Source organism: Manis javanica, chromosome 9 (assembly GCF_040802235.1).
Source record: "Manis javanica isolate MJ-LG chromosome 9, MJ_LKY, whole genome shotgun sequence".
In the NCBI taxonomy this organism is placed as follows: Eukaryota; Metazoa; Chordata; class Mammalia; order Pholidota; family Manidae; genus Manis; species Manis javanica.
Window position 1 is genome coordinate 86,285,943 of NC_133164.1, and position 72,089 is coordinate 86,358,031.

The 72,089-nt window shown below is 40.3% G+C and overlaps 1 protein-coding gene across 1 annotated transcript; it reads right to left on the reverse strand.

Moving 5' to 3' along the window:
• Positions 1-35,366: 35,366 nt before the first annotated feature.
• ADCYAP1 (adenylate cyclase activating polypeptide 1) lies at positions 35,367-42,170 on the reverse strand. Its single transcript, XM_017657183.3, has 5 exons — positions 41,178-42,170; positions 40,742-40,852; positions 38,549-38,674; positions 38,000-38,098; positions 35,367-36,965 (listed from the first exon to the last, which is right to left on the reverse strand). Exons 2-5 carry the CDS (start codon positions 40,849-40,851, stop codon positions 36,776-36,778), a joined length of 525 nt encoding a protein of 174 aa, XP_017512672.1. The 5' UTR covers position 40,852; positions 41,178-42,170; the 3' UTR covers positions 35,367-36,775.
• Between the last annotated feature and the right edge of the window lie 29,919 nt (positions 42,171-72,089).

A 72,089-nucleotide genomic window follows, 5' to 3' on the forward strand; every position in this document is an offset into this window, starting at 1 on the left:
AATGCAGACATGTAATCCACTCCACCTACTATCTCTATTCTTATAACTAGCCTGCAAGTAAGTATTTACTGTCCGTGTTTATAGACAGGGAAGCTCAGGCTCAGAGAGTGTACAACGCTTGCCTAAGATCATGTAACAAGCAAGCAATGGAGCCCAGGCCTGTCTGCCCAGGTCTTTAATGCTCTTTCCATTATGTCCTGCTGCAAATCACTGTAATTTGGGGGTTATAAAAAGTCCTTAGTTCTGAAGTCTTATACACAAAAATAGTGTGGGAAAGCTAGAAAATTACTTTCCCAAAGTTTGAAACCCTCTTCAAAGATAAATATATATTTGCAGCAGTTCCTGGAAGTTAGTCAGTTATTAGGAGGTAAATAGAGACACTGGCACATTTTGACTCATCATACAATGTGTGTTTGAAAATAAAATACTTATGAACCATTCTCTCTCAGAGACCTTCAACCATAAAAGAGTACATTAGCCACTGCTTTAACACACACAGGGACTCACAAACCCTGACCTTGTTCATTCTATGAAACCCATTTAAATGGCAAAGAAACAATCAACAAAGTGAGAAGGCAACCTACAGAATGCAAGAAATATTTGCAAGCCATCTATGTGATAATGGGCTGATATCCAAAATATATAAGGAAATCAAACAACTCAGTAGCAAAAAATAATAACAATCTGACTTAACATGGCCAAAGGACCTAAATAGACACTTTTTTCAGAGAAGACATACAGATGGCCAACAGGTACATGAAAAGATGCTCAACATCACTAATCATCAGAGAGAGCAAAACCATAATGAGATATCACTTCACACCTGTTAGAATGGCTGTCATCAAAAAGATAAGATAACACATATTGGCAAGGATGTGGCTAGAAGGGAACGCTGTGCACTGTTGGTGGTAACATAAAGTGATATAGGCACTTTGGAAAACAGTATGGAGGGTCTTCAGAAAATTAGAAATGGAACTACTATATGATGCAGCAATCCCATATGCATACAATCTATAATATATCCAAAGGAAACGAAAACAAGATGCCTAAAAGACACCTCCACTCCAATGTTCATTAGAGCACTAGTCACAATACCCAAGATACAGAAATAACCTAAGTGTCCACTGATGGAGGAATAAAGAGGATGTGGCATATACATGCAATGGAAAATTATTCAACCATGAGAAAGAAAGAAATCCTGCCATTTGACATGGATGGACCCTGAGAGTGTTATTCTCAGTGAAGTAAGACAGACTGAGAAAGACAAGTACTGTGTGATGTGATTTATATGTGGAATCTAAAAAATCCAAACTCGTGGAAACAATAGAATGGCTGCCTGGGACTGTGGGAGTGGAGGAAGTGGGGTGATGTTGGTCACAGGGTACAAAGTTCCAGCTATAAGATAATAAGTTCTGGGGCACTAATGTACAATATGGTGACTATAGTTAAAATACTGTATTATACACTTGAAAGTTGCTAATAAAGTAGATCTTAAGTGTTCTCACCACAAAAAAGGTAATTATGTAAAGTAATAGATATGTTAACTAACCCTATAGTGGAATCATTTTGCAGTACAGTAGTCCCCCCTTACCCATGGGGGATACATTCCAAGACCCCCAATGGACGCCTGAACCCACATAGTACCAAACCCTGTAAATACTTTGTTTTTTTTCCTGTAATACCTATGAAGATTTAATTTATAAATCAGGCACATAATGAGATTGGCAACAGTACCTGACAATAAAATAGAACAATTACAATATACAGTTGACCCTTGAACAACATGGATTTGAACTGCACTAGTCTACTTATCCATGGATTTTTTTCAATAAATATACCAGAAAATTTTTTGGAGATTTGAAACAATTTACAAAAGCATTTCTCATGTTTACTTCATTGTACAAATACAGTATATAATGCATTTAAAATACAAAATATGTGTTAACCGAGCCTATGTTATCAGAAGGCTTCCATCAACAATGGATCATCAGGAGTTAAGTTCTTGGGGAGTCAAGCATTATATGTGGATTTTCAACTGCATAAGGCAGGGGGAGGTGACAATCCTAATCCCCACATTGCTCAAGAGTCAACTACACTGCAATAAGTTACATGACTGTGGTCTCTCTCTCAAAATGTCTTATTGCTCTGTACTCACCCTTCTTCTTGTGCTGATGTGAGATGATAAAATGCCCATATAATGAGATGAAATGCAATGAAGAACAAAGGCACTGACATGTTAGGATGCTAGTGACCCGATGATTCTTCAGGAGGAACATCTGCTTCCAGCCCACGAGACCGAGGGTGACTGAAACTGCGAACATTGAAACCTCAGGGGAGGGGAAATTACTGTGTATACATGACTCGAATCATCTTAAACTTGGACACCTTAACTCACACAATGTTGTATGTCAGTTATATCTCAATAAAGCTGGAAAATAAATAAATAAGACCACTTCAACCTACAGTCAGAAAAATTTACATACATACTAAGTTGTCTGCTTCAGACAACATATAACATTCTTCTATTTAATGCATATATGTCTTCTACCAGGAAAAAAAAGTATTAAGTGGATTTAAACCCCTTTAGATTGTTTCATTTGAGGCAAGTGAAAAATTCTAGTACCCTACTTGCCTCCTTTTCCCTACCCAATTCCCCTGTTTTCCTGATGACGTCCTCATCCCATCTGGAAGCCCACCCACTCCTCAGGACCTTCTGTACCTGCCCTCCTCTCACCAAAAGGACCAATCTTCTTCTGTTCCTACCACCAAACTAGCAGTGCGGCTAACTGTATAGCAAGGTAATGGAAAGAAAGGCAATGGGGCTGAAAGCATTCATTCGAAGATCAGTTTTCCAAGGTTGTCGTATTTTAAAAGTAAAGCTTATTTAGCCAAGCAGAGAAAGACAAGTAACAAATGATTTCACTCATCTGTGGAGCATAAAAACAAAGCAAAAACTGAAGGAACAAAATAGGAGCAGACTCACAGAACCCAAGAATAGACTAACAGTTACCAAAAGGAAAGGGACTGGGGAGGGTGGGAGGGAAGGGAGGAACAAGGGGATTAAAGGGCATTATGATTAGTGCACATAATATGGGGAGGCACGGGGAAGGCAGTATAACACAGAGAAGACAAGTAGTGACTCTGTAGCCTCTTACTATGCTGATGGACAGTGACTGTAATGGGGTATGTTCTGGGGACTTGATAATAGGGGGGAATGTAGTAACCACAATGTTGCTCATGTGAAACCTGAGCATAAGACTGTATATCAATGATACCTTAATAAAAATTTTATAAACAAATAAATAAAAGTAAAGCTTATTTATCCACATAAATTCCTACTATATGAAATATGAATTTCAGCCTGTGTGCCCAGTAAAATTAAAGAATTCCAGCGTGATGGGGGGAAAAGAGAAATGTTATTATAACTTCTAGAAGAAGGTGGCTACTGACCACGATGCAAAGAGCTTCACTCTGACTCCTCACAGGACCCAGAAGACGCTTTAAGGGTGATGGGTGTGAGCTACACTCCTTGACCCCTGAATGGTTTGTTCTCAGCTCCACATATTCATTTTTTTAAGATCACTTCTTGCTTTCATTTCCATCGTTTCATATATACATATCCAAGTACAGTACAGTATCATATACACATACAGTAGAAACAAAGCAGGAACAAGATTTATGGTTATTAGAATGTCCATGATCTGGTGCCACTGGGTAGTGGTCTAAACCCTGATGGTGAAATCTCTGGCACAGTGTTGGATTACAATATCCAACTGACTTTTATTAAGCATCTGCTAAGTGGAAACACTGAAACCCACCATCAGAATGACTGCTATATCCCAGTTCTTTCTCCCTGGAAAGAGATGCTGGCACTCACCTAAATGCCTTTGATCAGGCCATCATTCTATTATCTTCCCTTGATCTCCCCTGCCTCACACAGTCTAGTCATGGAACAAATAGGAAAGACAACCCAGGTCTGGATATTTAGAATATGACTACAGAGAGACATAAGATAAGTGATAAGCAGAATTTGGTATTTGCAAAGAAGAGCCATTTTAAGAGGAATACTTCCAAATTCCATAATTCACATTTTTTAAGCAAGTGGAAACCAAGTAGTGATGTTGGAAAAAAAGGGCATATTATGAATCAAAAAATATGTTCAAATCAGATATCCACTGCCATCCTCTCCAGAAAACTCCTAGACTTTTCCTTCTCTGAGCCTGAATCTCTAATTTACTGCCTTGTGTCAATTGTTTACAAGATATAGATCCATTAATTTTTTAAATCTAAGTATTAATAGTATCTAGAGTACCTAGCACAGTATGTGGCAAGTATCTATTGAGTAGGCACTCGGTGAGTATTTAATGCATGAATGAATGAACTGTTGAAATCTGTGACTCACAATTTAGTCAGCAAAAATACAAATGGAGTTTTTAATTAATTCAGCAACATATGGTATTGATTCTAAATGTGTTTTATTAAACTATAAGCAAGCGCTGAGATTTGGATACTATGAAAATAATGCTACCAGAATAAAATTATAGCAATGCATTACTAGGCTGATTTGTTAAATACACACCATTAATATGCCTTAATCTGTCCCTCATTAAGTAGTGCAGAAATTTTAAATGCTTGAGCTGTCAGATTTCTCTTTGTTCAGTGGCAGTAAAGAAGTACCTCCCTCAGACCCAGGCAAGAGAGTCCTGGATACCCTCTGACACTCGGCCATCTGCACCTCCCATTCCTTACCAATGAGCAGGGTCTGCAGGGCCAAAGTGACATGTACATGCAGAGCCCCCACACTCTCCTAGATCACACTCTGAATATCTAGGACCCCGGAGTTACCATTAAAAACAATCTCAAGTCTATTACCTGTGCAACGTATCTGCCAAGGTCTCTCCTCCAGAGGCTGGACCACACCTACAGTGCTCCCCCCTCAATCTGAGGGGGTGGGTGTACACGTAGGAAGGGACGCCCACACGAGAATATGGAGGATAGAGCCAGGAATGGGGAACAAGAAAGCTGGCCTCAAGCTGAGGACCAGGGCTTGTGATCCCTGTGTAACTATATTCCAGTATAGTCAACCAAGGAAGCCAAGAATTCTGCATTCAGAGCTGCTTTCCAAAATTACTGGAAAAACATATACCAGGAAGTTGGTTAACTCTGTAGGATGGGATTGTGGGTGGCTTTGTCTATGTGTTTATATTCTGTGGTCAGTTTTCACATCTGTAAAATGGAGGCTGTAATAGGGCATCCCTCATCAAATTGTTATAAAGAGTAAATTGACAATGCATATAAATATGCATTTCATAGGATACATGCTCAATAAAATCATTGTAACTACAATTATTTATACATGTACTAATTTTGTAACTAGGCACACAGGCAATAAAAGCAATTTTAAATCCTGTTTTTAAAAAAAAAAACAGCCTTTCAGGTTGCCATGAAAGCTTATATGTCAAGACGGAAAGTAACAATAATTATGGTTCAGTACGTTCTTGATATATAACTTTTCAGAATTTAGACATATGGTTTGGGGACCTCTATACTTGTGTCCCTGGCTTTGTAAGTGTTAAGTGTTCTTCCTTCAAATTCTTTTTACTGAAAATAATTGATGCACAATATTGCATTAGTTTCAGGAGTATAACATGGTGATTTCATATTTATATACATTATAACATGATCATTACAATAAGTCTTGTTACTCAAATTCTGTTCTTGAACTTCAAATATACTGCATACTTAAAGAAGCATCACAGGGGAGAATATGCCCATTGAAACCTTTGAGATTTCTTATGTTATCAACATTACCAACAGAGGTACTTAGTCCAAATGAAGAGGTCTCTTGAGGCAGCCTATGAAATCAACAAAGTTCATCTCTTGTTGTAATAATATTCACTAATAATAAGAAAGGTTATTGAGTATTTAGCATATGCCAGGTACAGCACTATGTAATTTGCATACTTTATTCTATTCAGTCCTCAAAACTCTAAGGTAAGTAGTAATATTTTATTTAACAGATGAAGAAACGAAAGTGAGGAGAAGTTCAATAACTCATCCAAGTTTCCACTGCCAGAAAGGACAACATTCTGGATGCCAGCCAGCTCAGCAGCCTCCAGAGCACCTGCTGCCACTTACCTCACTGCCTCCAGTCACAATCTTATCTCTGCCTTCTCCCTCCCTTAGGCCCTCTCCTCCTCACCTTCACCCCATCCCACCCAGACCTCCAACCTCAGGTTCTAGTGATGATTGCTCACTGTGCTGAATACAGAACTTACCTTTGGGGGCTGAAGCTTTCAACACACAGAGGGAAGGAGAGATACTCTGGAGTCAGGGGGACCTTGGGATCAGGCCAGCTAGGCCTCGTGATGGGATGGGGAACTGGGCGGAGTCAGGGGGATTCTCAAGGCAGGGAGGCCAGGAGGAGCATAGGGCATGCACATTTCATGCTGGGGCCCACGGCAAGTTCACAGGTAGTGTATTTGGATATTTGAAATGTGTGCTGTGTCTGCTGTGCCTGTTGCATCTTTAAAAGGAAGGAGCAGAAAAGGACAGGACTAAGGTGTGCAGCCATGACCCTCAGTGTCGAGCTGAGGAAAAGGGTACCCAGACTGCAATAGTCTCAGGGGTAGGAGCACAGTTGGGACAGAAAGAATAAATAAGGAAAATTCACCCTTCTTCATTAAACTCCAAACCAATTCCACTCTTACTTGTTTGCTTAGTTAAATCTATGTTTAAAAAAATGGAACCTATGTGTTTTTTAATCTAGAGACGGGGGTTGGCACATAATGAATTTCCTCAAAACTGCAATGTTTTGGGTTATAGTCCAGGAAAGAGGCAAAATGCTCCCAGAAGCATGTCACTGGATGAAATAGTTTGGGAAGGAGCAAGGGGACAAGAGGACAGCCTCTTTCCTCTCTCTCTCTCTCTTTCCTTTCTCCAAATGCCCTCACTGAATATGCCTACTTTTGGGGAGTACGTTGAGGCACAATCATGACATCTGCCCTCAATAGAGACAGAGAGATGAAAATATTTCATATAAGTTCACATTTCTGTTCAACCTCACCCTTCTTCCTGTACAAAAACTTTTGGGGAGTACGTTGAGGCACAATCATGACATCTGCCCTCAATAGAGACAGAGAGATGAAAATATTTCATATAAGTTCACATTTCTGTTCAACCTCACCCTTCTTCCTGTACAAAAGCGTCTAGGGCACTCAAAAACTCCTACTTGCTCTTGTTTCTGTTACCATGACAACAGGCATCTGCTCTGAATGGACAGGAAGGGTAGGAAATAAATGTTTCAACCTACTTGAGAAATACTTTCTTGTTGATAGCACGATGCTTCCAGTGTTATTTGGCGCCTAAGCATATATAGAGACAGATTTTCCCCTCTTCTCTTCTAGGTTATTTGGCTGGTCCAATAATTAAATTGACATAACACAGGTTAACAGAGGAAAAAATTTAATTTTATATGTATATGATGATGTATTTATGGGAGCCCATAAAAATATGACTCAAAGAAGTGACCAAAGCAGACAGCTTTTATACCTTTTAGATAAAAAATAAATAAATTTGTAAAGAATTGACAGGAAAAAGGGTTTCAGCAAATTAGTGAACAAGTAACAAGTTTCGTTTATACAGCCTTCTTGGCCCTGAATTCCCTACCTCTGGCAATAAAGAATCTACCCTACAGGTATGAGGGAAACTTCACATGGGAGGTTTATTTCCTCCTTTCAAAGGGACAAAAGAAGGTAAGAGTGTTGTTCTTGGAACAGTTGTTTCTTAAGAAGCTTTAATTCAAAATAATCAATATGCCAAAGTGGCATGTTTTGGGGTGGCATATTCTGCTCTCCTTTACATACCCAGTGATTAATGGAGGAGCCTTCAGGAACCTCATTCTCTCCAGAATCTAAGCTAAGTGGCTGAAGACCACATTCAATCCAAGTCTTCTGCCTGATGAAAGACAGCCTGCTAGGCCCCCTGATCAACTAAGAGCAGCCAGCACACACTAGGCCTGTAGTTCTACATGGGCTCAGAAATGAACACAGCCTACCTAGGCATGACCGCAGTCAAGGCTTGCTGGAGACAAAGCCAAGAACCTTGATACAGTGGGAGTCCTTGTTATAACTCAAGGAGAAAAGAATCCCAGCCACCCTCATGACAGTTGTATTTTGCACCTGATCCCATCCATTTGATATTCTGAGTCCTATTACATGGTACATTGTCTATTAAATGGTTAGATCTACTCAGATGTCAACATCTTTTTTAACTAGATGCAATTATCCCCACTTTTCACCAGGAAAATCAACGTTCAAAGAGATTAAATAATATGTCCAGCTTCACACAGCCCTCAAGGAAGATCTAATCTTCAAACTCACTTAGATAAAAAGAGAAGCCTGTCCTTACAGCCTATTGCAGCACAGGAAGTGGGGAAAAAGCAGAGCACCCCACCCACTGATGCACAGCACACTAATCATTGAGGAACCGACAGCTTGGTCCTTACAGCTTACACACTGAGGCATTCAGACCATAGACAAGTAAAAAATATATATATAATTATAAGTTATAAGTGTTAAGGAAATGGTACCCTAAGAAAGAATTGTGTCCTTATCCTTATGAAAATTCTGCCCTCTGGAACCCTCTCCCTTGAAAAGCAAAAGTATTTTGATCCACAGGCCTGAGATGAAGTGCTTGGGAACAGCTCTGCACAGTAACCAAGAATGTGAACTTGCTTTCAATCTACCATTTAAGGTCCAACCCTGCTCCAACCTAATTGTGCAAACTCAGAAAAATAACTTAAAATTCTATGAGCCTCTCCAGATACAGAAACATGTGGAAAGCATGTAGCTGAGCCTCGTACATAACATAAATGAGTTTTCTCAATTACATATTATTATCATTACTTCCCTCCCATCTATACCTGAAAGTCCTCCCAGATGTTGCCTGTGATGGCAATGGAAAATGGTGACTTCCAGAGATTATGAAACTAAAGCCGTAAAGTGTCAGCTCAATTGGATAACATCTACCTCCTCCACTGCTCTGACCCAGCTCCTTTCTTTCATGTGTCATCTATGGGCTGATGCAGCAAAAGCTGTCAACCCACTTGCATGTCCTCAAATGCCTTCACCAGTTTCATGCTCACTGGCTCCCAGTGCACATTCACTCCCAGATGCAAGCACCTGTGTCCTTTTCTGGCCATCTGCCCTTCAGCTGTCTAAACCCAAATTTAGGCCCCCTGAGAACAGCCCTCGCCCATGCATGAATGACAGGTGCAGAGCATAAAATGCTGCCTCTCTATAATCTGTTGGAGATGACTCGAGGGAGTGCTCCCCTTCATACGCCTTTGCTTTGAATGCTCACTGCACCCTCACTTGTCCTCTTGCCCTTCCAAGTCACACTTCCCAATCCTCTACCAGGGGACACGTTCTAATAAAATAAATCACTGTCTGGAGAATCCTCTTCTCAGGGTCTGCTTCTGGAGAACCAACCTGAGACAGGCTAGTGTAAACTGGCCCAAATACTCACTTAAAGAGCCCGGCTGGGAATAAAACACTTGGGTGAGGAATGTTTCAGTTTGGGCAAGGCTTGACACACACGCTTTAGCACTCTCAGAGAATTTGAGAGAGTAGTGACTGGCATTTTGTACTTCAGTATGGAAGATGGAGGACTATGAGAGTTGAGAAGTGTAAGCACATTGATGCATTTAGAACAAGATGCACCTTCTGGGCAGCAATCACTGCTGAGTTAGAGTCGTCAAACTTTTTACTATTGCTTTGTGCCCAGATAAAATGTTTCCTAAACAAAATTCAGAAAATTTCAGAACAAACAACTTTCTTAGAAGCTCAAAATTACAAAGAAATTTAACCTTTTAAGTGATATACACTTAAGTAGGAGGGAAATATTCACCATTTGAATGTTTACTCTAATTTTATCTAAAAGAATCTCTTTATCCTTTGTCTTGCCTGAGGGTTTCAGCTCTGGGCAAGTTCACTATGGATTCAGTGAGACCGAGAAATGACAACTGGGAGTTCTTAGGGTAAAAGCGTTTATACCTGGCTTTATTCTTATGGTGGTAGTTCAGGCACTAGAATACCATATTCATCCCAGCAGTCCACAAGTCCATAATCTGCCCCCGCCCAGAGCACTGGACGGAGCTTTTTATCTAGTGATTCAGTCAGTAATTGCTTATTGCCAAAGGGTGTGGAAGCATTAGCCTGGCATTAAGCCAATTAACCATCAAGTAGTTTAGGATCAGGTGAGGATCCTGGCCATAGGAACTTCCATTTTCCCCACACCTTAGAACTTAATTTGTAGACATGCAACAATGGTGTCCAGTATTTCAGAGTGGCTTTCATTTAGATTAAAACATATCTAGGCTTTTATTTAGGATAAAAAAATGAGACAGATCTAATTAGAGATTTTTTTTTTTCAGAGGGCATCTCTCATATTTATTGATCAAATGGTTGTTAACAACAATAAAATTCTGTATAGGGGAGTCAATGCTCAATGCACAATCATTAATCCACCCCCCGCCTAATTCTCATCAGTCTCCAATCTTCTGAAGCATAACGAACAAGTTCTTACATGGTGAACAAATTCTTACATAGTGAATAAGTTCTTACATGGTGAACAGTACAAGGGCAGTCATCACAGAAACTTTCGGTTTTGATCACGCATTATGAACTATAAACAATCAGGTCAAATATGAATAGTTGTTTGATTTTTACACTTGATTTATATGTGAATCCCACATTTCTCCCTTTATTATTATAATTTTTTTAATAAAATGCTGAAGTGGTAGGTAGATGCAAGATAAAGGTAGAAAACATAGGCTACTGTTGTAAGAGAGAAAATGTAGATGATCAGGTGTGTGCCTATAGACTACGTGTTAATCCAAGCTGGACAAGGGAAGTAATACATCCACGGATGCAGAAGATTTCTCTCAAAACAGGGGGGGTGAGGTTCTAAGCCTCACCTCTGTTGATCCCCAATTTCTCACCTGATGGCCCCCCTGCAACTGTGCCTGTCTTAGGTTGTTCCTCCCTTGAGGAATCTTACCCGTCTCTGGCTAACCAGTCATCTTCCAGGGCCATACAGGGAAATGTAAAGTTGGTAAGTGAGAGAGAAGCCATATTGTTTGAAAAAGTTAGCTTTTTACTTCTTTGCAGATTTATGCCCTGTGGCTTCTATGCCCAGTATTTGTCTTGAGGTATCTTTACCACTTGGAGGAGCTATGATACTCGGTGAATTCGATATGAGGCACGAATTCTATTTAAGGGTTATAATTAGGAAGGAAGAAGAAAAGCTATAGAGGTAGCAGATAGAAGAAAACATGGGAAGATTGATTATTTCTTTGATATACCTTCTTTTAGAGTAACATAAGCATGTATAGGTTTTAAGCTACTAATGAAATTGCACACATACATTAACATAATAGGAATACAGTTACATAACCAAAGCAGATCTATAATTACCAGCCATCTCCAGTGAAACCAAGAAAACCAGTTAGGCACCCTAGGCATTTGTGAAAATTTGTCTATGATATAATGGATATTGTCCAACTGTACTTGAACAGTCTGAGAGAAGACAAATTAAAACAACCCATTCCTGGAAACTGTTCACATCCCATATGCTTTTAACAGTAGATAGTCTGTAGTTGTAAGATTTTGGAACACTACAACTTGCACTTCTCCTAATTCTTGGTTGAGTTCCAACAGTATAGATCTAGTCAAATTTGTTGTTTTACTGTATGCACAGGCCAGCTTAGATATCTCCTTCTTAATTCCAATGGCAAGTCCAGGAACTGGTGAGATGAATGCAGCTACAACTGCAGCATCGCCTGGATCTTTGTTGAGGTTTTTTGATGATCATATTCTGGTATGTCTCTTCCAGAGAGTGCTGATGTTGGAAGTTCTTCTTCATATCGTATCTTAGTTCATTTTCTGGGTAGCCAAATTAGGCTTTGATCCTCTGTATAAACACAAACAGACCCTTTGCCCACACTTTGATATACCCTTTATACCATTGTGTAGAACTCATTGGAGGTCACCACACAGGAACTGCTTTTTTTCTTTAACAGAAAGGAATATTATCACAAAAGTGTACATCCATAGCCGATCATCTGACACCCTTAAGTGATCAAAATTAAGGATATTTAAAGCATGTATTAATCGTTGATTTACAGTTAGTTTTATCCTATCAGGGAGTAATCCCCCTTTTCCTTCTTTTTTTTTATCATTAATCTACACTTACATGAATAATATTATGTTTGCTAGGCTCTCCCCTATACCAGGTCCCCCCTATAAACCCCTTTACAGTCACTGTCCATCAGCATAGCAAAATGTTGTAGAATCACTACTTGTATTATTTGTTTTGTACAGCCCTCCCCTTTCTCCCACCCTGCCATGCATGCTAATCCTAATCTTCTTCCCCCCCTTATCCCTCCCTACCCACCCATCCTCCCAAGTCCCTTTCCTTTTGGTACCTGTTAGTCCATTCTTGGGTTCTGTGATTCTGCTGCTGTTTTGTTTCTTCAGTTTTTGCTTTGTTCTTATACTCCACAGATGAGTGAAATCATTTGGTATTTCTCTTTCTCTGCTTGGCTTATTTCACTGAGCATAATACCCTCCAGCTCCATCCATGTTGCTGCAAATGGTAGGATTTGCCCTCTTCTTATGGCTGAGTAGTATTCCATCGATGGACATTTAGGTTGCTTCCAATTCTTGGCTATTGTAAATAGTGCTGCGATAAACATAGGGGTGCATCTGTCTTTCTCAAACTTGATTGCTGCGTTCTTAAGGTAAATTCCCAGGAGTGGAATTCCTGGGTCAAATGGTAAGTCTGTTTTGAGCATTTTGATGAACCTCCATACTGCTTTCCACAATGGTTGAACTAATTTACATTCCCACCAGCAGTATAGGAGGGTTCCCCTTTCTCCACAGCCTCACCAACATTTGTTGTTGTTTGTCTTTTGGATGGCAGCTATCCTTACTCATGTGAGGTGATACCTCATTGTAGTTTTAATTTGCATTTCTCTGATAATTAGTGATGTGGAGCATCTTTTCATGTGTCTGTTGGCCATCTGTATTTCTTTTTTGGAGAACTGTCTGTTTGGTTCCTCTGCCCATTTTTTAATTGGATTATTTGATTTTTGTTTGCTGAGGCATGTGAACCCTTTATATATTTTGGATGTCAAGCCTTTATCAGATTGGTCATTTACAAATATATTCTCCTATACTGTAGGGTTCCTTTTTGTTCTATTGATGGTGTCTCTTGCTGTACAGAAGCTTTTCAGCTTAATATAGTTCCACTTGTTCATTTTTGCTGTTGTTTTCCTTGCCCGGGGAGATATGTTCAAGAAGAGGTCACTCATGTTTATGTCTAAGAGGTTTTTGCCTATGTTTTTTTCCACAAGTTTAATGGTTTCATGACTTACATTCAGGTCTTTGATCCATTTTGAATTTACTTTTGTATATGGGGTTAGACAATGGTCCAGTTTCATTCTCCTATATGGAGCTGTCCAGTTTTGCCAGCACCATCTGTTGAAGAGACTGTCATTTCACCATTGTATGTCCATGGCTCCTTTATCAAATATTAATTGACCATATATATTTGGGTTAATGTCTGGAGTCTCTAGTCTGTTCCACTGGTCTGTGGCTCTGTTCTTGTGCCAGTACCAAATTGTCTTGATTACTATGGCTTTGTAGTAGAGCTTGAAGTTGGGGAGTGAGATCCCCCCTACTTTATTCTTCTTTCTCAGGATTGCTTTGGCTATTCAGGGTCTTTGGTGTTTCCATATGAATTTTTGAACTATTTGTTCCAGTTCATTGAAGAATATTGCTGCTAATTTGATAGGGATTGCATCAAATCTGTATATTGCTTTGGACAGGATGGCCATTTTGACGATATTGATTCTTCCTAGCCACGAGCATGGGAAGAGTTTCCATTTGTTAGTGTCCCCTTTAATTTCTCTTAAGAGTGACTTGTAGTTTTCAGAGTATAGCTCATTCAATTCTTTGGTTAGATTTATTCCTAGGTATTTTATTCTTTTTGATGCAATTGTGAATGGAATTGTTTTCCTGATTTCTCTTTCTATTGGTTCATAGTTAGTGTATAGGAAAGCTACAGATTTCTGTGTGTTAATTTTGTATCCTGCAACTTTGCTGTATTCTGATATCAGTTCTAGTAGTTTTGGAGTGGAGCCTTTAGGGTTTTTTATGTACAGTATCATATCATCTGCAAATAGTGACAGTTTAACTTCTTCTTTACCAATCTGGATTCCTTGTATTTCTTTGTTTTGTCTGATTGCCATGGCTAGGACCTCCAGTACTATGTTAAATAGCAGTGGGGAGAGTGAGCACCCCTGTCTAGTTCCCGATCTCAGAGGAAAAGCTTTCAGCTTCTCGCTGTTCAGTATAATGTTGGCCATGGGTTTATGATATATGGCCTTTATTATGTTGAGGTACTTGCCCTTATTCCCATTTTGCTGAGAGTTTTTATCATGAATGGATGTTGAATTTTGTCCAATGCTTTTTCAGCATCTATGGAGATGATCATGTGGTTTTTGTCTTTCTTTTTGTTGATGTGGTGGATGATGTTGATGGATTTTTGAATGTTGTACCATCCTTGCATCCCTGGGATGAATCTCACTTGGTGATGGTGTATGATCCTTTTGATATACTTTTGAATTCGGTTTGCTAATATTTTATTAAGTATTTTTGCATCTATGTTCATCAGGGATATTGATCTGTAATTTTCTTTTTTGGTGGGGTCTTTGCCTGATTTTGGTATTAGGGTGATGTTGGCTTCATAGAACGAGTTTGGGAGTATTCCCTCCTCTTCTATTTTTTGGAAAACTTCAAGGAGAATGGGTATTATGTCTTCTCTGTGTGTCTGATAAAATTCTAAGGTAAATCCGTCCGGCCCGGGTGCTTCGTTCTTGGGTGGTTTTTTGATTACTGTTCCAATATCTTTGCTTATAATTGGTCTGTTTAACTTTTGTGTTTCTTCCTTGGTCAGTCTTGGAAGGTTGTATTTTTCTAGGAAGTTGTCCATTTCTTCTAGGTTTTCCAGCTTGTTGGCATATAGGTTTTCATAGTAGTCTTTAATAATTCTTTGTATTTCTGTGGAGTCTGTCGTGATTTTTCCGTTCTCATTTCTGATTCTGTTGATTTGTGTTGATTCTTTTTCTCTTAATAAGTTTGGCTGGAGGCTTATCTATTTTGTTTATTTTCTCAAAGAACCAGCTCAGTTTCATTGATTTTTGCTATTGTTTTATTCTTCTCAATTTTGTTTATTTCTTCTCTGATCTTTATTATGTCCCTCCTTCTGCTGACTTTAGGCCTCATTTGTTCTTCTTTTTCCAGTTTTGATAATCGTGATGTTAGACTATTCATTTGGGATTGTTCTTACTTCTTCAAGTGTGCCTGGATCGTTATATACTTTCCTCTTAAGACTGCTTTCGCTGCGTCCCACAGAAGTTGGGGCTTTGTGTTGTTGTTGTCATTTGTTTCTATATATTCCTTGATCTCTATTTTAATTTGTTCGTTGATCCATTGATTATTTAGGAGCTTGTTGTAAAGCCTCCATGTGTTTGTGAGCCTTTTTGTTTTCTTTGTAGAATTTATTTCTACTTTTATACCTTTGTGGTCTGAAAAATTGTTTGGTAGAATTTCAATATTTTGGATTTTGCTGAGGCTTTTTGTGGGCTAGTATGTGGTCTATTCTGGAGAATGTTCCATGTGCACTTGAGAAGAATGTATATCCTGTTGCTTTTGGATGTAGAGTTCTATAGATGTCTATTAGGTCCATCTGTTCTACTGTATTTTCCAGTGCCTCCGTGTCCTTACTTATTTTCTGCCTGGTGGATGTATCCTTTGGGGTGAGTGGCATGTTGAAGTCTCCTATAATGAATGCATTGCAGTCTATTTCCCCCTTTAGTTCTGTTAGCATTTGTTTCACATATGCTGGTGCTCCTGTGTTTGGTGCATATATATTTAGAATGGTTATGTCCTGTTGTTGGACTGCGCCCTTTATCATTATGTAGTGTCCTTCTTTATCTCTTGTTACTTTCTTTGTTTTGAAGTCTATTTTGTCTGATATTAGTACTGCAACCCCTGCTTTCTTCTCGCTATTGTTTGCCTTACATATGTTTTTCCATCCCTTGACTTTTAGTCTGTACATGTCTTTGGGTTTGAGGTGAGTTTCTTGTAAGCAGCATATAGATGGGTCTTGCTTTTTTATCCATTCTATTACTCTGTGTCTTTTGATTGGTGCATATTAAGACCATTTACACTTAAGGTGACTATTGAAAAATATGTACTTATTGCCTTTGCAGGCTTTAAATTCATGGTTACCAAAGGTTCAAGGTTAGCCTCTTTAGTATCTTAGTGCCTAACTTAGCTCTCTTATTGAGCTGTTATATACACTGTCTGGAGATTCTTTTCTTCTCTGCCTTCTTATTTCTCCTCCTCCATTCTTCATATGTTGGGTGTTTTGTTCTGTGCTCTTTCTAGGAGTGCTCCCATGTAGAGCAGTCCCTGTAAGATGCCCTGTAGAGGTGGTTTGTGGGAAGCAAATTCCCTCAGCTTTTGCTTGTCTGGGAATTGTTTAATCCTGCCATCATTTTTAAATGATAGTCGTGCTGAATACAGTATCCTTGGTTCAAGGCCCTTCTGTTTCATTGCATTAAATATATCATGCCATTCTCTGCTGGCCTGTAGGGTTTCTGTCGAGAAGTCTGATGATAGCCTGATGGGTTTTCCTTTATAGGTGACCTTTTTCTCTCTAGCTGCCTTTAAAACTCTTTCCTTGTCCTTGACCCTTGCCATTTAATTATTATGTGTCTTGGTGTTGTCCTCCTTGGATCCTTTCTGTTGGGGTTCTGTGTATTTCTGTGGTCTGTTCGATTATTTCTTCCCCCAGTTTGGGGAAGTTTTCAACAATTATTTCTTCCAAGATACTTTCCATCCCTTTTCCCCTCTCTTCTTCTTCTGGTACCCCTATAATACAGATATTGTTCCTTTTGAATTGGTCACACAGTTCTCTTAGTATTGTTTCATTCCTGGAGATCCTTTTATATCTCTCTATGTCAGCTTCTATGCGTTCCTGTTCTCTGGTTTCAATTCCATCAATGGCCTCCTGCATCTTATCCATTCTGCTTATAAATCCTTCCAGAGTTTGTTTCATTTCTGTGATCACCTTTCTGGCATCTGGGATCTCCCTCCAGACTTCATCCCATTTCTCTTGCGTATTTCTCTGCATCTCTATCAGCATGTTTATGATTTTTATTTTGAATTCTTTTTCAGGAAGACTGATTAGGTCTGTCTCCTTCTCTGGTGTCTCTGCGATCTTGGTTTGCCTGTAATTTTGTCTTTTCATGGTGATAGGAATAGTTTGCAGAGCTGGGACTAGTGACGGCTGGAAGAACTTCCCTTCTTGTTGGTTTGTAGCCTTCCTCTCCTGGGAGAATAGCGACCTCTAGTGGCTTGTGCTTGGTAGCTGCATGCAGACAGGGTTTCTGCTTCCTGCCCAGCTACTTTGGAGTTTATCTCCGCTGTTGCTGTGAGCGTGGCCTGGCTCGGGCTGCTGCTCCAAAGTGGTGGAGTTGCATTGGAGGGGGAACGGCCGGGAGGCTATTTATCTCCATAAGGCGCCTCCGTGCTCCCTGTTAGCCCAGGGGATTAGAGTGCACAGAGATCCCCAGATTCCCTACCTCTGTACTAAGTGTCCTGCCCTGCCCCTTTAAAACTTCCAAAAAGCACCTGCCAGAACAAAACAAGACAAAAAAAAAAAAATTGGCCTCTCGTTTTTCTTTATTCTCTGGCGCCAGCCTCAGGCACCCGCTCACAGGACTTGCTGCCCTGTTTCCCTAGTATTGGTGTCCCTATCCCTTTAAGACTTCCAAAAAGTGCTCACCAAAACAGAACCACAAAAAAAAAAAAGAAAAAAAGGTGGCTGCTTGCGTTTCTTCCACTTGCCAGTCTTGCTGCCCTGTTTCCCTAGTATTGGGATCCCTGTCCGTTTAAGACTTCCAAAAAGCACTCACCATAACAAAACAACAACAAAAATAAATAAATAAATTAATTAAAAGTTGGCTGCTCGCTTTTCTTTTGTCCTCCGGCGCTGGCCTCCGGTACCCGCTCACCAATCTTGCTGCCCTGTTTCCCTAGTATCCAGGGCCCCGCGCATGCAGTGTCTGCGCTCTGGTCTGGATGGCTGGGGCTGGGTGTTCAGCAGTCCTGGGCTCCTTCTCCCTCCCGCTCAGACCTCTCTCCTCCCGCCGGGAGCTGGGGGGAGGGGCGCTGGGGACCCGCCAGGCCGGGGTTTGTATTTTACCCCCTTTGCGAGGTGCTGGGTTCTCGCAGGTGTTGATGTGGTCTGGATGTTGTCCTGTGTCCTCTGGTCTTTATTCTAGGAAGAGTTGTCTTTGTTATATTTTCATAGATATATGTGGTTTTGGGAGGAGATTTCTGCTGCTCTACTCACGCTGCCATCCTGGCTCCACCCTAATTAGAGATTTTTAAGACCAGCCTCTTGCCTTTTGCTGTATGGCCTTAGATATGAAATTTTTGATGTGATGGTAAAAGCATTCAGAGCTCTGAGATCATCCAGACCAACTTTTTTCTTGCCTAGTATCGTACATTTCCAGTTTTTCCACAGTAGCTAACTGGATATATAACACATATATTTATATATGCATATCTGTATGTATTTTGTGTATATAAATATATATGTACATATGTGTAAATAAAGAAATTACTTTTATAATCTGTAGTTTCCAAATTGGACCACGTCCAGCTGTATGGACTTTTATCAAAATTTAAATTAGGATGATGAAACAGTTTTCCTTATATATTATCAAGTCATTTTCTTAAGTAAAGGTTTAATGCTGATGATGGGCATACAAACTCATACTCCTTTGAAAGCAAATTTAGCAAGAGCCTTTTAAAAGTTTGTAATCCAGTAGTTTTATGCCTATAAAACTGAAATAAATAGCTTTGTATACAAATATGCATATTTTGGTAATAGGTTTTCTACTTTTCATTAAACCATCGCATACTTCTAATGAAGAGCACAGTCCAATAAATTTCTGTAAATAAACCTTGGCCCCACCTCTGTTGAGTTCTGTGAAGATAACACTATGAAAGCACCTCTCACAGTTTATTACACACATCTATTTGCATTAATCTGTCTTTCCCTAAAATCCTGAGCCCCTTCCCATTAAAGATATTTCTGATTTATCTTTGTCTGACATTCAATATCAATGTTTTAAATAAGTGAATGAACTTTGGTTAACTTTTTAGTTATCAGTATATTGAAAAATCACTGGTTTTATGCTTTTGAATATCATCTGTTTCCTTTTAGTCCCTCAGTAAAGGTCCTTCTGAAAATTCCAATCTGACCAGACTGGAACGGATGAAGAATTCTTAACTCTTATCCAAACTAAGGAGCCAAGAGAAGAAGAGGCTTTTTACGGCCAGGGGAGCTAATGGTAGTAGCAGTCAGTCCCGTGTAGAAAAAAAAAAAATCACTGAAGCCTGGAGATGCTGAGTGAATTAGAAAAATGAAATTCCTGAAACAAAAGGTCTCCTCAGACCAATGATTCTCAAATTTTAGCATGCTCACTTGGAGAGATGGGCCCCATCTCCAGAAGTTGATTCAGTAGGTCACAGGTAGAACAACAAAATTTGCATTTCTAACAAGTCCCAGGTGATATGGATGCTGCTGGTCCAAGGTCCACACTTTGCCCTACACTATTCACTGATGACCAGTCTCAACTAGGAATTGGAATATGCTAGAGAACTTTACAAATGCTGACGTCTGGTTCTCTCCCACCCTGGCATTCTGATTAACTGGTCTAGATCACAGATTGAGCATTAAGATTTATAAAAGTGCAGTCAAGATTGTGAACCACTGCCCTACACCACGGTATACTGCAGAGGAAGAAAACTTTTCCCTTCTTCCTATCTAATACTTAAACAGATATAAGACAGATTAATATGAGAAAGCCAAATTTAATTTCATACATACAGGGGCCCATAAAAATATAAGACTCACAGAAGTGGCCAAAGCAGGTAGCTTTTATATGGCTTAGACAAAGATACAATGAATTTGTGAAGAACTGGCAAGACAAAGGGTTTGGGCTTGGGGTAGCAGATTGAAGAAGTAACAAGATTTGTTTATACTACAGCCTTCTCACCTAAGCTCCCTGTCTCTGGTGACAAGGTTGCCTCCTACCCTCCTGGTTCAGGGAGAGTACCTTTCACATGAGATTTATTTCCTGCTTTCAGAGAGACAAAGGAGAGTCAGAAAGTCCTCCTTGCACTGGCTGTTTCTTAAACAACTTTAATTCAAAATAATCAATTCACCAAACTGGCAAATTTTGAAGTGAAGTGACATATTCTGCTCCACTTTTGCATGAGGCATGTGAAAAGGTGTGTGGGTCACATCTTGACCTTACCCCGCACCTTACCAGAAGCAAGAGTATCTGAATCCTCATCTTTGGAAAATCTTAAGAATCAGAAGAATTTTGAAAATCTTAAAAAGGTCATGGACTCCACATTCCCTCCCTCTGTAACATCCACTCAAGCCTCCTTTGGAGAAATTCCAGTTGAAGGCAACATTTTTGCATTTAAACAGTTCCAGCTACTAAAATCCAGAGAAGACTCACTTCGGCTTGTTGACTTTGCACACACTTTACCTGGATGGCCACCTGTCTTGCCTGAAGGTTTCAGCCCAGAACAGTTTCACTATGGATTTGGTGAGGCCGAGAAATGACAATACAACATTCTTGGGGTAAAAGGGTTTATACCTGGGGTATTCTCAGGGCAGTAGGTCAAGCACTAGAATTACCTCTACATCCAGCAGTCTTCAGGTCCACAATCCACCTCTCTGCCTCCACCCAGAGCACTTTATACAGTGACTCAGTCAATAATAGCTCATTGCCAACAGGTGTGGAAGCATTCGCCTAGGAGTAGGGGAATTACATCATCAAGTAGTTTAGGGTCAGGTGAGGATCCTGGCCATGGGAATTTCCATTTTCCCCCACACCACCCTAACCTGACCTCCAGGAGGCTCCAAGCTGCCTCCCCCTTAATCTTTCTAAATCTCAGCCCTCCAGCTCTTTAACCCCCTAGTGCCACTCCCTGTTCCCACAGTTATTGTTCACCCCACTTCTCCTACTATATTTCTTTCTCTGCCTCACAATTAGTTGTTTGCATTTCCATCTTCCATAATAATGTGAGCTCCTAAAGGATCTCTCATCCTTGTGGCCCTAGTACCTGACTGAGATATTAAATGAACAGTTTTTGAATGAATGTTGAATAATGTATTATTCAGATCATTGATTCCTCCCCTTAGGGCAAAAGAATTTCTTACTCTTCCCAATTGTCTCTCCATTTCCATATCTAATTGCTGGAGGCTTTTATCTTCATCATAATTTAAGGGTAAAAATCAACTTGATAATATCTTGTACTATGAAATATAAAGCAACCAAACAAAGCCCAAACTATCTGCATGGCACCCCAAAATAGAACCCCAAACACAAAGCTATATTAAGTAAGCTAATTAAATAAAGAAAACAAGAGTTTTCCTATTGCATTACAAGTTCTTAGTTTTACCTTAATGAATGACAAAAAAAAAAAAAATACTGTGTGGAAGAGCAAAATGACTCCATGGTAAAACTCTAAGCCCCAGAAGATCCTAGCATCCCTTCTTTTCTAAACTTAGCTCAGCCACTGGCCCACCATGTGAATGAGTCACTGCTCTTCCTTGACTTAAATCATCCCTCTTATAAAACTTGTTAAAGAAAGACGTCACTGCAAATTAGATGTTGTAGCTAAGTTTAGCCATCCTTAGTACATAAATATTGTATAACTTATGTGAGTTCAGTCCTTTTGTTTCATGACTTCTACTTGGGCATGTGCTTCAATAGTGTTTTTATACATACTGTAGCTAAAGACATCTTATGGATAGCCATAGGTTTATATTTTTTTATTAATATAATACATAGGCAAATATCCACAGAAAGCACCTTGCACAGAAACATCCTTGAGCTATTTAAAGAGGCAGCATAATTTTCTTGACAAATGTCCAGGATTGAGCTCTCTGACTTGCCCGCAACCTAACCTCTGTGAATTGACCATTCTCAGAGCGGATATGTGTGTCGTGTGCTTGTAGGTGGGGGAAGGCATCTCTGGCTTCTCCTCAGACAATGACATTTCCACTGAACCATGCAGGGAGATGCCACATGGCATTGGAATTAATTGGTCTTCTACCAGAAATGCTCCCCTAGAAGCTTCTCAGAGAAGCCTAAGGTTCCAGTCATCACCAGCATTACCTTCATTTTTAAGGGTATTCTTAAAATGTTCATGCATTTTATCCCGATCAGGACACCGTTACCTGGCAAAGGTTGCCCATTTAAAATCTGAGTGACTGGAGAGGTTACTTTATCTGATCAGCCCACTACTTCCCACTTACTGTCACCTAATTCAGAAATTAGGATTCTGAAAGAATGAGGAATGGAAGGCCACATACAGAAAGACTTGAGAAGCCCTAAGCCTTGCAGGGGAGAAAGTTAGGAAGCAGGACAGTCCAGCAGCCACACAACAGTCTCAGCACAAGGGAGCAAGTAGCAGAGGAGAGGAATAGGGACACCAGAGGCCCAGTAAGTATGCGCAAAAGGCTACCTGGCCAGTGACCAAGGCTGACAGCTGCATGGGAATTTATAACTTACAGAGAACATTCTCATCTCATTTGAAACTGACAAAATCCCAATGAATTAGGTATTGTTATTTCCCTCTTCATTTTTTAGAGGAAGAATGTGGAATGCAGAAACTGAGTGGCTCACCCAAGGTTCTCAACTAGTAAATGGCAGGACTGAGCTGCAAACCATGGTCTTCAAACTCCAGCAAGTCTTCTCATTACACCTTTTTGCCTACATGTGCCAGGCCAAGCAGTGGCTGTGCCAAATGATTCTGTCCCTCCAAAACACACCAGTGTGGTTCTACTCCACCCCTAGGCTTCCGCTTACTGGGGCCAGAACTGACCTGAGCTCCCTAGCCACAGTGGACAGGCTGCTCCCGCCAGGGGAGCCAGTACACCCTGAGACATGGGTGAATGGCTAAAGGAGAAACTTAGGAGGAAGGCAAATGTCAGCACAGGCAAGGACGGTATCCCAGTCTGTCTAATCCGGGAATGTGGATTGCTAACATCTTCCTGCAGGTCAAAGGAAGATCTGAGACCACAGAACACAGGTTCTCAGAGAAACCCCGAAAGGCGCAGGCCTACATATCAGTGACCCCACCCATGTGGCCATCTAGCCTGTCCATAAATAGTGGAAAAGGAGCATTCTTCAATTTCCTTAAGACACCCTTTCCAATTAAAAAGGTGCTCTTTTCTAACTAATTTAAGTGCGTTCCATTCAATTTCTCAAGTCTACTCAAGAAGAGATATTCAGTGCCATTTAAATATTATATTTAATATTTTAAAGCCTACTTAGAACCCATTCAGTATTTCTTCCCCAGCAAAAGAGCCATAACTCCTTGGATATGTCCTTATAAAGCATATGTCCTATTTCTCATGCTTTTAATCAATTCCATTGCTCATCTGTGGTCCCTTTCCAATTTTACCACATGGACCTTAAGATGTGAATTCCAAAACAAAGTATCCTGGATGCAATACTCTAAGGAGCAGACCAATTAAAGGCTGGTTTCCTTGCTTCTGAAAGAAGATCATACAGTAAAAGCCAGGTCATATTCACGCCCAAATATCACTCCTGAGTAACAGCACCACCTTGCTGATTCACTCCTTGCTCACCGTGTACCACTTCACTGCTGTGATTGGGCCCCTGGTGCCACGACCTGCCCTCTCAGCTGTACTCCCAGGGCCCGTGACAAGCGCTGCTGCACACAGCGCTATCCTGACCCTCCCTGAGCAGCAGTGCCAGAGACAAGGGAGCTCAGCAGCCCATAAGTTTAAAATATGGTAAGAGTAGCCACTTCTCATTGTCACAGATGACTGGAGAGTCACAGAATTTAAAAGAGAAGGAATGTTCAGTGGAGCCCCACCACAGGGAAGAAGGAATTCACAGTATATATAGGTGTGCAATGAAGCCTCTAGAAGTACAAACAGCCTACAGACATTTGAGGGTGATTTATACACTTAGGTCTGTCTACATAAAGGGAAGCATTATCCTCACTCACCAACTCACAGGTTTGACCAGCCAAGAGGTTGAAGCCAGGAACGCCAGAAGTATCTGGAGTTTGTTAGAAATTTTATCCTGGTAGACACAGCAGTCACTTAGCTGGTTTTCTCTCTTGTTTTCCCTTTCCACCTGCATATTAAACCAAGCTATTTGTTCTTCACAAAGGGAAACTGCTGCAACCTGAACTTTCCCATTTTTCTCCCTGAAACAAAACAAAATTATGTAAGTAGAAGCCCAGAAATGTTCTAATCAAGAACGGGAACTAAGCCCCCAACAACTGAGATGTGGTCAAACAAGAAAACAGATTCCAGAGTTAGCAAAGAGTCTCCTGATGCTGCTAGAGGCATGCTAGCACAAGTGCCTCAGGTCTTTGCTCTTAATAGAGGCATCCTCACAGCTGAATGCCTCATGAATGCACCAGGCCTCTCTGCTAGAAGGGCGGAAACCCTGCTGGCAGGTATTTAATCAGACTCAGAGCATCTTTCCAGAGTGGTATTTTTTCTTTACTCTGCTGATGAAATGCAGCCCTATGGAGGCTGGTGAGGTAACATCATGTGCCAACAACCCTCACAGAGCATCTCACAAGGGGCCTGTGCCATCTCACCACCTCCCAGAATGAGTTGAGTTCTCTGGAATGTTAGCTTGATGCCTACACTGCCAGCTCAGTAACCTAAGGTGGTCATTTCAAGAGAGAATAGCCTGAAAAATGAGTAAAATTATTCAACGATATTCATTTAGTAGTTGAACCCTATTTCCAAAGGAATAAACAGTTATCTATTAGTGATAGTTAGGCCAACTAAAGCAATAAAGATAAGAGATATTTGTATTTCCATGCTCACTGCAGCATTATTCAAAATAGCCAGGAGGTAAAAACAACCTAAACGTCCAATGATGGGTAAATTGATAAAGAAAATGTAGTACATACATATACTGGAATATGATTCAGCCATAAAAAAGGAGATCCTGTCATATGCTACATATGTGTGCATATCAAAACAGTCACACACACATATGTATGAAACTTGAAAACATACTAAGCTAATAAGTCACAGAGAGGCAAATGCTGCATAACTCCTCATAAGAGGTATCTAACAGAGTCAGACTCACCAGAGCAGAGGGTAGAATGGTGGGTGCCCAGGGTTGGCAGGAGCAGGAGATTGGGAATTTCCTGTTCAATGGGTATAAAGTTTCATTCCTGCAAGATGAAAAGGTTCTAGAGATCTGCTGTGCACCCTTGTGCTTATAGTAAACACTGTATTACATACTTGAAAATTTGTTAAGAGGGGAGATCTCACATTATGTGTTTTTTACCACAATAAATAAAATCTCTTCCATTTCATTGTAAATGGCAAACTGAATTGACAATAAAATTGTGTGCATATCAAAACACTCAGTCACACACACACATGCATACACACTCATGCAATAAGAATAGAGCATTAAGAACAAATAAAGACAGGGTTCTGGAGACAGCTCCGGCCAGGCTAACAATACTCAGCAGTTCTAAGTCTAGAACCAGGACCAGCTTCATGGCTGTATGACCTATACAGTCCCATCGGGTCCTTGAACTCACATCAGGCCAGCACTTGGTAAAATACTCTACTGTTACTGCCTAGAAATTCTTAATTTTTTTAGAAAAGGCCACACATTTTTATTTTGCAATGAGCCCCACAAATTATGTAGCTCAGAACTGATTGTGTCTATGCAAAGACAGGTCATCCTTACATAATTCATTCCAGTGACTACAAAGTGGTGGTGCCTAATCATTACTACATCTGTGCACATGAGGCAAAGGGTTGTAAAATAATAAAATATATCAGAATGTTAGACATAGGTGGCTTGCTGGTGTGCTAAAGGCAGTTTTTGTAACCAAATGAAGGAATTAAGCTGGGAGATTGGGTCACTGTAGTTGGGAGCAGAGAGATTTGGAAACCTCTGACTTTTGGCTTTCCTCTACCTGAAAGGACCTGCCCCAGAGCAGGCAAATCACCACTGCAACACTCGCAAGCACATCCCTGAGGAACTGTGAAGAGGGGAAGGCTTGCTCATCAAACTTCCTCCAGCAAGATACCTTCTGATATCCTTTGCTAAAAATGGATTCTTCATGCTTATCAAAGCATGATAACTTCTAGAATATCTAGGTGTCCAAGTGCTCATTTTTACCAAGTCTCCTGCTCAGTCCTCTAAAGGATTTCTTCAGTCATCAAAAGAACCAGAAAGAATAGATATTTTCAGAGACCTGAGTATCCTTGTAACAATTGGGTAATCAATTTGCCTACATTTTTTTGGATAACTTGAATGAAAAGCAAAATTAAGCCTAGTGTTTAAATGACTTTTGACCACGTGGAGGTAATTAAGAATGACTAAAAATTAGCTATTTCAAGGAAGAATCAGAAAAACCTTCACTCCATAAATTTGCTTATTTTTTTGTCTCCTATGGTAGAAGACCTTTCATAGTAATGTCAGGAACATAAGCTACTCATTAAGATAGACTAATTGTCTAACTGTTTTTAAAAACTGGCTTTTTTAACTGTTTAAAATAAAACGTTATACCTTACTACACCTCAGCAAAGATCCTAGTAAGAAAAGAAAGGATCCTCTCTCCATTACTGATGACAATAGAGGGAAGCATGCATTGATTAGATTCATGGAAATCTAGAGGCCTTCCTTTGGCAGTTTCAATATCCTTTTTCACCAGCCTTTCTACCAGGATGCCTAGCAATCAGCATATTGAACCAGTTCACTTTTTTTTTTCTTCCTTCTCTCTCTCTAAATGAAGCACAGTAAATAACCTCATGATCAGAAGACAGAGTCTGCAAATGGGATCCTCAGTTCCTTCCATAACTATGAAAGTTACATGAGCAAGATGTGCCCTCCACTGCAAAATCACAGTCCCAAAATAGCTTCCATCTAATTGATGCTAAGAGCACCACCTATTTCCCCAGCTCACTGTAGGACCGAGCACCTGGTTTCCATGAGCAAGAAAGCATATGAGTGTAAAGAAGTCAGACTGCCTTTCTCCGATGATCCCTGTTTACAGTCGAAGTGGAAAAGCCAGAAGAGACCTTAGCAGGGGATTATCCAAGAACATCTGCATCTACAAGTGAGACAGAAAATTCCCAACCACTCAAAACAGTCTCCTATCTATTGTTTGAATGCCCTTTTTTTTTCATATCTGTCAAAGCTTTAGTTTTAGAAATATACAAGTCAATGCACAAGGTCAAATGTACTTAGGACCTTTGAGCAACTCCAAGGAATTTGGGCCTTAAATTGTGGGCCTATGTTTTCTTAGAAAACAAATTCCTCTAGTTAACCTACATCTTTTAGTGAGCACCTACTATGTGCAACTTCTACATTACTATTCCCATCTATCACCTAAGAGCATAAAATTTATCACTTGCTGACACATAAGAGAATAAGGAAAATAAAGAGGGAAACAATCCTGCAAGCACTAAGACAACTTCAGCACACATACACTTTGGGTAGTCAAAGAAGTAAGCTTTGACTCAATTATTGAAAAGATATTTGTTGCTGCTCAAATCCTTCATATCTAACCAAAAGCTTTCCTGTTATGACTTTTTTTTCCTATTATCTATGTGGACAATAATTCCTAAATCTACGTGGACAAAAAACTCACCAACTTCTATGGGATTAATTTCAAATGAACAAATAGTGATTGAGTGCCCATTATGTGCCAGAAACTACAGGCCCTAAGGATTAGAAGTTGAATAATTACAGTCTTTAGGTTTTCAATGTATCAGTAAAAGACATGTATGCAACTAAATGCCAAACTAGTAATATGATGAAATGCAGCAGGAAAAAAGAGAAAGGACCTGGTCTTCCCTTGAAAGATAAGGAACATTTCATCAGGAAGGGAAAAAAAAGAATAGTAGAGCATTCTAGAGAGAGGGAGCCATAGATAGAAGGTGATAGGTAAGAAGAGAAAGGTAGACTAGAGGGCAATTATTAAAGACAGGTAAAAACTTGGGACTCCATCCAACATGCCACAGGAAGTCATAAATTGTTTTCAAGCCAGCATGGAGAGGTAACGTAGCTAGAGTCTTATTTCAGATAGATCACTCAGGAAGCACAAGAGAATGACTCGGTGGGAGTAACCAGAGCCAAGCATTAGGAGGCTATTGCAAAAACAGCAAAAAAAAAAAAATTATGTGAATGTGGAGTTCTGCAGAAAACAGGATTGGGTAGCTGATTAAATGAATGGAGTAAAGGAGAGGAAAAGGAAGGATACTCTAAAGTATTTAGGTTAGATAGCGTTGATGAAAAGTGATGCCAGAAACATAGAGGAGGAATAAATGTGGACAATTACTTCACTTGAGAAAGTATTGAGCTGAGGCACCCATTGGACATCCAGGTGAATATAGACATTTGAAGTCTCACAAGGACTGTGGGATTGGGAGCCATTAGGCCATCACAGATGAGATAATTTAGCTCTAAGGGAAAGAGGGCAGAATGAACTTGAGGACATTCACATTTAAGAAGGAAGGGGAGGCAATGTAAATGATTGGGAAAAGAAGCAGAAAGGTATGGGGTGAGGGGATACCAGTAGACTTGAGTCCCTGGAACCACATGAAAAGATAGTTTTAGGAATGAAGGACATGCTATAAACAGGTAACATAAAATGAGGACCATGAAGATAATGGTTTTGGAAAATAGGGGACAATTGAATGCAAAGACATTTCAGTGAAGTTTTAGAGAACATACAAATGGCAAAGAATTGAGATAGGAATTTGAAGTGAAAAAGCATGTGGCAGTAGAGAGAAAGAAACTGAAGGAGTTTTGTTTTTCATAATTTTCTTAAAATGGAAGGCAAAGTTAACCATGAGGTTAGAGGGCAGGATAGACTGAGGATCTTGAAGAATGAAGAGAACAAGTACAGGAAATGGAAGAGAACTGATTAGAAGTAAATGCATTACAGATCCAACTATAAATTTATAGCAGAGCTGGATCACACAGAGCTAAAATTTTTCCAATAGTTCTCAGCAACTGGAGAAAACACCTGGTTGGGATGATTCAAGTTTGAGAAGTGTTGAGTGCGCCAAAAATGGTCACAGAAGGAAGCATTTAGGGGCCTAGGGAGGGTCATGAAACCAAGATAGATGAGGAAATAGTGAAGAGAAAAAGGATGTGGTAGCCTGGGAAATTGGAGAACAGGGCATCAGAAGACTGGAGTGAGAATCTCCATTGTTTTGTCTTTCTTTTCAGATTTTTTTTTATAGCAGTTTTAGGTTTATTAACAAAACTGAGAGGAAGATAGAGATTTCCCTTATATCTCTCATACCCCCACATGCACAGCCTCCCCCATTATGAACATCACCCACCAGAGTGGTACATTTCTTACCTTAGAGTAACTCTTGGAATTGTACATTCTATGAGTTCGGACAAAAGTATAATGACATATCCATTATTACAATATACAGAGTATTTTCACTGCTTCTGTGCTCTGTTTATTCAACTCTCCTCTCTCCCCACTCCTTACCGGGGGCAACTACTGATCATTTGACTGTCTCCCTAGTTTTGCCTTTTCCAGAATGTCATATAGTTGGAATCATACAGTATGTAGCCTTCTCAGATTACTTCTTTCACTTAGTAAAATACATTTAAGCTTTCTCCATATCTCTTCATGGCTTGATAGCTCACTTCTTTTTACCACTGAGTGACATTCCATTGCTTGGATATATCATCATTTATTTATCCATTCTTCTACTGAAGGACATCTTGGCAGCTTCCAAGTTTTGGCAAATACAAATAAAGTTGCTCTAAACATTTGTGTACAGGATTTTGTATAGGCCTTAATTTTCAGCTTCTTTGGGTAAATACTAAGGATCCTGATTGCATCTTACAGTAAAAGTATGTGTAGTTTTGTAAGAAACAGACAAACTGTCTCCAAAGTGGGTCTCTGCTGAATTTTATCCTAAGTTTCATGGGTGAAGGTGACAGGAGCAATACAATAGTGGTTTATACTCCAAAAGCAGAATGTCACAAATGTTTCAGAGTAGAGCAGTTCTAAGGCACCAGTGGTTCAAAGAAGTAGCATAGTTAGTGGCAAAGGATGGTGAGAACTCCTCAAGGGGTATTTACTATTGTTAGAAGGAGTAACAAGGTTCACTTGCAGGTGTTTTGTAATATTTAAATATTAAAATGGTAAACTAAAATTTTAGCAGAGAATGTGAAGTCTTTGAAACTTTGGGGCTCTAGAATTTGTAATACTTCTTGCTGGCTGGAACCAGGCTAGTTTTAATACTATTCTGTGTTCCGAAGAAAAGATACTAAGCCAGTATTAGTTGGGTTTTCCATTACTTGTAACACAGGTCCCAACTGATATTACAAACAAAAAAACTGGCTTAAGCAATGAAGGAGACTTATCGGCTTATTTAACAGGAAAGCCCAACAGCAAGAAATTCAGGCTTCAGGGCTGGTTTGATTCAAGAGCTCAGTTATGTTGTTAACGACTTATTCCTTCCTGTTCCTCCCTTTCATGGTGTCAGTTCCACTGTGAGGCTGGCTTCTTATATGGTGTGTTGCATTATAGACCACACCATTCAGAAGGAAAGAAACAACTTGTTTCCCAGATGCTTCCAGGAAAAAAATTCCTTTCTAATCCCACTATCCTAAAATAGATCACATGTCAAGCCCTGAACTGTGGTCAGGGAGAACAATTATCCTGATTTGTTACATCTAGAAGTGGAGTTGATGTCCCATAACAGCATGAGGAACATGCAGTCAACAGAGCAAAGATCAGGGTAGTTAATAAGAAAAGGGGAAATGTGCACAGGTACACTTCATATTATTTTTAGGTTTATAGGTAATATTCCTCCCTAAATTAGGATTCTGTAATATACAATAAAGATAAAGCTAAGAAGAAATCTAGACCAGATGACATCACCTATTACAACGTTCCATTGTTGTTAGAAAATATTTTTCATAATGTCCCTTTTCCTGTCTATAAATTCATGTTTCAAATCACATTTCTGTTGATGGGAGAAGTTTCTTTGGCAGCTGCAAATAACTGCTCTGTTAATTATCACTATGAGAGCAGTCCAGTTCCCAGTCTGCATCTCAAGAAATCCCTTTTCCTTTATTCTAGGAAAAAGTATTACTTTCTGAAGGCATAAGGTGAATTCACTTCAGCTTGAAAATAAAATCCTTCTTTCCTTTACCAGAATAAAAAATAAAGGCCCAGTGGCTTGAGTCTATTGCAGCTTTATGCCTATGTGGGAATTTAAGTTCATTATCTTATGGCAGAAACACACCTAATTAATTAGCATTTTATGTAGCTTTTCCTGGAGGGAGATCTAGTTTGATTTATGATGAACACCTAATTAATAAGTTAATCTCACTTCCTATATATGCTTTGTAGCTGCCCTATTAGACTAAGGGGGCTATGTCATGGTGAATTCTGCAAGTCTTCTGGTCATTTCAATCACTCGAGAGGTATTTATTTTGTTCCCAGAAGTGTGTTGGGCATTAAAGCGCAATGTACCACCCATGCCTTCCGGGAGGTCATCTAGCTGGGGAGGCGAGCCATGCACTTAAAAAGCAGTTAAGGAACACGACAGAACAGTGTGGAACTAAAGATCAGAAGGAGTGTTACAGAGAGTAAGGGTCCCGGGAAAAGAGTGCAAGGGTGGGATGGGGCATGGAGAGTAATGGAGATACATTTCTCTGAGAAAGATCCCCAGAAAAGGAGGGCTTGAGTTGGACCTTACAGAATAGATCAGATAGGTAGAGAAAGGGCATTCCAGGTGTGGAAGGGATGGTCAGCAGAGGAAAAGGGGCATTCACTTCTCAAAGACTGGTAAGAACCTGTCGTTCTGAAGAGGAAGGATGGAGTTGGGGAACACTGAGAGGTAAAACTGGCTACGAAGTGGGTGCACAGTGTGAAGAACTTGGAACCCTGTGGTGGTGGACACTTCCGGGAACATCCAATCACAAGGATATGATAAGAAGGAGCCTAAATTTCCTGGCTGAAGGGAGAATGTCCAAGAGCAGACTGACCAATTACAAACGAATGCAGGAAGCCGGTAGTGAAGCCATGGGCACCACAAGAGGAGCAGACGTTTCCCTTCTTCAAGAAAGGTTACAATGAAAGAGAAGAACTCAGACTTGACTTTGGTTCCCAGTCCTGTAATAGTGTGAACAGTAGTATTGTTCAAGGTCATAGTGGGACATCCAAATGAAATCATCTTGTGAACTCTTGGGAGGACACACTCAAGCCAAATTTGGATATAATGCAATTGGAAGTTGATTTCTGGATCTGCAGAATTACAGCCAGCTAGCTGCACAGTTTCTATTATTTCATTAACCTCTCAGTCATGTGACTGAAATGTTTGGACTCTATTTATAGGATCACTCTCCTTCCAGAAGCTCCTCAGAGAGGTCCAACCAGAACATGTAAGCAAAATACTGCTAACTATGGAGTTAATGACCTAAAGGAAAAGTTGAAATTTTCAATGTTCATCCTGAAAGAATATGGTTTAATGATGTATTTACTACCATGTACAAGTAGCATGACCTCACGTTTTTTTGACTTAATATGAAGAAAAAAAAACACCCAGTTCCAGTACACATATGTGCATACATATATCACCAAATTCTAAATAGAGGTGGTTTCAAACTTTAGTTCCATTAATCTAGGATTTTTATTTAAAAGACAGATTCACTGGTTTTGGTGAAGCTCTGCAATCTGCATTATTAACAAGTCCCTTCAGTGATCCTGTTGCAGAAAAATATTCTTTAGAAAAATATTACCCTAAGTTCCAGGTATTAGCTAAACATCCAGTGTACCTGGTCCATTTTAGGTGTTCAATAAGTATGTATCATATTGAACCAATGTATTCAGCTTTAATGTGTTCCAGCCTTAACAGCAATTAAAGGCACTTATGACTTCTTAGATACCTAAATAAATCAAGCTTTCCAAGGAAAAGCCATCATTTGTGTTATCCCACTTAAGAGAAATATAGCAAGTTGCTATACATATGAACTTCACTTGAAGTCAGCCATTTAAGGGCTTATCTCTACTTTCTCTACAAGTCATTAGCCTCCAACCAAATAAATTCTTTATTTTTCTTCATTCTTCCATTTATCACACTAGCACACTATATAACACACTCAGTGACTCCATGAGAGGGGTGCAGGGTATTAAAAATAGAGAAGAAAAAGTCCTTACCCAATAAAATCCAATGTAATGCAAACTGTACTGTATTTATTTTCTTTTTAATTTACTACAAATGGGATCACTAGATCATAAGCTCCTCCCTATATGATTTTGGGCCTTAAATACTGAGCTAAGTTCTGAAGATAGTTTTTGAATCCCTGCTGATCTTTGCTAGTCCTTTAATACTATTATGACATATTTGTTGATTCATTAATCAAATGCATTTTGAAGATGAAACTCGGGCAATTTAAATCAAGTTGTATGTGACTTATTATAAGTGATTTCCAATCCAACATTTTTTTAACTCAGAAATCTTTAAGGGCTCCAAAATAAACACCAGAGAAATTTATGAGAATTTCATATGAAGGCTTTGCTTTAAAGTCTGTTCATATGGATTAACAAAACAAATAATCCACATATTTTAAAACCTCCACAACTGATTATTAAAATCATTTTTATACAGAATTTTATCAAGACCAATTTAGTCTGCAGAGTTACCTGTAAAAGAACAATGTTAGGTTGCTATTTTAGAAGTGTAACTGATATGCAGGTACTGTGTCCCACCACTGGGGAGTAACTTTCTGAATACTGAGCAATGTATATACACATCACTGTATGCGATGGGATGGAAATTAATATAAATCGTGCATCCTATAAATGTCCCAACATCTGTGACTATTTATGAGCTTACTATCTTCTGAGGCATCTCTGTCTGAATAGCTACTTTAAATTTTTAGTTGAATCCAGTAACACATCAAACATTATTAAAGTACAGTTTATGAAAATACATGGATGCTTATATATTTCAGACATGAAAAATCTTATGGTTGCTAAAGGAAGTATAAGACTTTAAGAGATTTTAAAGTAGTTCTTTCCTGAATGCCTTTTTTTCTCCAAACATTAGACGAAGTTGCATTGTTTACAAAAATTTATTCATACAAATTTTACACACTTTATATAACAGTTATCAAAGTCCTAGTTATAGATATCATGTGTGTAATAATACTGGTTAAGATGTTGTTATAATCAGTTGCACACAAAATAAAGAGCTTCAAGACTAACATCTACCTAAATTATCACTATATCATAAATCTGCTCCAGGTTAGTAAGGCTCTTGGCATTTCTAAAAAGTATACAAAAGATTAAACTGGGTGATCACTGTAAATGCTTGCAACTAGCCACAGGAACACTAAATTGGACTTTGTAAATAAAAGGTTAAGTAGAGCCCTAATTCACTACTAACAGCTGACACAAATACAGAAAACTCTGCCCATTATCCAATAAACAAATAATTAAGACTAAAATGCAAGCCGATGTGTTGCAGCATTGTAGGGCCACTAAATAGCCATCTGTGATTCGTGGCGATTTAAAAGGCGAAGAAAGGCACTAAAGCTGCAAACTGCATCCCGAGTCACATTGCCTGAGGAGGCTGCAGAATTAAAGGAAGATTGATCCCACACACAGGACTTGGGCAGAGATCGAATGCCTCTGCGCTTTCACTTTTTGCAATGTGATCTCCTGGCAGCATCCATCCCGCCTGGGAATGCAAATCCAATTCTGTTTTCTTTGATTTATGACTTCATACTGATCAAATCCGTAAAGGAAAAGGAAGGGTTCTTTAAACTTTACAAGCTAATGTTTAATCTTTGCTTGCTTGTTCGTTTTTTCCAAAAGAATTTGTGCCTGAAATTTGGGTATTTGGCTAGTTTGCCTGTTGTTGAGTGATTTGGTTGCTGGATGAAGGTTCTTTTGTTTATACAAACTACTGGACATGTTCAAGGAATTGATAGGAAACAGACAGACATGTTTTCTGTAGCCAAGAAAAGATACAAAGGGAGGTTCTCAGGGTCCCTTGGAGCTTGCATACCTCACTCTTGACCATAAATATAAGATAGTACTCATACATTTGAAGAGGTTTAAATGATTTATCAGTTAGTGTAAAACTGAGCAACATGAACACTACACATTCTAATATGACAAAGGTTGGTTTTATGAAATAAATTTTACTAAGCAATAAGCCATAATGTATAAAAATACATTTTACCTACAAACTCAATAAACAAGAAACAAAAGGTTCATATTTAGTGCATAATTACTTAGTGGTAACTACACAGGGGTTCCTAAACTTTACAATAAATACTTGCATCAAACAAAAAAAAAAGTAAGAAGCTTTCACAAGTTTAAGAGAAGTGAATGAAAAATGATAAACAGTTCTTAAACAGTGCAAGAGGGAGGGAAAGAGAGTCTTCAGAAAACCACTAAAGAAAAGGCTGGCTCCAAAGGAGCAGGTTTCAAAGGGAAGGAGCCTAGTCATTTCACAAGATGAGAAGCATGGACAGCACTGGAGAAAAACACATTGTACTTTGCATCCATTCCCAATATCCAGCGCCCAAAAGTCAGGCAGGCAGGGGACCTATGGTGGGACTCGGCTTGCCGCCACTGTCCCAGACCTGGTGCAGCAGCCCAAACCAGTCCCTCTCCAGGTCCACCTCCTCCTGCCTTATGCCCTGCCTCCTCCCATATACCTACGTTTCCTTCACTTTGTTCCAAATGCCTTAACCTTGGGATATTGGATTTCCGGGAAGTACAGAAAAGAATCACCTTCCTACCCAAGCCTCTGTCTCTGTACAACCCCCCCAACTCTTCTCCCAAGAAATGGTGTGAATTCTGGGGAGAAGCACAGTTTAGATCAAGCTTTGTTTTATCAGAATTTTCTTCTGGGCTGAGGGTCTGAACAGAGACAAATACACATAAAAATAGAAACAAAGAAAGCAGAAGTATTGGAATTGCCATCCAGTGAGGGGGACAGTGCCTAGTTCAGTTCGGCTGGGACTGAAGCAGCCTGCCCCAGAGACTCACTGGAAAAGAATGCCCTTCAGCAATTCTTCCAAATCATTATCTCAAAATCTCCCTGGAGCAGGGCATCATTATTTATGTACAGTAGCAAATGGTCAGTATTAATATCTTCAGGCCTGTCGTGGATAAAAATACTATCCTTTTAATTCCAGTTTACAAAAATAGGATTAATATTCAAAACAATGATTGTCTATTTTTCTATTTATTTTATATAAAAACATAAACAGCTCAGGCGAATTTTCAATCCTTGTGCACACTCTGTATGAACAGCTATCTATTATACCTATATATATTCTTAATATATATATTTATAATATATCTATATCAATAATTGGTCCACAAAGTATATCTGTGCATTCTCTAGTGCTTTGTAAAAAGAAAAACAATATTATTATCAAAATATTCATTTAATGGCTTACTTCATACATAAATACATGTTTGAATAGAACACATGAGTGATGACTGTTCAGTCAGTTGGGAAAATTGACTTTTCATTGTGTCAGGGTTGTATACACTGGGTAGCTGGTAACTCATCGCTACAAATACGCTATTCGGCGTCCTTTGTTTTTAACCCTTTGTTTATACCTTTTCCCTAGGACAGCAGCCAAGTATTTCTTGACGGCCATTTGTTTCCGGTAGCGGCTGTAGCTGTCGGTGAAGATTCCGTCCGAGTGGCGCTTGGAGAGCGGCTCCGAGTCCTCCTCCGCGCCGCCGCCTAGGTTCCCGCTGCAAGGAAAGGGGTTGGAAACGGGTGGCAGGCGGAAGAAACAGGCTCAACAGCTGCGGGAAGCAGGGGGCCGCACCCCACCCCGATTTCAGAGAAGCCACAGGCGCTCACAGCCTCGCGCGCCGCCGCCCTCCGTCCGCAGGCAGCCCCCGGGAGGGCTCCGATGGAAACCCCTCCGCTTTCCTCCCCGCCAAGCATCTCCTGGCACTGAGTCCTAAAGGAAGGCGCCTGGAATAAGGTTCCGGCCAAGGGCACGCGACGAAAGCCTGACCTCTCCCCTCCAAACGCTGTCCTTTGAAATCTGACCATCCGAGCTTTTGCGCTTAACTACCCTAACTGCTCCTCTCACCGCGCCCCCCTCCCCCACATAGAGAAAATAGCCAAAGAACCCCGGATGCCACGCGGATCCTGCAATTCCTACTCAGTCATGAGCATTCCTCCCGTTCCGCAGGCCAAGTTGAAAAACGTGATAATAATATAAGTCGACAGGCTGTAGGTAATATTTTTCATCGCATGAATTATTCATTGAGAAAAATGTAATCTGTTTTCCCACGGGCTTTATTAAAATGTTGCCTTCTGCTGAGAGATGCTCCATGGAAGCCCTGTGCTTGTCTGGCTCAAGCAAAATCTGCTTCCCTAAGTGTCCAAATTTGAGGTTTGTTGGTTTCCATTTGAATTTACCGTAAAAGAAATGTTTTTTATTTAAGTCATGATTAGAGGGAATTATAGCAAATCGTCCTGTGAAGTTTGAAGATTTTTAATGACTAGCGGAGGGGGCCTCCTTTTTTTCTTTTTTTTGTATATATAGTCAAAACGGATCAAACTCCCCGATTCTCCCGCCCGCGCCCTTTGAGAGCCCTGCAGTCAAGGGGCAGCCTCCAAACCTCCGCCAGCAGCCGGTGTCCGGCGCCGCACACGCGCGGCGCCGACGCACCCTGGGCCCCACGTGCACGCACAGACGTAGACAAGGCACCGCCCAGGCCGCGCGCGCTCACGCCCACGTGCGCCGATTAACTCTTTCGCGAGCTCTTACCCCGCTCCGTTGGCCACAAGCGTCTGCAGGTACTTCCTGGCGGACAGCTGACCCAGCACCTTGCGGTACGCCTTGTTAAGGATCCCGTGGGCGACATCCCTAACGGGGAGGAAGAGTCGGCGCCCGGGATCACCGACTCTGTCCCCAGGTAGCCACCCCAGACCCCCATGTAGGCAGGCTGCACCTCGGCGCTCCGGGAGGCCGACAAGGAAAGCCCCAGAAACACAGACCTCGCGCCTAACTCTCGGGATGTTCAGGACTGACTGCCAGGCACGGGAGTTCGTCCTGCCCTACGGGGATAGCCGACGTGGAGGCCGGCGGGGAGCGCACCTACTGCCACTCTTGGGGCCACAGACCTTTAGGGCGTCCCCGCGCGGCCCGCAAGCCCACACAGGCCCCCTACCAACTTTCTGTCCCTTTCATGAGAACCAGCCAGAAGGGGGAGGGGGGGCTGGAGGGAGTTTAGGAAAAAGAACCTGCTCAGGGGGGCACCTCCTGCCCCTCCGTCCCCAGGGCCCCGGGGAGGCGCCGAGGCCGCGCGGGCCGTACCTCTGCTCCGCGGGGTAGTAGTAGGCGTCCCCCAGCGCGGAGGCGGGGCTCCCCGCGCGTGGCGGGTCCCAGTCGGAGAAGTCCAGCCGCAGGGTTCCGTCGTCGTCGTACGCCTCGTCTTCCGGCCTGCCGGGGTAGCCGGGACAGAAAGACTATGTCAGTACAGGTCCCTCCCCGACTCCGAGGGGACCCGAAGAAAGGGGCTCGCACTGATTTTCCTTCTTCCTAAAGGTCCCCACTGAGAGTTGCCTCTTCTTCCAGGACAAGGGTGGGGGAAGGGCTACGGAGGAGGATCGTACACCCCACAGAAGTTCCCACCCCTCCTCTCGCGGATAAAGGGGCCCCGGCTTCAACGACTCCTGGGAAGCCGAGGCGTCTCCGCTGACCTGGAAACCTGGCCACCAAAAAGGACCACCACCTGGCGCCCGGCGCCTGAGCCTGCCCGCCACAAGCTGCAAAGGGTGGGACGAGAAAGGCCCTAGGAGACCAGGCTCCAGCCTACGCAGAGACCCGATGGGGGAGGCCCGGGGCCAAATGAGGGGGGTGAGGCGGCCAACTCTGGCAGCCACCCCCACCCAGCCTCCAAACCCAGGGGAGCCCTACCCCGCGCAGATGTAGGTCACGGAGAACCTCCAGCTTCTATTTTAGGCGGGAGAAGATCTGGCAGGAACATGAATAATAGATGCCCCTAAACTTAGCCAGTTTGGCGGCGGCTCATTCTGGGCAAGTCCGCGCGCTCCGGTGCCTCTCGCTCAGGGTAAGTGCCAGGCACACGGACTTTGAAAATAGCTGGAGATGAAACAGGATTTTAAATCCACTCAATAAATAGTTCGCGCTAATCTGCTGGCAATGGCAGGATGGTGGGACTGCATCTCAACTCTGGGACTCCGGGAAATGGTCAGCGGGGGGCCGAGAGCCCCCAGGCACTCAACGGTCTCGAAGTCGCCCTTAACTATCGCCTCTATCCTTTTATGGGATACAGGACAGGAAGAAGTGGGTCAAAACACAAAACCCCTCGCTTTGGGCCAATGGACAGACTCACAAAGTGGCCAGGGCAAGCAGCTCTCTGTTCTGTTACAGTCTTACTTCGTTACTCTGCTCGCCTTTCCTCTATCCCTGGAGTAGTAAGGACTTGGCAAGCACGTCCGTCCTCCCGCCTCGCACCCAGCCTTCCCTCGGCGACGCGCCCCTGCCCTGGCCTAGCTGCCTGGAATCCCTAGGTTTTCCTAGCCGCTACCATCCCTGCCCTGTGCCCAGATGCCGGAATCCTAATACTGAAGCCAGAACCCATCTCTCCCACCAACCAATGGTCAGCGGCCCCTACTGCGAAACGTTCTTGGGCGCGGCTCGGAGGAGCAGCTTCGCGGGCAGAGAGCGCGCTGCTCACTGCAGGGAGCCAAGTGCACCCCGGGGCGCAGACGCTGTGCTGCAAAGCGAGTTTCCATTCTCCCGCTGACCCGACGCCGGCCGATTAGAAACGAGGGGTTAAGAACAAAACTAGGGTTACTCCAGTCTGGGGCTCCAGGGCTGTCCTGGTGCCTGCCTACTGGTTTTCTCTTCCTCCCTCCTTGCATCCGTTTGGTCCCTTTATCCTCCTCCCTCTCATACTCATTCTTGTTCTCCCTTCTCTCAAATTGCTCTTCTTCAACCATACCCAGCCAACACGCCCTCGCCAAGACAATGAGACTCAAATGCAGTTGGAAAACATATTACTTTAAAAGAAAGCTCTTCCAGGGGAAAGAATTCGAACTGACTTGAGAGGGAGAGCGGAGGAGAGAGAGGGAGACCCCCGCCCCGATAAATCCAGGGGACCCAACCCTCAATCCCCCCAGCCCGGCTCCGGAAGCCGAAGTTCTCCTAACTGAAGTAAGGATAAGGAAAAGCAGTCACGCTCCGGGCCCTGCCCTGCCCCCTCGGGCGGGCGGGGCTGGGGGAGGGGAGGGTTCTCCCGCTCGCGCCTCCACCGGAGCCGCTGGGCTGCGGCGGGCTGGGGGAGGGGCACCGGGCCACAGTCGAGCTTCCGCGGCCCTCCGTCTGAGCCAGGGCCAGCGGCCCGCGGTCGGACCCAGGCCGGCGGCGGCGCGCTGAGGGCGTGTTAGGAAGGTGGCTGTAGCAGAGACTAAGGAACTGCAGGAGGGCAACCACGAAGAGGTGTCGGGGGAAGGGAAACCCCAGCCTCAGCTCAGCACCTACCTGATCCCTGGAAACCGGAGTCCGGCGATGGCAGGTGAGCAGTAGACGCTGCTGTGCATTATTATCCCGTAGACCAGCAGGGCCAGCCTAGCTCCGCTACACATGGTCATTCTGCGCAGGATGGCAGAGAGGACACACAGCAGTCAGAACGCCCCTGGCCTTCCACCCGTCAACCCCAAGAAACTCCCCGGGCAAGGGGAGGGTCTGAGCGAAGCTCCCGCGCCCACTGTTGAATACCTCTTACTGAAAGCCCGCGCGTGCCCCGCCGCTTGACCTCTCTACAGTAAGAAATTATATATATGTATGTACCCGGTGCCCAAAAACTCCAGACCTGATGGAAGGAAAGCTAACTCGTCGTACCCTAATGATGGCGAAAGATTCAGCAGTCAAGTGAGTCATTTGGTTCGGTAAGATTTTTTTCCCTTACCACTCTTACCGCTGCTAGAAGGACGCTCAGTTTGCTGCCAAGTAGGACGGCGGGCAAAGGGTGTCCAAGTTTCTGCGCTGAAGTCACAACCCAAGAGGCATCACCGTCTGGCTTTAGTGTCTGAGAAACCGCAGGAATGAGGAGGAGCAGCAGGAGGAGCTGGAGGACTTGTTTGCTGAGGCCAGTATTCTGTTCAAAAGTTTGTAGACGCACAGAACTAGGGGGAGCGTGACTCCGAGAAAAGGGGGGCGAGGAGAGAGATGCAGAAGGAAGAAAGGGAAGGCGACGAGATACAGTAGGGGAGGGGGCAAAGTGACCGTAAGTCCACTGGGAGAAAGAAGTAAGTAATTAAGGAGGAGGGAAAGTCGAAGGAGGAGAGGAAGGAAGGGAGGGCCGCGGCGCAGCCGGCGTCTGTGGAAGCCGCCCGTGAGGCAGCTGCGCAGGCGGCCGCGCGCTCCTTGCTCTGAGGTCTCTCGCTGCGTCTGAAACTGCGGCTTCTGCTGCTGGTTACAGAGGTGACTGGCCCTCTGCTCCTATTTATATGTGCAGTTAGCAGAAATCTATCCAAGCATGCTTTTAAAAGAGCCTTTCTTGTCAACATCTGTCTGCCTATGGCCTTTAAGTACAGAATATTTTGTTGCGCTGTTGCGCTCGGATTTTTATTCATGGAATGACTTCCTTTTTTTTTTTTACAGTCACGTAATGATCGGGTATCAGAAAAAGACGTCAGCATTCTAGTCCCTCAAGGAACATATTAACTATTCTGTGCTGTCCTCCTGGATGATAAGATCCGGAGTCATCGACTTCTCATAAACACCTTTCATTCATCCAATCCAATTTTTGAGAAGTCCAATAATTTTGATGGCTTTCAATTTTACTCATTTCCCAAGGATAGGTAAAGAATTTATAGAATTTCGAGGACGGTAAAAGTCATGTTTTTAATTATGTCCCTGCTATTTCTCTTTACTTTTCATCAAGCCCCAGCAGTCAGAGTTCTGGTCTCTGAATTAAGCACCATCAAGCTCTCCTATTAATAAATTTAATTTAGCTCTCCTAATTTCTTGCGTATGTTCTCTTAGATAGGCAATTAAATGTGGAAGTCGTTTTGTTTTTAAAGAGAAGTCTTGGAGGATTTTCAGTAAATCGCTAATGAGTCTGGCTGTCGCTGACAGTCTGGCTATGAGTACATTGATTAGAGTTAAAGCTGCGTCCGTCCGGAGCGCGGCCTGTGGAGCTGTCCAGTCTTGGAGTGCTGAACTGTTTGGTTGAAGATGCTACCAACATTGAAAAATTGCCACGGGTTTAATTCTTCACCAGAGCCTCTAAATCTGAAAATTTGGCAGTGGTGCCACTAATGTGGCGGTTCATTGTCCAAGTCACCCCTCTGTTCAGATATGTTCCTGCATTGTAAGGTCTGTGAATGCCCTCAGTGCTGAGAACTGTTCAAACGCTGTCTAGATTTGAGTTCAGAGCATTCTGTGTCTGGTTGTTCCTTCATTTGAATCTCTAAATAAGCCTATTTGGACACCTTCACACTTTCTGTGGCTCTTACTGATTTTAAAAATTGAGATTGTGAACTTGTGTTTTCCATAAAAATTGAAATTTTAAAACTGCAGGAATGAGAAACATGTTTTACCCCTGTGTTTACAACTTGAGTTCTGTTTGGGGAAATACAGACTGGGAAAGCACAAGGATCCCCAGTACAAGTTCACTTGCTAGGGGTTTCTAACGGGAATCCCTCCGTTGGGAACGGTTAAGTTTTTTTAACTAAAAATGACGTGGGAACAAGAAAACAGTAAGGGAAGACCATCCACCGGAGGCTTCCAAGTCCCTGGGTAATTAATTTAAGAAGATTCATAAATTTCTACTCCAGTAAGAAAACTCGGGTCTATTTCTTTTTTAAAAGAAATAAAGCCATCAATAACCTTTTGTGTGCATTTTAACTATTTGGATCTTAAAAATTAGAGGAAATGGCAATTTAGTGGGAGTATTCCCTATTGCTATGATCTGGATCTAATTTTTAAATAAGCTATATTAGTTCTCTGCATGCTGTTTCTAAGACAAAATTATAATGCTTCTCATTCTCAATGCCTTTCCCGCTCTCTCATTTAAGATAATAATACTTCCTCCAAGACAGCATTTTGCTTATTCCTGGCGGAGAATGGCCAGAAACTGCCCACGTCCTCTAATTTATTCCTGGGGTTTCTGCAGATTGCTTGCAATAAAGCTTCACAACACATCTACATGAGAATGTATCTTTTTGTCACCACTGCATATGTTCACTGATTTATGCTGGAGTGTTCACATGCGTGTGTTTCGTGTTCACCTCTGCCTCTGGAGCAAGCTCGCCCACAAGAGCCCGCGGTGAACACCACCGGATAATCAAGCAGAGACGTCTTTCTTACTAAAGAGCCCAAAGCTATTACTGACTGTGGCTTTCCTGCCTTCCGCCTTGCTTCACGTCAAAGGTGAACCCGATTAAAATCGTTACTCCTTCCTCCCACGCGAATTCAGAAATGAGTTCAATCTGTAGAAATATTTGAAAATTTCCAAGACTCCTTGTACAAATTCACTACTCTACTTTAGTAAAGGGAGCCACCATGTGGGGAGTTTGTTGACTTCATGGCCTATTCAAGAGAGAAAACCACAAACACCATTAACTTTGTGGGAAGGACGACGCAGCTGCGGGCTCCACGCGCTGCCGGAATCTGGACTAAACCTCTGGTCTACAAAGTCTGTGCCACTTTTACTCTTCTCAGTTTAGGCACTCTCAGCGCGGAGCTCTGGGCCCAGCGCCCCAAAATTACTGGCCCCGAGGCCAGAACTCATTCACTTAAGTGAAAGGCTAAGCAGACAATTTAAGTTCATATTACGGGTCACAGAAATCCAGAAAATCAAGCTTCTGAGACCCAGCCTTAGCTCAGCACAGTCTAGAGATTCCCTAGCCCCCGGGGGAATCGACTCCCAGCAGGATAGTTGGCAGGTCTTTCGTTCTACTGACAGTCTGATTAGGCGACTTTAGTGTCCGGTGAGCACGGAAGCTTTCCCGGTCTAGAAAGTTCTGGCCTTGGTTCCCATGGCCCGGGAGTGCCGGGAAGGCTAAGGAAGGGGAGGAACTAGAAGCGGAGGAAGAGGCCGGAGAACTGCGAGAGTCCTGAGCACCCTGCCTCGCTAGATCCCCGGCGTAAGCACAGGCCGTCTGCTTTCTATTGAGAGTAGAGGAATATCGGGCAACTGAGGTATCAAGGACTAAAACTACCCCCCAAGTACCCTGACAGAGGTCATTTGCGTCTAATCTTGGGGAGTGCCCCAACTCGAGCGCCGGCGCTGTTTTCAGGGGGTCTCTGTGCCTGGGAAGTGACGGGGAGGAGGGCGCCTCCGACGGTGTTTCGAGCCTGGGGGCCCCGACGGGGAGTCCAGGCCCGGGCTGCGCCGGAAACCACGGCCTGGACCGACTGGCTCACTGCAAACGCAGGCGCCAACCTGGCTTGAAGCGAGGAATGGGGCCTGGACGGAGGACCGCAGGGGCCCTCAACTACCGCGCCCTTGGTGGGCGGAGGGAGAGTGAGAGGAGAGCTGGGGAAGAGCAGGAGAGGGGCAGCGCCTTAGTTTTAAAACCTCTTCTACTCGGTTTCTCTCCCGAAGGGATTGTTACATCCTCCCAAGGCGACTGAGGTGAAGAGCAAGAGAGAAAAACCTTCAGATCTCCCTTGTGTAATTGAAAACGACTTGGGGAGAAGAGGGAGGAGACGAAGTACAGTCCGAACTTACTATTTACAAATAACCCAACGGAATTTCAAGTCTTCCCGACAGCCCCACCCCTTCCCCTCAAGGTTCGCCACAGGAAAGAAGAATGGCATATAAGTAGAGTTGTGTTCGGTTAGAAAAGCTAGAGGAAAACCAAGGAACGCAAGAGAGGAAGGTCTCGCCTATGTCCTTTGTGAGGCAGACGGTTTCCCGCTAAGCTGTGACCTACACAGAAGAGGCTGTTTGGCAATATTTGTTGGAAATGATAAAAGATCCTGAATTCCAAGCCTCTAATGTATCAACCTCTTTTTATCTCATTTGCCCTTAAAATATGAAACATAACTTGCGGTCTGAAGTGGTGAATGCTAGCTGCAATTCAAACATTTCCCTGAATCGTTTTTCCTGGTCATTGACACATCTGTCTTCCTTGAAGTTTCAAGCCTTGAATCCTCAATCAACATTCAATTTAAAGAACTCTTTAGCCCTTGGAAATGTGAGACTTTGTACTCAAATATTTACTGAGTTTGAATTTACAGATGGCTTCACAACATTAGCAAATATCTGGCATAGACAAGACTCAGTTCCCTGGGGTGGGGAGATTTGCACTACTTTCCTTCCAGCCTAGTCACCTGTCCTACCCATAGACCCACGTGGTCACTTTTCCTCTCTGGCTATAAAGCTCTCCCTAATGGCCATGTGCCACCACTGTCCCTATCTCCTATTTCCATCTATTTTTCTTTTCTACCATGTGAAAGGACATGTTTGCACACAACATCTTCATACATTCCTAGTAGAAATAATACTAAATCAGATGGGAAAAGTTACATTCTCATTCAATTCATTTCTAATAAATACTTAACATAAAAACCAGGCTATAATAAACTTTGTTAGTGAGCAAGCTTGATGCAAAATATCCTCTCATAAGAGTGACAAAAGTAAATTATAATACAGTAGTCAGTTTCACTCTAAACTTTTTATCTTCTGACTGTTTCAGAAAATGTGATGACTAATGGCTCACTTCATACTGATTATACCTGTTGGGAAACCTGAATGTTCTGCAGCAGAACATCATGACCATCACTTACTGGACTGCCTGCATCACGCTCTTCTGAATTCAGTATGAAGTAAGGAGCTGATGAGCTTATCCACAATGTGTCATGACTTCTCTGGCCTTCAGAATTTAACACACTCTGAAAACAGCCAGCAAAGGAAGACTTTCCAAACCACATGGGCAAAAGCATCTCTCTCTAATTCAAAAATAGCATTGCATGTTCACACAAGACACACAAGAAGCAAAAAGTAGGATCTAACCTTTGCTACAGGTTTGGATGATTTGAACTGTCTCACATACATGGCTCTTCTAAGGACTTGTTCTCTGAACACTAGTCTACCTGGTACCAAAAATACATACCCCAGACTTCATTGTGCAGCATCTGCCAAATTCCCCCCAAGCTGCCCAGAATGTGTCCTCTTCGAAGCCAAGGAGAAGAAAGTCCTCATTATACTTGTCTAAATCCTCTGCTCATCTAAGACTTCAAAGCTTGAAGAAGATCCAGGAAACCCAATATCCTAAATTATTTTTGTGACAGCTTCTGATAATGTTGCAAGGATGATCTGTGTGCCACATAAAACAAGGTTTTTATGTGTAAGTAAAAAGGTAGCATCCCAAACATCTATCCTCTGGGTTTGGACTCAGCCTTATCTATCTTTGAATAGTGGTCTATTTGTAATAATTTTGGAACCTTTTTTATTTTTTAACCTATCACTAGACTTTGTAATAATAATAACTCTACAAACACTTTTTAATCTTTTTCTCCATCCAAGTATACACAGGCATAAATTCTTTTTTTTTAAGTTATTATCCACTTGGAATACAATTATATTTGCAATGAATTTACTATTTAAAAACTTAAATTACTATTCCTTTAAATTCTTTTAAATCCTTCCTTCTAATAGGGCTGCATGATTTTGCTACTCACTAGTTAATAGCAGCAGCAATACAACTATTTACTGAACACTTACTATGCTAAACACTTGACTAGTTACTTCCTTTAACCTCAAAAGTAGGAAGAAACTATCTTCTTCCCACACACTATTATTATTCCATTTTACAGATGAGAAACTGAGACTCAAAGTGGTTAGGTAACTTACCCAAAGTCACAGGGCTGCTATATTGTAATGCAAAGATTCCAATCCAAGACCTAGTGACTCCACACAGTCTCAATGGCTATAGTATATTATACTGATTTACATGTTTATTTCCTCTAGAGTTGTTTTAAATACAAATTTTTACTTTTATATGAGTTTTCATCTGTAACTTAATTCAACTGAGAGGAAAATAGGTTTCTTTTTTTATTAATTTTCAAATTAAAAGTTGTGTTTCATATAATAGGAATCAAATGCTATTAACACAGGAGAAGCTGGTTAAGTTACACGACAAATATATGTGGGCTTTGCTTTACAGAATAGATATGCCTCTAAAAATGTGTGCATTAATAGTATACATATTCTTAATTATATACATCAAATTATTAAAAGGGTAACAAATATTGTCATTCCAAGTCACTATGTGAAATGATTTCATACCTAAGAATGAAGCAGAAGTTCCAGTGATGTGTTTAAGTTAAAAAAAATACTCATTATTTTGTAAGATCACCATTTAATAGCTGTTATACCATCATCATATCATATTAAATCATCATGTAATTCAGTACCACAGAAACCATATGATTGCCAGTGAGTCAAAACTTTAGTGAGTCAAATAAGATTAGTATATAAAAATGTTTTACAAACATTAGATCCTAGACCAATACAAGGGAAGGCAAATCAACATTCACAGAGCTCCTTCTTTGATAGCAATGACATGCTCTGTACTAGCAAACAATGTCCCATTTAATCCTTTTATTGCCCTGGAGGTAGATATGGTAGTATTATTCCTATTTTTACTAATGGATAAACTGAGATTTTTAAAGGTGAATCAGCTTGCCCTAGGCACTCATCTGACAAATAACAACGTCAGGTTTCTAAATCAGGGATAGCTGTTTCCAGAGTTTCTGTGTGTTCACCTACTATTTGGTTTCCTTGTTAATACTATATAATTATCATTACTATTAAAGCAGAAAGAAGCACCAGCTTTCATAAAAGCACATGAGTATTTAACAAAATGATGAGTTTTAAGGCAGTAGTTTAAACAAGTCTTGCTCTTCCTTGACATTTTAAAGTGAAGAGGTTGTGTATGAGTAGCATTTTTAGGAACATTTTAAAAGATATAGCAATGAATCAGGTTGCACTCAGAGGTATTAAAAATGTGATAAAGCTGCAGCAATTAGAACAGTATGGTGCTGGATCAAAGGAATAAGTATCAAGTGTATAAATATAAAGAAATAAAACTATTATATAATTTCCAATGGAAAGAATAAAACAATGGGACATCTGTTTATTTGGGGGAAAAAAAGAAAAATTAGGTTGCTGATTCATATCCTACAACATTAAACATACCCAAATTGATTAAAATTTTAAATGTAAAGGAAGGTCACAAAAATACATGAAAAATATATAAATAATTTTAGAATTGGAAAGGAAATTTTAAGACTACAATTTAAAAGAAACCAAAAAGGAAGAGACTGATAAATTCACTAAAATATTCTTTTTTAATTTCTCTGTGTTAGAAGTAAATCCATGAATAAGCTTAAATGGCACATGAAAATTTGGGGGAAATGTTCCCATTGTATATGAAAACTAAGAATTCAAAGTTTCAAGATATAAAGAACACTTACAGATCCAGAAAGAAAAGGCAGTTACACCTAAATGCAACCTTGGTAAAGGACATAAATAGACCATTCACAAAATTAGAAATGTGAATGGCCAATAAATTTGCACGAAATTTTTCTGTCTCCAAATGAATAGTCTTAATATCCTACTGTTTTCATTGGAAATTAATAATAGTGTTTATTTCCTTATATTTATGGACTTTATAGTTGGCCCTTTAATTTGTTCTATGTAGTATAAATGGTTGTACAAATGTAAATTAAAATGTTGTTTTTTTAATTTGCCAAATTGGAATGATTTGCTTATATTCTGTTATATTGACAAATAGGCAAGGAACTGTGTTCTCAAGCACTGCTGGCAGAAGTATGAATTGACCCAACATTTCCAAAGAGCAGTTTGTCAATTATGCATAAATTTGACCCACTGATTTTACTTCTCTAAATTTATGCTAAGGAAATAAGCATGGATCTATCCAAGGATTAACTGCAACCTATACATAGCACCATTGATTATAATAAGGAACATTTGAAAACAACCATAAAATGTCCCATAATAGGAGACTGATTAAACTTCTTTTAGAACATCCCTACAATGGAACATCATTTCTACTGTAGAATGCTGAAAGGGAATAATGCTGGAGAAAAATCTTTAATGACATGAAAGGATACTTAGAAAATGTTGTTAAAGAAAGTGAGAGAGCAGAATACAAACCCATATGTATTTTGTAAAAACAAACATTTCTATATGTGCCTCTAAAAGGATATACATGAAAACATTACCAGTGTTCCTCCCCAGTGTTGAAATTGCGGAAGACATGGATCCTTTTTTTCTTTTTATGCTTATCCATTATTTCTTCAAGCTTTTTAAATGAATGTATATTTTTATAATAAAAAAAACAAGTATGAGATTTATTTCTAAGAATAATGCATGTTTTTTCTTATTACATTTCCAATAAATATGTACTTCCTCTTTGTTTAAGTTTCTTTTGTCTTGTATTGAGAAAACAGCCATTGATTGTTCTCATCATGAAGGTCTCATCTATCTATAAGCTCCTCTTGGAAGGAAAGCAGAAGGCAAACCAGGACAGAAGGAAGAATGGAACAGAGACAACACAGTAAGGATAGCAAAGGCAGGTTGGAGAAGCTGGCAGAGGGGAGAGCCAAGCACTACAGCCATCAACAGTAGCCGTGTGGAGGGTATATATCAAATCCTCTCATGTTAAGTCATTACTGATAAATTAAGTGAATGTGTTCGATCAAATCTGTGCTGAATGATGTTGAGCTGTATCCTGGAAGTATAGTTTATCCTGTGTTACTCAGAGGTGGGTCACATAATGTGTGGTTTATTCAGAATTTGGCTCCTTAATAATCCAAGTCTGTTGTCATGTTTTGTGGGACCACAGAGGTCCAGGCATCTGAATAGTGTCTCCTGACCCCCACCTTCCCTGGGTAAAGCACATCCTTTCCATTCCAGGTTTCAGGGCTCATCATTATCAGGGTTGAACAACATCTAGCAAGCAGGGTTGGTCAGGTGCCATGTTTCAGGCCCTTAGAATTTTCAAGAGGTTTTGTTATAGACTGAATTGTGTCCTCCAGAAAATAAGCATTGAAGTCCTCAACCTCCCAGGACCTCAGAATGTAATGTTATTTGAAAGTGGGGTCTTTGCAGGTGGTGTCAAGATGCAGCCATGAGGGTGGGTCCTAATCTTACATTAATCAGTGCCCTAATAATACGGGAAAATCAGGACACAGACACACATAGGCACAAAGGGATGATTGCGTAAAGAGACATAGGGAGAATGACATTTGAAGACTGGAGTGATACTGTCATGAACCAAGGAATGTCCAGCTCCCAGAAGAAGGAAGAGGCGAGGAAGGCCCCTTGCCCTAAAGACTTCTGTGGGAGGATGACCCTGCCAATGCTTTGGCTTGGACTTCCAACCTGTGGAACTTTGAGACAATAAATTTCTGTTGTTGTGAGCCTCCCAGTTTGTGCTACTTTGTGTCAGCAGCCCTAGGAAACTAATCCAGGTGGTACAATCTCCCTCTGATGCACTGCTGTAAAGCCAATCACAAAGAACTGAGGCTCTGCTCCTGCCTGTTTATATACATTGCCCTCACACTCAACCTCCAGCTGGCCATCATTTTCCACCTTGAAACTGAGATAAAAGTCCAGTCTCCCTCACAGGATTATTGCACAGAATTGATACCTTAAAGTATATTGGGTAGCACTTTATGAAGAAAGGGAGACATAACCTTAAAGTATATTGGATTGCTCTTCATGAAGAAAGGGAGACATACGTACAACACAACCATATAAACATGCTCAACAGAAGTAGCTATGGGGCCTAATAGATTAAGGCAATTGTTAACTCCATCTGCTTTTTGAGCAGTTTGCAATCTTACGATGCTTCGCTAGTGTGTTGAAACAAGCTATTGTGCCAGCTCAATGCATGGTATGCAGACGGAGTGACCTGTGCAGGGTTGTGTGTATGGAGTACTTACACTAGGGCACAGTGTGCAATGGCCATTCCCTAAAGGGTCACGCAGCAGACACCTTGTAAATAAGGCTGTCCCAGGAAGGCAAATGTTTTGCTAAATAAATAAGATCTCTTTAGGAAAACTGCCTGACTCAGAGTAATAGGCAGAGGACAAAGAAGGGAGGCTACAGGGCCTTTCAGAAAGAGCCCCAAAGTACTTTGAGACATAACACAACCCTCATTCTGAAGGCCGAACCATTCATCTTTCCTCTCCAAATGCTCCTGCTAAAGGGATGTCTATTTTAGACAGGAAAGATTTTTTACCTATTCTATTTTACTGTAGCCTAATGCTAAGCAAACTTTTACATTTATGAGCAAGCTCCCCCAAAATTTGAAGCAAACATCCAAACTCTTGAGTGAAAAGAACCCAGAATTATATTTTTAAAATCGAAATATAATAATAGTACATATAGTTGCACTTACAGCGGCAGGAGCTTTGAGGCCCACAGTGAAGCCATGGCTAGCAGGCCTCTACCACATCTACTGAAGCCAAATCAAACTAAGAATATCAGCAAGCATTCGTCAATTAACAGCATGTGTTGAAAGAGCCAGACAAGAAGCATAAGACTGCAAACGCTCTGCCATCAAGAAGTTTACAACAAAATAACTAGAAGCAAAATGCATTTTTGTAAGTTGTCAATTGAGTTTCTGCTAGGGACAGAATGTTTGTGTCCCCGGCCAAAAGGCGTTGAAGCCCCACTCCCTCTGTGATGGTATTTGGAGGTAAGGCCTTGAGGAGGGAATTAGGTCAGGAGAGTAGAGCCCTCATGAATGGGATTAGCATCCTGATAAGAGGAGACACAAGAGAGATGATATCTCATTCCCCCATGTGATCACACAGCAAGCAGGTAGCCCTCTGCAAACTAGGAAGACAGCCCTCAGCAGACACTGAATCTGCCAGCACCTTGATCTTGGACTCCAGCCTTCAGAATTGTGAGAAATAAATGTCTCTCATTCCACAGTTTTCAGTACTCTATTACAACAGCCGAGCTAAGACAGGCCTTAAGCCAGATCCTCTCTACTTCCCCACTACCGCTCTTATTCAAAAAATATCTGCAGATGCATACAACTGCCACAAATACAGTGTTTTTTGAAACCTTCAAAAATACCTCCTTTAAAAAAGATGGGCCGGGCCAGTGGGGCACTGCCCCTCGCAGCGTATTTGTGTGCTGCTCCCTAAGCCAGCAGGCATGAATGTGGGGTAGGACAGCCTTTGCAGACTGCTTTTAAAAATCGCTGTGCTTATCTGCTCTAACAAAAAAAAAAAATTAAATAAAAAAGAGGGAGGAAAGGTTGAGAACCATTGGTCTAATGATTTAGTTTCAATCAACTAGACATGGCAAACTGCAGAGAAGCCTGTAGGGAAGGTTCCAACCCCATTTTGTTTTAAGTCTTCTGTGTGTAGCCTCGATTCCAAACTCATTTGAATAGAAAGCTGTTTTTTTTAGCTGATGATTGAAATTTAGCATGTGTCTGGTTGGACGTGAAATAGTTACAGTGGTTTAGTCCATGTAACCCTGGGCCTGAGAATCTCTTTCCAACGACTCAAATCCGTGTCATAGTCACCACAGCCACTAACAGGAATATCCCCACGTTATCTGAAGCAAAGCCCTTCAAGAGAGTGCTAAAGTGCTCTTTTTTTTTTTTGAGAGGGCATCTCTTCTATTTATTGATCAAATGGTTGTTAACAACAATAAAATTCTGTATAGGGGACTAATGCATAATCATTAATCAACCCCAAGCTTAACTCTCAACAGTCTCCAATCTTGTGAAGCATAACGAACAAGTTCTTACATAGTGAATAAAGTGCTCTTTTAAAATATTAAAGTTTTCCGTTGCTGTTCAAGAGTGATTTTTTGCATTTTCAAGCTTCTGCTACTCTAATTAAATGACATTGTGCAAAAATACACTGCTGGTGGGATTGCAAATTGGTGCAGCTGCTATGGAAAGTAATATGGAGGTTTATCAAAAAACCAAACATGGAAATACCTTATGACCCAGCAATTCCACTTCTGGGAAATTACCCAAAGAAAATAAAATCACTAATTCAAAAACATATATATACTCCTATGTTTATTATAGCATTATTTACAATAGCCAAGATATGGAAACAATCTAAATATCTATCAATAGATAAATGGAGTTTTAAAAAGTGGTACATACATACAGTGGAATATTACTCAGTCATAAAAAAGAATGAAATCTTGCCATTTGCAACAAGAGGGTATTACATTAAGTGAAGTTAGACAAAAAAATATGAACACTATATGATTTCACTTCATGTGGAGTCTAAAAAACAAAACAAACAAACAAAACAGAAATAGACTCATAGACACAAAGAACAGACTGGTGGTTGCCAAAAGGGAGGGAAGTGGGTGGATAAGTGAAATAGGTGAAGGGGGGAAAAATAGTGAGAATGTTTGATATCTTGATCTGGGCAATGGTTACATAGTATATATACATGTCAAAATTCATCTAGCCATACACTATGATTTATGCATTTTATTGTATATACCTTAAGATAAATTTTTTAAAAACATAAGGGGAAACTGGATGGAAGATATGTGGGAAATCTCTGTATTATCTTTGAAAATTTTCTGTAAATCTAAAAAACAGAAAACAAAACCAAAAAATACTGTATTTACAAAGACTGTACTTGACCTGCAAAATTTACTCTAACACAGATTTTACCTAGACTAAATAAAATTAATTTTAGGCTAAGTATTTTACCTAGGCTGTCATTCCTATCCCACAATAGAGATAACAGAACACATACTTTTTTCTGTAACAAATATCATACAACACACACACACATACACACACACACACACACTGCATTTATATTGCTCTCACAGCACATAGCAGATTCTGCCCAGTAGATGGACAATTAAATTATAATACACAGAAGAGGCAGAAATTCAATGTTACTATACTTACAACTTGATTTCTTTTATATTTGCCCAAGGTGTTGTAGGGCACAAACATACATACTAAAAAAATTTTTGTGACTGCTACTTCCTTGCTTTTAATGACCTTTATGAAAGCCAATTTACTCTGACATTTAAAAAAAGCAAGTGTACAGATACAGAAAAATCTATAATGCTTAAAAAGTCACTAAAATGGTGCCTGTCAATGACCTATGACAGAGGTATAGTAGTTGCCTGTAGAAGAAGATATTGACCATGTAGGGGCCAGGCGGGAGCTTTTTGGAAATGTGATATGCCTCAATCTGGGTGATGAATACATAGGTAAAAATTATCAAGCTGTAAATTTAAGATCTGTGCACTTTACTATAAGTCATACCTCAATAAATTATTCTATTTCTACCTGTTAAGTGTATTCATCTCATGCTCAAATTTAGATAAAGTAATAACATATTAAGTTTTAAAGTAATAATTTACAGATTACTAAATTAAAGAACAAATTGGATTTTTTAAGTCATGAGACCCCCTTGATGCCTGTATATAATCATACACCACATGGCCATTAATAGGGATTGTCCATAAAACCAAAGCTAACTATTTGTTGGCAGCAATTGAATCTGAAAGACCAACAGATGAAGAAAATTGTTTCCTGCAACCTAACTCCTTCAGTTCCGTAAACACCAAGGCCACCCCTGGTGAACACTAAATTTCCCTCACTTCTGAGGTCACACACACACACACACACACACACACACACACACACACACACACACACACACACACAGAGACAGAGTTAGGCTGCAGCTGCTGAGAGCTGACTGCAATTTCTCTGTCCCATTCAGGGCCTAGGCGGGCTCAGGGCAGACTGCCTGAAAATATGCCACTTTGTCACACTGATTATTTTGAATTAAAATTTCTTTAAAAAAATAAAAGGACACACGGATCCTCCTTTGTCCATGTAGAAGCAGGAAATAGATCTCCCAGGTGAAAGGTACCTTCCCTGTACCAGGAGAGTACAAAGTTAGGGAATTTAGGGTGGAGAAAGCTGTATCAACCTTGTTACTTCTTTACTAATTTACTACACCAAGCCTAAAACTTCTTTATCTTGCCAGTTTTTCACAAACCTATCATTTTGTTATTGAAATATAGTTGATATACAATGTATTCATTGCAGGTATACAACATTGCAATTTAAGAGTTATGCACATTGCTGAATGCTTACCACAATAAGTGGTTACCATCTGTCACCATACAAAGATATTACAATATTATTGACTGTATAAGCTACACCTCACTTTCCTCCCCGTGACTAATTTATTTTATAATTGGAAGTTTGTACCTTTCTATCCCCTTCTCCCTCTTCCCTCCGCTATGGCAACCATAAGTCTGTTCTCTGCATTTATGAGTCTATTTCTGTTTTGTTTGTTTGCGTTTTCAGATTTCACATATAGGTGAAACCATATGATATGATTTGTCTTTCTCTGTCTGCCTTATTGTTTCTTCATCTAAAAGGTATTAAAAACTGCCTGCTTTGGTCAGTTCTTTGAGTCTTGTATTTCTCTTATATAGACAAAATTAAATTTGATTTTCTCCTATTAATCTGTCTTATGTCAATTTAATCATTAGGCCAGCCAAAGAACCCAGAAGGAAAGAAGGGAAAAGTGTTCCTTCCCTACAGTCTGAATGCTGACTTGAGCAGCAGAACACACCAAGAGAAATATCCGTCCAGGACCAAAAAGAGAGGCCAGCATGGAAGAGAATACCAGCTGACTTCTCGCCTTCCCTTTGTATATGGATTACAAGAAAGTATATATAATTGACCCAGGTTCTCAGGGCCCAATTTTCCCTATTTCTACCACAATAACCTAGGAAGAAGAATTTCCTTGAAGTTGGTCCATTGCTTTGAAAAACTTAGGGCCCTCTCACAGCAGAACTCACCCCCATATGCTAACCTAGGCAATTTTAATTTTCCATCTAAACAAAACCTAAAATTTTAAGAAATGCTGTATTAGTTTTCTAGGGTTCCTGGAACAAAATACCACAACCAGCTGACTTAAGCAACAGAAATTTACCATCTCACAGTTCTGCAGGCTGTAAGTCCAAATCAAGGTGCCAGGAGGGTTGGTTCCTTTGAGATCTGTAGGGAGAATCTGTTCCAGGCCCTCCCTCTCTTCTGGTAGTTTGCCTGCATCTTCAGCATTCCTTGGCTTGTAGATGCATCATCTGTACCTTTTCGTCAGGGTCACATGATGTTCCTCCTCTGTGCGTCTGTATCCCGTTTTATAAGGACACCAGTCATATGGGATTAGGGGCTGCCCTATGTCTGAATAACCTCATGTTAACTAATTACACCTGCAAGGACCCTATTTCCAATTCTGGGGTTTACGACTTCAACATTTTTGAACACACAACTCAACCCATGGCAGACTCATGCCTCTTTTCACTGTCCATACTGACAGCCTCAGTTGTGTCTGCAGACCCAGCTTCTCCCATGACATCCCCCACACTACACCCTGACTTAGCTCCCCAAATCCAGATGCAGTCCTGGTGCTGCTCTGTTAAAGGCCTTTCAAAAGCTTCCACTGCTCACAGGACAAAGGTCATGCTGATCCGACCATGATCCAGCCCAGCAGTGCTGAATAGAAATATGACACGACCCACAAATGAAAGCCACAAATGTCATTTTAAATGTTCTAGTAGCCACACTTAGAAAAGACAAAACAAGTGAAATTTTAAGTATATGTTTTAACCAAATATGTCTAAAACATTATTATTTCAACAGGTAATTGATATGAAAAATTATTAATGAGACAATTTACATTTTTTCTTACTAACTCTTCAAAATCCAATGTGTGCTTTAGACTTACAACACATCTCATCTGAAACCAGCCACATTTCAAGGGCTCAACAGCCACATGAGACTACAGGCTACCATACTGAACAGTGTCATCTCAACCAAGCGACTCATTATTACCTACTGACTAGGCATCCCCAATCTTTGAAGCTCCATAAATCCCACAATTAGTTTAATATTTCTGCTTTTTCAAATGTTGTTATCCCTGTCAAAATACTCTCATCATCCCTCAGGTATCTCCTCTTCTATGAAACATTCCATGAGAACTCATTCTCCCTAACTTTAGCAAAGTTGATTACTCCCTCTCGTACTAATTCTGGGATCATCATAAACTTAGACCTGTTAAAGCATTTATTGCACTCAATTGCAATATTTGTTTTCCTCTATGATCCCCTTAAATAAAAACTTGGGCTTATTGAAGCCAAGTTTATATTTTATCCATGTGTGTATCTCCAGCATTGACCAAGGTCCTGGAATATAATAGGTGCTTAAGGATTGATTCTGTCTGAATGAAGAGAATGCCAGCAGAACTGCAGATTTCAGACTCTAGTATCATTTATTGAGTATCTTCAATGTGTTGGGCACTGTGATTTCATGTATTTTATCTCATTTAATTAATATTTGTTAATATTCATATACCAATCCCAGAAACGAGTGATTCCAAAGTACTGGCTCTTAGTTGATGCCTTACTGAAATCAGCATAAGCTGGATCAAGAATAGAAAATATATTCAATAAATACTTCTTTATTTTAAAACAGTTATCTATATTCTTAAATGCTCACCCCAATTAGTGTAGTTATTATCTGTCAACATAGAAAGATGTTGCAGAACTATTGACTATATTCTCTATGCTGTATGTTCATCTCCATGATTAATGTATATTATGGTTGAGATTTCTGTGCCTCTTTATTCCATTCACCTATTTCACCCTAACTCCCCAGCCTCTCTCCCCATGGTAACTACCAGTAACTTATCAGTGTCAATGAATCTATTTCTATTTTGTTCATTTCATTTTGTTTTGTTTTTAGATTCCACATATGAGTGAAATCATATGGTATTTGTTTTACTCCACCTTGCTTATTTCACTTAACATAATACCTTCTAGGTCCATCCATGGTGTCATAAATAGAAGGATTTCTTTTTTTATGGCTGAATAATATTCTGTTGTGTATATGTACCATATCTTCCTTATCTAGTCATCTGTTGATGGACACTGAGGTTGCTGCCATATCTTGACTATTGTAGATAATGCAGCATAAGCATAAGGGTACATATATCTTTTCAAATCAGGGATTTTATTTTCTTCTGGTGAATTCCTAGAAGTGGAATTACTAAGTCATATGGTATGTCTATTTTTAGTTTTTTGAGGAACTTCCATACACCTTTCTAGAGTGTCTGCACCAACTTAAATTCCTCAACAGTGTAGGAAGGTTCCCTTTTCTCCACATCCTTGCCAGCACTTGTTATTTCTTGTCTTTTGGATAGTGGCCATTCTGACTGATGTAAGGTGATATCTCATTGAGGTTTTGACTTGCATTTCCTTGATGATCAGTGATGTAGAGCATCTTCTCATGTGCCTGTTGGCTATCCATATATTGTCTTTGGAAAAATGTCTGTTCAGGTCCTCTGCCCATTTTTTAATTGGATAATTTGGTTTGTTTGGTGTTGAGTCAATAAATATTTTTTTGAGTATTCACTATGTGCCAAACATTGTTCTAAGTTCTGAAGATGGATCCATAAAGAAAACAGGCAAGGCTCATGCTTCCATGGAGCTTATATTCTAGAGGTCCATTACAGTAACAATGCCTACTTGTCTTTGGCAATTAAGTGTTACCACTTGGACCCTGCCACCCCAATTATCTCCATTGCACTTAAGGATGCCAGTTCAGTGGCAGCAGGTCCCACAGCAATTTCTGACCTAAAGAGAAGAGTGACCACAGAGCACTTTAAGGATGCTGGAGCACATCACAACTTTGTTTCTCACAGTTGTGGTGAACAGCTGTGATAAGTTTACATGAAATTTACAAGACAAATGCAGGCTAACATCCCAGTCTCCCTAAGCCTTTGGATGCCTTCTCTACAGTACACCAAGGCAGATCTATCATTTCAACTTCATTTAGTGTAGGCTCTTTGGTCCATGTTTCAGCCAAACTGTTGGAACTCTTTCTAACACCTACAGCATTGACTCCAGAACCTCTACTTCGTGGACCAATTATCAGTTAATTCAGCCTGATCCAACTTTATATTCCCCACAAAAATCATTATTCCATACCTTTACTATCCATTCCCACATATAGTCTCCAGATTTCTTACTTTAACAGAAAATACTCTGCAAGTTTGAGAATTCAACTTGTTTCATAACTGAGTCACTTGCAGGATGATATGGTGAGCTTGGTTTTCAGACATCCCCAGCTCTGAGGCTCCAGGAGATAAATATTTCCTTCAGGGCAGTCATAGAGACTTAGAGGTCCTTTAACCAGAGTTTAAGCTGGGAATTTGAAGCCCTGAATTCATCTTTTCCTTTCCCCACTTTCTGCAGTCTCATTTTATCACTTTCTCCAGTCGTCTCCAGCCAACCTCATTGTACTTGTTTGTTTGACAACAGCGTTCTAAAGCTTCAAGTACATGGTCATCCAGAACCTTGCTTCATAACTATTTGATTAGGAGTATCCAATGATGATATTTGGTATACCTTTATTTTTTATATTTGGTATATCTCTATTTCTGCATCATTCCATAGACTATCCATGGCCTCTACATTGGAAATGAATCACTCATGCCTTTAAATATAATCATATTACATAACCAAAGAAAACCCAAAACCAGTTCCAAAAATTCATCCTTTAGATTCTGTACCTCTAGAACCATACTTGGTACCAAATCTGTATCATTAAAGGAAACCAGAACCAGCTATATATATTCAGTTATAAATATATATATATTAGAGACAGAGAGACAAGAGATTTCAAGCAATAGGCTTATAAGATTATGGGGGCTGGCAATTCTGAAATCCATAGGGCAGGCTAGTAGGCTGGAAACTCCCAGGCAGAATTTCTTCTTCTTCAGAGAGACTTGTTTTTTTCTTAAGGCCTTTCAGCTGATTGAGGCTAACCCACATTACCAAGAATAATCTCCTTTACTTAAAGTCAACTAATTGTAGATGTTAACATTTACAAAATACCTTTACAGCAAAAACTTAGTGTTTGATTGACTAACTAGACACTCTAGTCTAGCAAAGTTGACACATAAAACTAACCATTACAGTCTTTAATAGTGATTTCTCTTTTCATCATAATTAGTAAAATAACACAACCCCTTTGGTCTTCTAATCACAGTAAGACATCACAAGTTTTGTCTAAACCATATTTTTGTTCCCAATCCTTCCAAAATCATGAAGAAACTACCTTTAGAAAATTTGAACTAAATTTAATTTACATGAACAGTATTTATTTATGGTTAAACACTACTTACAGAGTAAAAATTTTCACATGTAACAGTTCAACCACTAGGAAAAAACCCTTAGTAGTTTGTGGGTAATGTTTTCAAAACATTTATTTATAGCCAAGAATTGCTAGAAATAACAGCCAAATTAATAATTAAATAGAAAGCTTTTATTGCAAGAGGAACAAAGCTAAAATAAATAGGAACTATCTTAAATTTTTCAATACACAAATTCATAGAGCTTTTATTTAACTGAACAGTTATTACAATAATAACTAACAACCTGACATATTCCAAGTCCCCTGGAGCTCCAGGCTTCTAAATCCAAGAAAGGTGACAGGGATAGCCTGGAAATTCAGCTTGTGTGGGAGGAAATTAGAGAGAAATCAAAGGCAAACTATGAAAACAGGGGAGCAGGTGGAAATATTCTGATTTGTTTTGTATTTTTACATAGAGGGGAATGGATTCTTAGAGTCATAAGCTCAAATATGCAAAACTGTATATTATTTTTCTATAACTGAATTCATTTTCTGCCCTGAGCTTCCACACTAATCAGAGGAAGTTTAAGCTAATAATTTCTAGGTAAATGCAGTCAAATCAACAATTACTCAATTATTCTATGTTTTTAGTCAATCAATTCAGGAATTTTTTTTCCCAGTAAAAGCCAGTGGACCCCTGTCTCACATGAGGGTTTCAGCCCCAGGCAGGTTCACTATGGATTCTGTGAGACTGAGAAATGACAATGGATTGTTTTTAGGGTAAAATGGTTTATACCTGGCTTATTCTCATGGTGGTAGGTGGGGCACTGGAATCACTTCTGCATCCAGAAGCCTGCAGGTCTGTAATCCAGCTCCATCTCTGCCTCCATGCAGAGTACTGGGCAGAGCTCTTTATATAGTGACTCAGTCAGTAATAGCTCATTGCCTACAGGTGTAGAAGCATTAGCCTTGCAGTAGGCCAATTACATCATCAAGTAATTTAGGGTCAGGTGAGGATCCTGGCCATATGAACTTCCATTTTCCCCACAACCCTTCCTCCCACCCTCGATTCCAATTTTTCCCTGTGTCTGTGCTTCAGCAGGTGAGGGGGCTTGCTTCTTAATGGTTCTCTGTCTCCACAGGTCTCTGCAGAGATGGAACTCATCTTGCTGGGTCTTCAGAGGTGAGCACCTACTCCAGCTGTGGTTTCCATTCAAATGGCCCATGCAGCATCTCACACTGCTTCCTTTCATGATGACTTCCTTTCATCATCTCTGGAGGTGCTTCTGACCCATCAGTCTTCTCTCAGCCAACCCTACCCATCTCTTGAGAGCCTGGGAAACTTCCTGATGCTCCCCTGCACTCCTCTGGGTCCACAAGTAATCCACAGGATGGTGTCAGGCACTCTCTGCCTAGACCTCCCCTGTGAGCATTTGCCACTGCCAAATCGTACTTTGGGAAGGAGATTCTCTGCAAAACTTGTATTTCTTCCAAGGCCTTACTTGGGGAGAGAAGCATTCAGACACTCCTAGCCTACCTGATGTATAATAATGTTACATGCATATGCTCAAACAGACACAGCCAGGGTAGGGTAGATAGGGCACTAGGACCCTCTTCACCAGTGGTTAACTCTATTCTCAGCTTTCATTGAAAAATTTACATTTCTCTCTAGCTCAACCTCTTGGATGGAAAATGATACATGCACAGACCTCTTGTCTCAGTATACAGATTTCTCTTGCTAACATTGGTTTTTTAAGGGAAACTCTAAGGATATTTTTATAAAGATTATTTTTATTTTGGCTGTATCACTCTGAGCCAAAAGTAACAAAGTTCCACCAATATAAGGAGAGTTTTGGCAGAAAAAATGAAAGTGAAGGAAACCTTGATTCAGCCTTTCATGCCACTACAGTTACAATGTTCTCGCAGAGAAACACTGTTGTCCCACATTGACCAGGGTTTATGTAGTAACAAGGCTTCCTTGGGTTTTAGGAGGTCTGACAGATTTATGTTTGAATCCCAGGTCCATTATGTTCTCTTTAATTGGTTTTGGACAGTTCCTTAACTTCTTTGAAACTCTTTTTCCTCATTCTTCATGCCTATCTCATGGGATTATCGTATGAGAGTTAAATGCGATAACAAAGGATAATGTTGGTTCCCTAATCCAACTAAGCAAAATTTGAACGTCCCAGTTGGCATAATGTCAACATTAACTACTGCATAAAAACTGTTTCTTTGTAGAGTAAATGGTGTAAAATAATCACTGATACAAAAGGATTTTGAACATATTTTAATATCTAAGTTATCAGGACTGATAATCACTCACCACTCCCTGCCTCTTCCCACACAAACACGTGTCCTTTATATCTGCTTTATCATCCTACTTCAAGTCCAGCACAGCAAAGTCTGCCCAGAGTGGTGAGTTTCTGCAGAGCAGGAGCCTTTAAACACTGGCTTGGCCATGCCCTGGAAAAGGCAAACTCTGGGTCCTGTTGCATCTGAGACAATATGAGGTTTTCTGTCGTCTGGAAGTTCCTTGATCTACAGTTACTGTGCCTGCTCCTATTGTTCTGACTTGATGTTTTTGCTCCTGACTTGGTAATTGCTTTTCGCCTCTCACTAGAAGTTATCACTTATTCTATTCTCAAGCTGAACTGCAGACTCTTCTCAGCTATTTCAGCCTTGCTTCCGACCTTGTTTCCAGGATCCACTGCTGCCCCCCATCTCCCTTCCTTAGGAGATGTCCTGACCCAAGTCCCATGGAAGCTGTACTCCTGAATTTAAAACTGAAAACAAGTGGAATTTGGTAAAAAAAGATCATGGTCACAGTAGAATAAAAAATTATGTATATTAAATATGGTGGCCCTTGAAGAGGATGTGACTTACAACAGAAGGCAGAAAGATGGGATTTCTAAGAAATGGGAAGACTCACTGGAGGAGGAGCTCAAAATCTTGTATTGTACTATTTATTGTATTGTTCTTTCTTCTTACAAAGACTGCATGAATCAGATTCAATATATTCAAGATTACCAGAAAGTAGGTTTCTAGATGAGCATGTGAAAGTCAGAGGAGTCTTAGGAATCAGTCTCTGACTCCTTTAGTCACCTTTGAAGATACTGACCCAGAAAGGTTAAATACAGCTGCTCTGTGGCAGAGAGGATCAGAACCAGTCTGTGCTTTTCCTGCTATGTCTCACTGCCTCCTGAGTCACACTGTCTTGACCTGCTTTTCTATTTCTAGAACTTTGACCTAGACCACCTTCCTCTAGGTGGATGAGGCAGTCACACAGTTATGTGTATGTCTTTCTCTAAGTATTCTTTCACACGGCTGTGTCTAAGCCCTAATATTAGAGTTTTATGAATTCATTCCATCCAACAAGGCCACTTTCTGCCTCTTCTTTCAGAGCTCTTCCAAGTCCTTAAAGCCAAACATAAACTTGTTTTCTGATAACCTCCCATCCTCAACCTCTACCCTTTATCTGACACTCTATCTCCACCCTTCAACTAGCTGACCCTGGCTGGTACATTTTTTTTTTGGTATCATTAATATACAATTACATGAGCAACATTGTGGTTACTAGATTCCCCTCATTATCAAGTCCCCACCACATACCCCATTATAGTCACTGTCCATCAGCATAGTAAGATGCTATAAAGTCACTACTTCTCTTCTCTATGCTATACTGCCTTCCCTGTGCCCCCCTAATTTATGTATGCTAATCATAATGCCTCTTATTTTCCTCTCCCTCCCTTCCCCACCCCTCAACCCAGTCCTTTTCCCTTTGGCAACTGTTAGTCCATTCTTGGGTTCTGTGAGTCTGCTGCTGTTTTGTTCCTTCAGTTTTTGCTTTGTTCTTATACTCCACAGATGAGTGAAATCATTTGATACTTGTCTTTCTCTGCCTGGCTTATTTCACTGAGCATAATACCCTCTAGCTCCATCCATGTTGTTGCAAATGGTTAGATTTGTTTTCTTCTTATGGCTGAATAATATTCCATTGTGTATATGTACCACATCTTCTTTATACATTCATCTACTGATGGACACTTAGGTTGCTTCCATTTCTTGGCTATTGTAAAATAGTGCTGCAATAAACATAGGGATGCATATGTCTTTTTGAAATTGGAATCCTGCATTCTTAGGGTGAATTCCTAGGAATGGAATTCCTGAGTCAAATGGTATTTCTATTTTTAGTTTTTTGTGGAACCTCCACACTGCTTTCCACAATGGTTGAACTAGTTTACTTTCCCACCAGCAGTGTAGGAGGGTTACCCTTTCTCCATATCCTCACCAACATTTGTTGTTCCTATTCTTTTCTATGTTGCCCATCCTAACTGGCTTGAGGTGATACCTCATTGTGGTTTTAATTTGCATTTCCCTGATAATTAGCAATGTGGAGCATCTTTTCATGTGCCTGTTGGCCATCTGAATTTTTTCTTTGGAGAATTGTCTGTTCATATCCTCCGCCCATTTTTTAATAGGGTTATTTGCTTTTTGGGCATTGAGGCATGTGAATTCTTTATACATTTTGGATGTTAACCCCATGTTGTATACATCATTTACAAATATATTCTCCCATACTGTAGGATGCCTTTGTGTTCTGTTAATAATGTCCTTTGCTGTAAAGAAGCTTTTTAGCATGATGTAGTCCCATTTGTTCATTTTTTATTTCCCTTGCCCGAGGAGATGCATTCAGGAAAAGGTTGCTCATGTTTATATTCAAGAGGTTTTTGCCTATGTTTTCTTCTAAGAGTTTTATGGTTTCATGACTTACATTCAGGTCTTTGATCCACTTCGAGTTTACTTTTGCGTGTGGGGTTAAACAGTAATCCAGTTTCATTCTCTTGCATGTAGCTGTCCAGCTTTGCCAACACGAGCTGTTGAAGAGGCTGTCATTTCCCCATTGTATATCCATGGCTCCTTTATTGTATATTAATTCACCATATATGTTTGGGTTTATATCTGGGCTCTCTAGTCTGTTCCATTGGTCTATGGGTCTGTTCTTGTCTGACTGGTACATTTTTTAAGTATATTTTAATAGAGGTCTATTAAAGATCAAAAAAACTTCAAAACCCTAGGATCTAGGTTAGTGGTGGGATTAAAGAAATGTATCAGGTAGTGAAAAAGAAAACATTTCCTGTCCCAGCTCAACTCACACCATATAAGAGACTGAGGAAACACTGTTACATAGGAATAATGTATTACACTTACCAGTTACAGTTGAGAGAAGGTAAGTTTATGAGACTTCCCCAGTGTGATAGCTGAGCTACTCTTGATGGAGGAAGGGAAACAGAGTGTTCTGGAGTTGAAAAGAGTCTTAAGGGGAGCTCTGGTCTGCCTGGATAGTATAAAAGCATTGGGAAACTACAGAAAAGGAGCAGGTGCTTTGAGGGAAGATGGGATCCTGAAATGGGACTGAAGACAAACTTACTTCATATATTTGTCCATAGCTGGCTTAGTACTCTTGGCGATCTCTAGCAATTCTGTGTTCTACATGGTCCTTTAATGCTTTACATGTATCCATTACCTGAGCATCTTAAACAAATATTCCATGTTGGAAATTTTGTGATGATTTGTAGCCCAACATTCAGGGCTCAGGTGTTGGTAAACATCTCTGATAATTTCTTTATTCCTACTTGTTATGTGGAGAAAATATTTTCTGGTGAATTTAATACAATTGCTCTTCACAAGTAATGACTCTGTAGCATCTTACTATGCTGATAGACAGCGACTGCAATGGGGGGTGGTGAGGACTCGATAATATGGGTGAATGTTGAAACCACAATGTTGTTCATGTGAAACCTTCATAAGATTGTGTATCAATGATACTTTAATAAAAAAAAGAAAAATAAAAAAATACAATTGCTCTTCAGTTCTTTATTCAGGTCAAAAATAATGGGGTATTTATTTTCGTATTTGAACACCTACATACTCAAATCATGAAATTTCTTTAAAATTTTTGTTGGAGGAGCTATATGTTTAAAGGGCAACTCTTTCATCATAAGAACCACTGATAAATGTCAAGAAAGTTTTATATAAATAGCAGAAGGTCTGTGAGAACCTTTTCATATGTAAGATCATGAACCATATTTCTACTCTAATGCATAGTATTTTTAATAAGTGTTTCATCAGTTTTTCTGGTCCTTTCCAAAATATTGTAGAGACCTCCTTCTATTGTAGAGATCTTTGGATGTTCACTTGACATAATTGCATAAGTTTATTACTGGTTTTGATACTGAATCTTTATTAAAATCCTTAACAAAAATTGGTAAATCCTCAACTGTTCTAGCAAAAATGAAAGAAAGGGAAAAAAAGCTGGCTATAAGATCTTAGCTTCTCATGGCTGGGTAAAATTTCATCATAAAAGTCTGGTTAGTCTGTATCTCTTAGATCTAGCCAAGGCAACAACTTTGAAAAAGACAATTACCTATTCAATGTGTAGCCAGTTCCAGTGTCTAATTATCTTACTAAGGGATGTTTTTCTTACATCTACCTGAACTCCTATAATGCAATTTTGATGCTAATTACCCAACAACCCAGAGGTAGCACAAACCTCCCAGGTTCAAAGCACAGTCCTCCACAAGAATCCTTTCACTTCAGACACTAGTCACAAGCTCTGAAGTCCACAGGCCAACCAAACTTCTGTCCAACTAGTTAAAAATTCTGGGGTTCCTACTAACTCAGGTTTGATAATTTGGTAGAAAGATTCACAGAACTCAGGAAAGCACTACATTTATTATTATAGTTTTATTATAAAAGATGAGAATCAAGACCAGACAAAAGAAGAAACCTTTAGGATGAGGTCTGGGAAGGTCCCAAACATACAACTTCCATGTAATCTCCCTGTGGACTCAAGACATGCCATCCTCCTCACACAAGTTCACCTGAGCTTTGTGTCCAGAGTTTTTATTGGGGTTCATTGATTATGGTCTATGGGTCTGTTCTTGTCTGACTGGTACATTTTTTAAGTATATTTTAATAGAGGTCTATTAAAGATCAAAAAAACTTTTTTGATCTTTGGCATGATTAGGCATGATTTCTTGATTTACTGAGTCGTTGGCCATGTGATTGAACTAATTTCCAGCCCCTCTTTCTTTCCAGAGGTTGGGCTAATATCACCTGATTAGGCATGATTTCTTGATTTACTGAGTCGTTGGCCATGTGATTGAACTAATTTCCAGCCCCTCTTTCTTTCCAGAGGTTGGGCTAATATCACCTGCTTCAAAGCTGAAACCCTATAATCACATGGATAGTCTTCCCATCATGGCCAGCCCCCTCCAGAAACTATCTAGGGATCTACCGCAAGTAACCACATGGCATGAACTCAGGCATTGTTCGAGGGGTCCCCCATGAATAACAGACACTTTCATCACTAGGGAAATCCCAAGGGTTTAGAATCTCTGTCCCAGGAACCTGGGCAAAGACCAGACAAATTCTTTTTTATACAACGCCTTCTTACTGCAACTTAAGATAGGTAAGTAGATAAATGAAGACTCTTGAAACGTGTCTTATGAAACCCTTAAGACTGCTTTGCTTTATTCCCTCTGGATATCATTTTACCAGTGAAATTATTTCTAATTCATGGTCCCAAGGCAGGTATTAGCAGCTTCAAGCTATCAAATTACCTCTTCTTAAAATTTTAAGAAACATGTCAGGCAGTCTTTCATTATTCCATTATGTGATTTTTATTTCTCCTTTGAACTACTCAGAAAATGTTTGAATAACTCAGAGATAAAAATCTCCTTCTTGGTAATCATATTTCTTTTATTTCTTTACCTCTTTGGAACACAAAAAAACAAATTTTCTGATGAGCTCCACACTCTTAGATAGAAGGATGTAAAAATGAATCCTTAACTTCACTGGCTATAGAGAGAAACCAAAATTTTTAACAACAAATACTAGAAAATGGTTCTGGCATTTATAATAAAAGTCCTGCCTCTGTCATCCTAAGTTTGTACTACATCTTAGGTAATGAACCAACCAGCAGAGTTTATTAAATAAAAAGTAATTCTCTCAATTAGCATGTGGTCATATCAAAGATGCATAACTGGTGTACTGTGACCAATTTAAAGAGAACACATGGTGTTCATTTCTATTACTCTGACTTCTATCTATAGTTTGGGAGATACATCACCCGAGGTTCATAGACCAGCATCTGTCGATGGGTTTTAGGGCCTCTGTTAAGTTCCTGAAACGATATATAAAATGCTGTACATTTCTATGTAGTGAAAATACATTGCTTTCATCAGATTCCCAAAATCCATGATCATGACCCTTAAAAAAAAAAAAAAAAAAAAAAGAATCACGTTGTAAGTGTTGGGAAGGAAAAATTGTCCTCTGCCTTTCAAGATACTTTTGGCTAGTCTAAGAATTAAATTGACATGAAAGAGATCATCAGGCAAAAAATCTAATTTAATTATATATATACACGAGCTCTATAAGAATATATGAGGCCCACAGGAATCAGACAACTGAGGTTTATGTGCCCTCCAGAGGTGGAGAAGGGATACAGGTCTGGGACTTCAAAGGGAAGGAAGACAACTCACAGAAAGATGAAAGAGAAAATGTTGAGCAAACCAGCATTTGGTGGGTCACACAGAAACAGTGGGACCTGGAAAGGAATTTTAACAAACAAGTTATGCTAAAATCCTCCCTGTCTAACACACCTAGTTCATATTATACTGTAGTTATCTATGGTGGTAATTTCTTCCTGGAGCAGATCCTTTACCTCAATTCTTTCAGGCAGTTAGGAAGAAGGTCAAGGATTCTTCCTGAGCTATCTATTTCTTTTTTTTTTTTGATTTTTTTTTTTAACTTTTTTTTTTTTATTGAAGGGTAGTTGACACACAGTATTACATTAGTTTCAGGTGTACAACACAGTGATTCAACGTTTATATACATGATAATTCTAGCTACCAGCTATCACCATACAAAGTTGTTACAATATTTTGACTATGTTCCTTATGCTACACATTACATCCCAGTTATTTATTTTACAATTGGAAGTCTGTACTTTTTTTGTTTTGTTTTGTTTTGTTTTGTTGTTTTTTGAGAGGACATCTCTCATATTTATTGATCAAATGGTTGTTAACAACAATAAAATTCTGTATTGGGGACTCAATGCACAATCATTAATCAATCCCAAGCCTAATTCTCAACAGTCTCCAATCTTCTGAAGCATAACGAACAAGTTCTTACATGGTAAACAAGTTCTTACATAGTGAATAAGTTCTTACATGGTGAACAGTGCAAGGGTAGTCATATCACAGAAACTTCTGGTTTTGATCATGCATCATGAACTATAAACAATCAAGTCAGATATGATTATTCGTTTGATTTTTATACTTGACTTATATGTGAATCCCACATTTCTCCCTTATTATTATTATTTTTTTTTAATAAAATGCTGAAGTGGTAGGTAGATGCAAGATAAAGGGAGAAAACATAATTTAGTGCTGTAAGAGGGCAAATGTAGATGATCAGGTCTGTGCCTATAGATTAAGTATTAATCCAAGCTAGACAAGGGCAACAAAACATCCACGGATGCAGAAGATTTCTCTCAAAACGGGGTGGTGAGGTTCTAAGCCTTACCTCTGTTGATCCCAAATTTCTCACCTGATGGCCCCCCTGCGACTGTGCCTGTCTTAGGTTCCTCCTTTGGGGAATCTTACCTGTCTCTGGCTAACCAGTCATCTTCTGGGGCCATACAGGGAAATGTAGAGTTGGTAAGTGAGAGAGAAGCAATATTCTTTGAAAAGGTTAGCTTTTTACCTCTTTGCAGATTTATGTCCTGGGGCTTCTATGCCCAGCATTTGTCTTGAGGTATCTTTACCACTTGGAAGAATTATGATACTCAGTAATTTTCTATATGAGGCATGAATTCTACTGAACGGTTGTAATTAGGAAGGAAGAAGAAAAGCTATAGAAGTAGCAGGCAGAAGAAAACATGGGAAGATTGATTATTTCTTTGACATATCTTCTTGTAGAGTAACATAAGCATGTATAGGTTTTAAACTACTAATTAAATTGCGCACACACATTAACATAATAGGAGTACAGTTACATGACCAAAGCAGACCTATAATTACCAGCCATCTCCAGTGAAACCAAGAAAACCAGTTAGGCACCTTAGGAATTTGTGAAAACTTATCTATGATATGGTGGATATTGTCCAACTGAACTTGAACAGTCTGAGAGAAATCAGGCAAATTAAAACAACCCATTCCTGGAAACTGTTCACATCCCATATGTTCTTTTAACAGTAGATACTCTGTAGTTGTAAGATTCTGGAGTGCTACAACTTGCACTTTTCCTAATTCTTGGTTGAGTTCCAACAATATAGATCCAGTCAAATTTGTTGTTTTACTATATGCACAGGCCAGCTTAGATATCTCCTTCTTCATTCCCATGGCAAGTCCAGGAACCGGTGGGATGAGTGAATCTACAGCTGTAGCAGCACGTGGATCTTTGTTGGGGTTTTTTGTTTTTGTTTTTGTTTTTTTACATATTCTTAATATAATTTTTTTTTGGAGAGGGCATCTCTCATATTTATTGATCAAATGGTTGTTAACAACAATAAAATTCAGTATAGGGGAGTCAATGCTCAATATACAATCATTAATCCATCTCAAGCCTAATTCTCATCAGTCTCCAATCTTCTGAAGCATAACGAACAAGTTCTTACATGGTGAACGAATTCTTACATAGTGAATAAATTCTTACATGGTGAACAGTACAAGGGCATTCATCACAGAAACTTTCGGTTTTGATCATGCATTATGACCTATAAACAATCAGGTCAAATATGAATATTCGTTTGATTTTTGTACTTGATTTATATGTTGATCCCACATTTCTCCCTCTATTATTATTATTATTTTTATTTTTAATAAAATGCTGAAGTGGTAGGTAGATGCAAGACAAAGGTAGAAAACATAGTTTAGTGCTGTAAGAGGGCAAATGTAGATGATCAGATGATCAGGTGTGTGCCTATGGACTAAGTATTAATCCCGGCTAGACAAGGGCAGCAAGACATCCACGGATGCAGAAGATTTCTCGCAAAGCAGGGGGGGTGAGGTTCTGAGCCTCACCTATGTTGATCCCCAAATTCTCACCTGATGGCCCTCCTGCGACTGTGCCTGTCTTAGGTTGTTCCTCCCTTGAGGAATCTTACCCGTCTCTGGCTAACCAGTCATCTTCCGGGGCCATACAGGGAAATGTAAGGTTGGTAAGTGAGAGAGAAGCCATATTGTTTGAAAAGGTTAGCTTTTTACTTCTTTGCAGATTTATGCTCTGTGGCTTCTATGCCCAGCACTTGTCTCGAGGTATTTTTACCACCTGGAGGAATTATGATACTCGGTAAAGTCGATATGAGGCACGAATTCTATTTAAGGGTTGTAATTAGGAAGGAAGAAGAAAAGCTATAGATGTAGCATATGGAAGGAAACATGGGAGGACTGATTATTTCTTTGACATATCTTCTTGTAGGGTACCTTAAGTATGTATAGATTTTAAACTACTAACTAATTTGCACACACATATTAACATAATAGGAATACGGTGACATAAACAAAGCAAATCTATAATTACCATCCATCTCCAGTGAAGCCAAGAAAACCATTTAGGCACCCTGGGCATTTGTGAAAATTTACCTATGATATGATGGATATTGT

Excerpts from the sequence above, each read along its gene's own strand:
- ADCYAP1 (XM_017657183.3), bottom strand. The coding sequence starts at position 40,851 with ATGACCATGTGTAGCGGAGCTAGGCTGGCCCTGCTGGTCTACGGGATA. Across the intron at positions 38,675-40,741 it reads CTCCGGTTTCCAGGGATCAG|GCCGGAAGACGAGGCGTACG; the intron begins GTAGGTGCTGAG and ends CTACCCCGGCAG. Across the intron at positions 36,966-37,999 it reads CTTGTGGCCAACGGAGCGGG|CGGGAACCTAGGCGGCGGCG; the intron begins GTAAGAGCTCGC and ends CTTTCCTTGCAG.